The sequence below is a fragment of the Pelodiscus sinensis genome, chromosome 24 (genome assembly GCF_049634645.1).
Source record: "Pelodiscus sinensis isolate JC-2024 chromosome 24, ASM4963464v1, whole genome shotgun sequence".
Classification (NCBI taxonomy): Eukaryota; Metazoa; Chordata; order Testudines; family Trionychidae; genus Pelodiscus; species Pelodiscus sinensis.
The window spans coordinates 2,785,649-2,855,549 of NC_134734.1; the positions used below are offsets into that span (position 1 = coordinate 2,785,649).

Here is a 69,901-nt window from a genome sequence, read left to right on the forward strand (position 1 = left end):
ACCCAGCTCCCAGCACTGCCCCTCAGGGACGGGCCACCTTGCACTGCTCACGATGGGCTGTACAAATCTATACCTGGGTTTCTACTTCACTTGTGGAGAGCACCTGTAAACGTACAGCCAGAGCCACCTGACGAACATACCATCACTTGTTTCTTCCAGGAGGGCACAGCCCCAAAAACCAGGAGTGCTAGTGCGGGTGAATCTTGGACTAGCCTGCTACTCCTGCGGTTACCGCTCCCAAACAATCCATATACCTAAGGTTGCAAGCTTACCCTACCCACGTATGACAGCACCAGCCCTTGCCATCCAAAGCAGAGTTACCAGACGCTTACCACAAGCGTCCTTGTCAAGATAAGCAGCAAAACAAGAGTGTTGACTGCAAAAGCGAGAGTTTAAGTGATTACAAGTGACAGGCCAAAAGTCAGGGTGGCCAATAGCTGAGTGAGCTGTTTTGCTTAACCCCTCATGCCCTCCCTGGACATTGCCTCCGTCATACCCACGTTTGTCCCTTAAAGCTAGGCCAGGCCCCTCTGTGGGAGTCTGCTGCGGTGCCTGAGGGTTAAATAAGGGCTCTGGGTACTTGCAACCATGGTAACAGGGCACGGCCCAGGCACACCCCGCTTCCGTTGATTGAGACACTTGTTTTGATTCCTCCTTCCCTGCTTGCTCGGGAGAAATATAACTTTCCATGAATGGTCTGTGCGTGAGCCAGGCTGCCTTCCTTAGCCCTTTATCCACTCCCATTCACTTTGAGGTCTTCATTCAGGGTGTGTCTACACTAGGCAGCTCTTTCAAAATAACTAAAACCAACTGCATAGCTCCCAAAATAACAAAATCGAAATAGCGAGACCCCGCTATGGGAAGCCTTGAATTGAGTCCGGGGCAGGTTCCATTACTGTGATTGCGCTCCCTCGACTTAGCGCCCCAGAATGACTCTGGGGAGTAGAGTTCGAATGACTCTGGGGAGTCGTTATTTCAAAATGAGCGTTCTTCCCCGAGGAGAGCCGGAGAGCAGATTTTGACGTGGAAAAAAGGGGGCTTATTCCGAAATAACTCCCTGGTGGGGAAAGGGCGCGGCGTCACATCTTTCAGCCTTGTAAGCTGCTGATTTAAGGAGTTTTGCAGTGCGAGAACTGCCTGCATCAACTCAAACGCTGTGAATGGGGCCCGGTTAAAGTCTATTCATCACAGGTTGATGATCGTGCATTCGAGGGGTGTTCACATGACTAAATTAGGGCTTCAAGAGTGATGCAATGGATCCGAGTATTTACATTCTCGCTAAGATATCAAGGTGAACCTGGGTTAGTCCGTTGCTCACCCGCATCCTGGGTTGGCGGGTCCCAAACGGAGCGACTATCTGCAACAAAGCTGCCCTTCTCCCGCAGCTGCCTCCGGGTCCGCCTGTTCTTTCCAACAGAGTCTTCAGGCTTCTCAGTGCTGTGGGGGCCTGCAGCACAGGTGGGGGCAGGAGGCCAGCAGAGCCTGGGGCCCGTGGGTGCGATTTCATTCCCATAGGGCATGTGCCTGGAGAACACATCACAAAGCGTCACTGAGCAAATGTTGAAAGAGATTGAACCAAGATGAGCCAGAAAAACAGAGTGAGCCTGGAACAGAATCACTTCTCAATAACCCTGAGGGTCTGTCTACACTGCAAAGTTAATTCAAAATAACAGCCGTTATTTCGAATGAATTTTACTAGCGTCTATACAGGCAAACTGCCATTTTGAAATTAATTTGAAATAGCAGAGCGTTTAATTCGAATTTGGTAAACCTCATTCTACGAGGAGTAACGCCAAATTCGAAATAGCTATTTCGAATGAAGTGCTGTGTAGACACTTATTTCGAATTAGGGGGCCTCCAGCCCTTCCCAGGGAGCCCTGGTGGCCACTCTGGGCACAACCACGCAAACTTCCTCTCCTCTCCCCAAGCCCTGGAGCCATTAAAGGGGTAGACCCTGGCCACAGTGCCTGTGCCAGCTCCAAGCCTGCCAGCCCAGAGCCAGCAGTGGCCACCGGGGTCCTGACCTAGTGGCCCCAAAATATGAGCCAGCAAGCCCCTAGCAGCCAGCCCTCCACCACTCCCCAGGAACTGTCTGCCAGCTCCCAGGAGCCTGACGGGCTGGAGAAGGCGAGCACCTTCCTGGTCCATGGTGGAGATCATGGACATTATTCAGGTTTGGGGGGGATGCCCCCAACATCCATGATCTCCGCACTAGATGGAGGAATGTGGCCATCTATGGCAGGAGAGCTGCCAGCCTGGCCACCAAAGGCCACATGCGAACCCAGGAGCAGGTTTGCATGAAAATCAAGTTGGTCCGGCGAGACCCCCAACCCTGAGCCCTGAGCTTCCCCCTTCCAGATCCCTCCTCCCAGGTTTCCCCCACCCCTCTCTCACCCTCTCTCTTCTCCTCTCCCACCACCTTTCCCCTGTTTCCCCAGAGGTTCATCCCCATCCCCCCCCCCCCCCCCAGTTTTGTTAAATAAACCCAGTTTCTGGTTTTGAACATATGTGTCTTTTGTTTGACATCAGGAAGGGGGGCTAGGGAGGGATAAGTGGATGGACATGAGGGAGGAATGGGGCACAAGCCCACAGTAGGGAGGACCGGGGGGGCTCTGAGGGCTCCTCAGGGTGGACGCTCTCCCACAGGGCCTCCTGGATCCTGACAGCCCCCCGATGGACACCCTAGATGGCAGCCTGCAGCAAGTGCAGCTGGGCTGATGGCAATGACCCCATGAAACGCACCGGCGTGCCCAGGGGCAGCTCTGGCTCCATGTGGCCGAGTGCTGTGGTGTCCCGAGTGCGGGCACTCAGGGCACTCCAAGCCAGGACTGCTTTGCTGTCCCTCATCGAGGTAGACAAGCAAGAGGGGAACCCTGAGAACTGTCTGTCTGGGGTGGGGGTAGGGTCCTTTTAAGCATGGAGCTCAGTTAGCCTCAGGCAGCAGCCCCACACACTAAGTCCTAACCTGATGCCTTGCCAGCACTGGTTCCGGCCAGCCTTAACTTGGGTTCAGGGTCCCCTCAGTGTGGATGCGCTATTTCGAAATAGGTTTTGTGTGTAGATGCGTTAATTCGAACTATCTTAATTCAAATTAACTATTTTGAATTAAGTTAACTCGAATTAACGCTGTAGTGTAGACGTACCCTTACAGAAAAGAGATGAAAGAGAAATTTGGAGTAGTGCTCAGTTTTGGCACAGCTACATCAAAGCTTAAGGTTAGAAAACTAGAAAAAAAACGTATTTGGAAACCAAACTGACTAGTGCTCTTTTGTGTTAAAACATAGCGAATGATTAGCATTTATAGAGATGGAGGAGTAAAATACACTTGGAATTCCTGGATTATGGACCCAAGCAATGTCAGGTACATCTGCTAGTCTTCTGTCTCTATATTTTAGAAATGTGCATCTGTCCATCCGTCTGAGAGTCCATTTGTTCAAGAACTCCTCCTAAAGGGAAGATACAAGCAAGTTTCCTCCAGTCCTACAGACCAAGACAAACACCTGCAAGATCTTTATTGGGCATTCTTAAAACTGAAATACCCACGCAGGGAAGTGGGAAAACAGATTGACAAGTACCCAAAAGTCACTTACTTCAAGACAGGCCCAACAAGGAAAGTAACAGAACACCACTGGTTATCACCTAGGGCACATCTACACTATAGCGTGTCCATACTACAGGGAAACCTCGAAATTAGTCAGAGGCAGACTCCCATAGGGTGCATCTACGCTGCACTTGTAGCTCGAAATAAGATATGCCATTTGAGCTCGGCAAATTGTATATCTTAGTTTAATCTTATTTCAAAATAGTTTATTTTGAAATTTGGCGCTATCCCCACAGTACTTATTTCGAAATAACCCGCTATTCCGAAATGTCCCTTACTCCTTGTGGAATGAGGTTTGCAGCGATGTCAGAATAGTGAGCCCGTGATATTTTGAAATAACGGGTGCACTCAAAAGATGCAGAATAGCTATTTTGGGAAACCACAGGTATCCCGAACTAGCGCTGCCGTGTAGATGTAGCCTTAACGTGGATGCACTCGTTCAACTTAGAGCCCCAGGAAGCATTGGGGAGTAATGAGTTTGAATGGCCCTGGGGGGAGGTGGTAGTTATTTTGAAATAGCAGCAGTGGAGCATCCACACGACCACTATTTCGAAATAACCCGTATCCCTCGAGGAAAGCAGGAGGACAGATTTTGAAATAACAAGCTTGGTAGTGTGGAGGCTCTGCTTGTTATTTCAAATTAATTCTCTAGTGCAGACCAGGGCTCAGCTTACACCCTCCAGCACATCATTGACAATCAGTCTACAACTTACCCTGGAAGATGACCCCTCCCTCTCACAGGCCGTGGGGGACAGGCCAGTCCTCGCCTACAGACAATCCCGCTCCCCTCAACCAGAGCAACCTCTGAGAGGTTTTGTGCGTACCGGGAGTTGCATGTTGCCATGAATGTTGGCTGACTGTGTACACGGTTGCACTTTTCCCTCCCTGATAGACACAGAGTGTGGAGGATGGAGAATCAAGCCCTACGGATCTGCGATCTTCCCCGGCCTGGCTCTCTACAAGCAGCCTGATGCCAGGTGGTCTCCCTGGGTAGAAAAGGGCACAATCTCTCCGACAGCCCCTGTGCTACTGGGCAGGAGTCCAAGGTGATCTGAGTTTCCACCTGAAAAAAATTCAGAGACGCTATGTAGGGCAGGGGAAGGTCTATGAAGGGTCCCTTGAGCAATCGATCGCAGTCCGTCGGTCCATGGAACTTTCCTCCCAATGCCGAGAAGGTCTCACGGTTCAAGACAACCCCGCTGGGCCTGTGAGGCCTTTGAAACATGGGCTTTTTAGGCAGGAAGAGAGATGTTCTCAGAGCAAAACCTGCCAGGGACGGGCCTCAAACAAACCAGGCAGGGGGCCTGCATAGTCACATGCCGCTGCAGCCCCAGGTCTCGGGGCCAGGCTCTGCAGGGCTGCAACTTCAGCTGGGTTTTTAAGCAGCTGACTCAGCTGTCGTGGCTTTTGCTGCTAAAACTACGTCTGAGCCGTGGCTTCCATCTGTGGTCAGCATTGCCGGAGCCTGCTGCAGGCGTATGTGCAAGCGAGATCCAATAATAACAAAGCGCAGCCTGACCACATAGGCGGCAGCTGGAGGGGGCGGTGGCTTTCTCTGCAACACTTGTTGTGGCGTGAGAACGAACCAAAAGCAAGAAGAGAGAGGAACTCACAAGAACGAGACAACTCGCATGGCCAGCAGCATCAGCGTCCGCAGAGAGGGTGTTGCCAACCCCGGCTTTGTCCACGAGTCACACGACGAGGATCATTCCCCGCAAGGCCTCAAGGGCTTCTATGGATCTGGGCTCATTTCAGCTATGGACGGAAGCCACAGTACTGCCCGTGACTGGATACCAGATGTGGTTAACCCCTGGAACTCCCCACAACTGGATACTAGGTGTGGTTAACCCCTGGCACTGCGCACGACAGGATACTGGGTGTGGTTAACTCCTGGGACTCCCTGCTACTGGATGTCAAGGGGACAGTTAACCCCTGGCACTTCCTGCTACTGGATGTGATTATCCAATTGCACTCCCTACTACTGAATACTGGGGAGTGGTTAACCAATGGCACTCCCCACTACTGGATACCAGAGGCTGGTTAACCCCTGGGACTCCCCGCTACTGGATACTGGAGCAGCAGCTAACCCCTGGCACTCCCTGCTACCAAATACTGGGCAGGGGTTAACCCCTGGCACTCCCTGCAACTGGACACCAGGTGTGGTTAACCCATGGGATCTTCCACCTCTGGATTCAAGCAGATTTGGCCCAAGGGTCTCTGTAAGAGGGTGCCTGGTACCTTAGCGCCACCTCTTCCAGCGCTCGTGTTGGCAGCGGAGCGTCCGGCTGCCTAAGTCCCTTCCTGCTACAGGGTCGACGGGGCTTGTCAGAGCTGGTCCCAGGGCGCCCTTGCCCCTCGCTGGCCCCGTAGCAGAGCATGCACGTGGCCTGGCTTCCTGCCTTGCAGCAACTCTTCAGACCCCCAGCCGCGTCACATGCTCCAGGATGGGCAATGCCGGTCGAACCCAGCCTGGTTCCACATCCAACAGGAACCGGTCTCAGCCCCTCTGGAAAGTCTGCCTGCAGCTCAGTCCCAGGCTCACTGCTCAGTCCGTCCCACGAGGCCCAGCACAGCGCCCGTCTGGTGGGCTCCAGCCCCTCTGGGCTCCCTACGATTGCCCCTGCCCTGGAATTCTCCAAGGCTCCCTCCTTTGGGCAAGGCCTTCGCCTGCTCGGGGCCTGTCCAGCCACTGCCCTCCTGGGGGACAGTAACAGAATTCGGTTCCTTCTTTTTCGGTGCATCCAAAGTCCTCATGGGGGGTGTGGAATCCAGCTCTCCCCACTGCGCCAGACCCCACCCCAGGGGCCCTATAGACCTCAGCCATCTGCCCTGTCCCGTTCAACACACCCAGTCGCTGCTACAATTCCCTGCATCTCACCCTCCCCAGCAGCACTGCTCTGTCCAAGGTCCTGTCGCTTCCAGCCACACCCCTCCAACTGTGTTATGCTCATAAGAAGCACACGGGATCTTTTCAGGGGAAAAGGCACCATGCCATGTTTATTAAGAATACAGCAGAGAGGCAGTTAGCAGCTGCTTTATAAAGACAACCCCCCCCCACACACACACACACACACAGATCCTGCAGATGGTGCATCGTTACCAGTCCATGGAGGCTAAGTCAGTCTTGCGGGCCAGGCCAGGCTGACTGAGCAAAGAGTTGGGTTTCTCTGAGACTCCTCTGAGGCTTGGCTTTCAGGACTGAACCCCAAATCCCATGACAAGAGCTCCCCTTTTTGTACGTCAGTTCCCAATGGAGTCTATGGGTATTGCAGTGTCATGCTACAATCATCCATCCTTAGGAGTGTGAATCTGTGTTCCCCAGAGTTATCCTTTAATGGGGATATTCAGGCTGCCCATTGTTGTCTCAGTCTTAGGGGTGTCTGCCTGTCTCCAGGGTTCGTCAATGCTGCTAATTCAATTCAGCCTTAAGGAACAATGGCTGTTTCCTTGTTATCTTCAAAGTTTCCACTTCTTCTTGTTGGCTCATCCTCACACACCCTCCACTCCCACCACACAACTGTACAGACTTTCAGACAAGAGCAATAGTTGCTAGAATACAGGACTTAGTATGTGATGCAGACAAGAGGTACAATGTAATTTGTAATGCTAACAGGGAGCAAGGCCTTACAGTAACATTATCTAATCCTGAGAGACAGAGAGAGAAATAGAAGCTACAGAACTTAAAAGCAAATCGTTATACATCAAATCATTATGCATCATACAGCTAGTCTTATACCCAATACTAATATATACATTTTTGCTATATGTGCACTGCAGCGCCTTTTATATGGGCCTGCTTGGCCCCCATTGGCTGCTCTTTGCAGCTCTCCCATTGGCTGCTTCCCTCACCGCCACTTGAGGCAGCTTGGAGGACCCTTTTCCTTGAGCTTTTCTGAGGCAAAGCCACAAGGCCTCCAGCAAGAGATCTCAGGGCCTAGTCTACCCAGCCACACACTAATGGGGCTAGGTCCTAAGGCTATAGAGAAGTCCTCCAGGAGGCTAGAGAGGCCATGGAGTAACCAGCCAACCAGGAGCCGGGGAGGACTATAAGAGAAACTGCAGGCTCAGTGGCAGCTCAGACCTGAAGGGAGTCAGTCAAAAGGGCTGGTGGAACCAGACACAGCTCAGAGTGGGGAGCTGCCAGGTCACTGTCTCCAGGAGGGGACGCCCTGGAGGCTCCGCTTTCCTTTTGAGCGGGAAAAGAGATGGAGCCTGGACTGGACTCAGACACTTGGCAGAGGGCACCGGGCCAGGCCCCTGTTAGAGATGCACCCCAGCAGGGGGCTGTGAACATCCCTGCAGCGTGGGACTTGGCCGTAGGGGTGAAGCGACAAGGCTTTTTTAAGACTCCCGCTGACTGAAGCAGGGCCGGAGCCCATCCGCGGCCGAGCATGGGTGCTTGCGGGAGGGGAGTCCGCCCTCCCCCCCCCCCATCACACGCCTACATACACTGGCTCCGGGAAGGGAAGCATTTTAATTCCCTTTGGCCTGAGACGTGGAGTGATACACGGCGCCCCCATGTGGACACGGTCTGCGACTGAGGGACTCCAGCACAGAGACAGTGACGTGGGATCTGTCAGGACTGCTGCAGGGGGCTGGTCAGTCTAGCACAGGAAGGTCCAACGAATTCAGGCTTGATATAAGATAATTAACTTTCACAGCAAGGGGGAATTACCATCGACCGAGACTTGCGGTGTAGTCTCTATCGCCAGCTATTGTGAATCCGGGCAGGGTGGTTTTCTTCTTAGTCTGATGTAGGAATCAGTTTGGGAAAGTTCTCGGGCTTGTACGGGAAGTCACACGAGATGGCTACAGAGTTTCCTTCTGAGTTCATAATCTGACCTGAAGCCACAGAGATACGATCACTTGTGTGAACATGTGAGACTCCCTGTCACTGATCACAAGCCATGTCAGCCCTGGGAACAGCCTGGCACTGGACACGAGCCATGTCAACCCACAGGAACAGGGTTCCTGCCTCCTAACTGCCACCTTGGGGACAGAGGTTGTGCTGTGGCTCCCTGCCTCAGTTTCCCTTTGTGGTGGATAGGAGGATTGCTGGCCAGCACTTGGTGACTAAAGGATTAAACTCAGGTAGCTAGCACGGGGGTTGGCAGGGGAGAACCACCAATGGGGATACAGTGCTGAACTTTGAATTGGATATAGCACTAGCTCTGACAAAAAACAAACCCAAAGAGCTGCCACCATCCAGTGATTTCATCCTAAAAAACAGAAGGGAACACTTGAATTCCTGCCTATTGAGGACCACAAGCTCTTTTGCCCCAAAGAGCTTGGAAAAGGAAAAGAGCGAAACAAGCCGAAATCTCTGGTAGCCGACTATCCACGCTAGGCAGGCAAATGCACACACAGACCCCCTCTTACTTTCCAGGACACAAGAATCAAATCATCCCCTTAAAAAAGAGATTTGTATTAATACAACAGAAGATACATTCAGTAAGGCAGACTTGATTGCTAGGTGTTACACAGCAAGTAAGTAAAACAAATTAAAACAGAAAATCTCTGGGAACAACTCTTAGATGGTGAATGGGGGAGGGGAGGCATGGATTCACACAGACATTCAAACCAAACCACAATAACAAAGACAAATACCCTGGTCACGACTAGATCCACTTCTCCCTCTACTCACAATCTGGGCTGATCCATACTTCAAGGTCCAGTTACTCCCATGTCCCATATTTCTTATGGATCTGGTCATTCCGGTCCCTGCCTCTGCTCCCTCCAGCCCTTACTTACAACACACAAGGGAAGAGAAGATCAGGTAGCTGTAACCAATTCAGATTTCAGCACCGTATCCACATTGGGTCTTCTGGCCCCCTGCCAACACCCTTGCTAGCTACCTGAGTTTAACCCTTTAGTCATTGGGTGCTGGACAGGAGGAGTGCTGGCCATCACATGCCCCTCAAATCATAGGCATGCTGGACAGATGGCCCACACTGGCTGTGATTTCTTCCTGGAGAGCTAGGAAGAAACATAGTCAATAAGTTACATGAACACACTACATTTACTACTGAATACGCAAAGAATTAAACATGTGGCCAGCACTCCTCCTGTCCATCACTCCCTTGTGTGAACACCACAAGGGATACAAAACACTCTCCTTCTCGGGTTCATTTTATTTCCTTCAGTTGCATATTGGTCCTCTGGATCCCCAGCCTAGTTCCCATTGACAGGGAAGAAGCCTCTCCGTTTTAGATGCAGCAGTAGGAAGGGTTTTCTTTAAGAGCTCTTGGTTCCAGATAGTTAAAACCCTTGGCAGACCTAGAACCGTGAAGTTACAGCGCCAGGTAGGAATCTCGAAGGCCACCATGAAACCAGCTTTATTACCAAGTGCTTGGAATGACCAAGGCTCTAAGAAAAGACAGGTGGGAGGGTGGTTGAATGTGCGAAGTTCTAGGGAGTCAGGATTCTAGCACCTGAGAAACAATTGAGATTAAAAACACACACAGAGACCACGCTTCTAGATCTAGCCAGGAATCTAGAACCCGAGGGGCCCTACCCAGCTTTGCCACATGAAGAAAGCTGGAATCCACGAGGACCTATAGACCTGGAATACAGGGGATTTTATGCCATTCAAAAGCAGTTTGACATGGTTCTAGAGTCAGGCTAGTATAAAACTCGTGGGATCATATGGTGTTTAAAACTATTTGGTTCTAAATGCTAACGCTGCCCTAGATCTAATCAGGAATCTAGAACTCCCAGGACCCTAGAAGATAAGTTGCCAAGAGACACCAAACAAACACAAATCTAGAATCTGAACCCTGAAGAACTCTGTTCAGTTAGGAAATCTTGAGATACCTAATGTGTTTGCCCAGCAAAGCGTCCGTGTGTCTGTGCTGCCACCCCCAAGCCCTGCCCTGTTTGTTGAACTCGCTCTGTCTTCTACATGCTCCACCCCACCTGGTCTGGAAAGGATCATTTGGACACTTAGCAGAAAAAACACCTATGGACCAGCCTTTGCTGGCTTCCTGGAAGTTCCTGAGTCCTGGCTTCCAGGTTCCCCGCTTTGCTATCCCAGGTGCTTGACCAGCACCTCACAGATTGAGACAGACCCCAGGGAGAGAACGGGCCTGTGGTTTGCTCAAGTCCTTTCAGAGGATGGAGGAGTGTCCCACAACCTGGAGAGATCCCCAGCTCACAACAGAGGATGGCTCACAAATGATACAACTCTTAGCAGAGAAGGATGGTGACTGGGAATCAGGATTCCTGGGTTGGAACCTGAATGACAAGGGATGGAGTTTGAGTATTATAAATAGGGACTGTCTCATCTCATTGACTTGAAATTCACCCTCCAGGGTCCCTAGGGTTGGCCGCTGTCGGCAGACAGGCTACTGGGCTAGATGGACCTTTGGTCTGACCCAGTACGGCCGTTCTTATGTTTTTATTTTCTAAGCTCAGGGTCGGGGTCTCACTGGACCACCTTGATTTTCATGCAAACCTGCTCCTGGGTGGCCAATCTGGCAGCTATCCTACCCTAAACGGCCACTTTCCTGTGCCTAGTGCAGAGGTCGTGGATGAGGTCCACGATGTCCGCACTAGACCAGGAGGGAGCCCGCCTCTTGTAGCCCCGGGCAGGCTCTTGGGAGCCGCCAGCCTGGTCCCGGGAAGAGACGGAGGGCTGGGTGGCTGGCTCGTGCTGTGCCAGGTGCAGGGTCTGCTGGCTGGGTGCTGGCAGGTTTGCACCTGACATGGGCACCGTAGCCAGACTGTGCCCCTCTAAGGGCTCCGGGGCCGGGAGGGGGACAGACAAATTTCCCTGGTGGTGCCCAGAGTGGCCACCAGGGCAAGCTGAGAAGGGCTAGCCTCCCACTAGTTCAAATTAAGTGGCTACACAGCCCTTAATTTGAACTACTTAATTCGAACTAGGCATTAGTTCTCGTAGAATGAGCTTTACCTAGTTCGAATTAAGTTCGAACTAGCGGTTTGTATGTGTAGCGCCTATTAAAGTTAATTCGAACTAATATCTGTTAGTTCTAATTAACTTTATAGTGTAGACATACCCTCACTGTGCTCTAATCTAACAAGGTTTGGATCTGGCTACTGCTCTTGTGCCATTGAAGGGTGCCACTGATGACTGTCTGAGATTGAAAATACTGATAAATCTGTAGAATCTGGAGATAGCTGTGACTCTAGAATCCAAGAATACTCAGGGTTTATGAACAGTGAAATACCTGGAACCCATCAGGCCTTAGACCCATTGGGAATCTAACAATGAATGGAGCACACCAAGTTTTCAACTCTCCCTAAGTCTGGGCAAATTCAGATCATCCCCTCTTATATGTTCTGGATTTCTGACCCGTGTCTTCCACTAGACTCGTAGGCACTGCTCTCGAGTTCGTCAACAAATGCCGCCTTGACCAGGGTGAGAAGAGACGTCCTGAAGACCTGCTTGAACTTTTCCCCCACAAACAGGTAGAGGACGGGAGTGAAACAGGCATTGAAGAAGGATGTGACAATGTAAATAACGAACATGGCACTTGTCACCAACTCTGAAACATCCTTGCAGAGCTTCAATCCATGGTAGAGGTGATAGGGAAGCCAGCAGAGGAAGAAGGAAGCCACCGCGGCAGCCATGACTTTGAAGGGCTTCCTACCCCACGCCAGCCTCTTCTCTTTCATTTTCAACCCCATCTGGCCGTAACATCCTGCGATGGTGCAGAAGGGCAGCAGGAAGCCCAGCAGGAACCGGACTACAAAGATGGCCACATGGATCTGTCTCTCCCGATCCAGCATCTCAGCTCTGGTCCAGGCTTTGGAGAGAGCATAATTGTTGATACAGATGATTCTGCCCCCCTCCACCACGCGGGTCTCCCGGAAAGCCAGGTAGGGGGTGCTGAGAGCAAAGGAGACCAGCCACATACCCACGACAAGGTTCCTAGCCCGGCTCATGGTGCGATGATGCCGGGACCAGACAGGGTGGCAGGTCAGGGCGTAGCGGTCCAGGCTGATGAGGGTGAGGAGGAAGACGCAGGAGAACATGACCACGGAGATGCAGGTGTTGAAGAGTTTGCACATGGCCGTGCCGAAGACCCAGCGGTAACCCAGGAGGATATAGACAGCAAAGAAGGGGATCAGCAGGGTGAAGAGGAGGTAGCACAACACCAGGTTGAGGAACAAGAGTGTGGTCACCGTCCTCCTTATCTTCTGCCTTAGCACCCACAGGTACAGACTGTTCACCACCACACCCACCAGAGAGGTGGGGAAGAGCAACACGGCCATGGCAAGGTGTGTGGCACTCACGGCTGCGGGGCTCTGGCTGGAATTTGCCTCCATGGCTGGTGGGAGAATTGTGATCTCTTGTTCCATGGTGCCCTGCAGAGAGACGGAAGAGGAGTTAGACTTGGAAGGGACAACACAGGATGAGAGGAGTGTGGAAGAGGAGGAAAGGAGAAATACCACAATGGGCTCATTGTCAGAGGCTGGAGAGGGATGGCAGGAGACAAATCGCTTGATCATTGTCTTTGGTCCACCCTCTCTGGGGCACCTGGTGCTGGCCACTATCGGCAGACAGGATACTGGGCTAGAAGGACCTTTGGTCTGACCCAGTACGGCCGTTCTTATGTTCTATGTTCTTATGTACCACGATGGGCTGGGAATGTACCATTGGAGAGGACCTTTATGGGCACTATCTGGTCCTCTAGAACGTCCAGGCTGAATATGCTCAGCAACTAGGCTATGGCCGGTGGAACTCACTGCTGCAAGATGGAGCGATAAGCAGCAGAGGAGGAAGAGCAGACATGACAGGAGTGAGGAAGGGGACAGTCTAGCTGGTCTAACACACAGCTATGCCGGGAACGCCATGTGGCTGTGAGTTGGAGGGCAGCCTGGCTTGGGGGGGGGGGAATGGACAATGGGGCCTTTCCCCACTAGGAGGTGCTGGCTCCAAGCTGTCTCCAGGGCAGGGTGGAGCTGGCTCAGGAAGGTGGGATCAGTGTTGCTGTCTCCTAGCCTGCAGGAGCTGGCACCAGTGGAACTCTGCTACAAGTTGGAACAAGCTGTTATCTGCCTGTGACAGGAACTGCAGTTACATCCCATCCCATGGGCTCAGACAGGGTCCATCCCCCCTCTTTATAACACAGGAAACCTCTGTCCACCAAGCTGCTTCTCTGGGTTACTGCCTCAGACTGTGCCCCACCCGTGACCTTGTTCGATTGGAATCTTCTTCGATACCGAATCCCTTTCAGACCTGTCAAGCCTTAGGCAGTGGCAGGGCCACTCAGGAAGGCCAGAGCTATAAAAAGCCCATTTCTAAGCCACAGTGGAGCTAGCACACTAGAGCAGCTAACAGGGGAGGGGGTGAGGGAGTTCAGAGCAGGAGTTGTGTTGGAGGCTAGATACACTTGGCATTCTTTAAGACTTCCTTGAACTCAACTAAAACCCCCTCATTAATCAGACACCCTATCAAGGAACTCATTAGCTGTAGGAGTACAAAGATGCAGGCAGGAGCCCAGCAGCAGCATGCGGCCTGTCCTGTTTATTGCACCCAGTGTAGCATGTGATTCCCTGCCCTGTGGGCGGGTGGCGTATGTGTGCATTTTGTGCAAGGTGCTCCTGACCCTCCTGGCTTTGGAGGCCAAGTTGGATGAATTGGAGGAGCTATGGGAGGCAGAGAGGTGCATAGATGAAGCTTTCCGGGACACTGTAGAACTGTCCCACCTCCGGTCAGACAGCCCCTATGCTGTTAAGGAGGGTGAAAGGCTCAGGGAAGGAGAACAGTCAATTGGAGCAGAAGGAAAACATCCCATAGCTGGGACCCTCCTTCCAGAGGATGTTGTGGGATCCTCTCACACTGAGGATACCTCTCCGGAGGAGGGAACTCCAGTCATTAGGAAAAAGCAAGTTTTAGTGATGGGGGATTCCATCAACAGAAACATAGACAGCTGGGTTTGTGATGACTGGGAAAACCATGTGGTGACTTGCCTGCCTGGTGTAAAGGTTGCGGATTTCTCGAGACATCTAGATAGTCTTATGTATAGTGCTGGGGAGGAGCAGGTGGTCGTGGTGCATGTAGGTACCAATGACATAGGGAAGGGTAGGAGAGAGGATCCGGAGGCTAAATTTAGGCTTCTAGGAAAGATTGAAATCCAGGGCTTCTCTGGTAGCGTTCTCTGAAATGCTTCCAGTTCAACACACAGGGCCAGGTAGGCAGAAGTGCAGGGTCTTGTTGCGTGGATGAAATGTGTAGGGAGGGATTTAGATTATTAGGAACTGGGGAAACTTTTGGGATGGGGGAGCATATACAAGAAGGATGGGCTCCACCTACACCAAAAATGGAACCAGACTGCTGGCACTTATTAAAAAGATTGTAGAGCAGTTTAAATGAAGAGCTGGGAGAGAGCCGACGGATGCAGAGAAACACATGGATCAGTGAAACAAAAAACAGGACTATGTAGCACTTTAAAGACTAACAAGACGGTTTATTAGGTGATGAGCTTCCTTGAGCCAGACCCACTTCCTCAGATTAAATTGTGGAAGAAAATAGGCATGACCATATACCAAAGGGATACAATCAAAAAAAGTGAACACATATAAAAAGGACAAATCAAATTTCAGAACAGAGGGGGGTGGGAGGGAGGTAAATGTCTGTGAGCTAATGATATTAGAGGTGATAATTGGGGAAGCTATCTTTGCAATGAGTAAGATAATTAGCGTCTTTGTTAAGACCCCAGCGTAAAGTGTCAAATTTAAGCATGAATGACAGTTCAGAGGTTTCTCTTTCAAGTCTGATATTTAAATCCCAGGATTCATTTGCAACTCTGGTTGCCTGATTTGCCTACCTAGCTTGAATTAACGAGCTAGTGTAGACATACCCTTAGAGATTCTTCATGTCCTAGAAAAAGGATGGAAAATGAAGTGTGGGTAAGACCAGATGAGAAAGAGACAAATGAAAGAGTCCCATCCAATCAGATCAGGAGATGGCAGACTGCTAAATAGTGACAAGTTTATGTACAAACACTAGGGCTTTGTCTAGACTGCATCCCTTTTCCGTAAAATGGATGCAAATTAGACACATCGCAATTGCAAATGAAGCGGGGATTTAAATCCTCTCCGCTTCATTTGCATAAACATGGCTGCCACTTTTTTCCGGCTCAGGGCTTTGCCGGAAAAAAGCGCCAATCTAGACAGGGGATCTTTCAGAAAATAAAGCCTTTTCCGAAAGATCCCTTATTCCTCTTAAAAAAAGGAATAAGGGATCTTTCGGAAAAAGCTTTATTTTCCAAAAGATCCCCGTCTAGACTGGCGCTTTTTTCCAGCAAAGCCCCGAGCGGGAAAAAAGCGGCAGCCATGTTTATGCAAATGAAGCGGGGGGGATTTAAATCCCCGCTTCATTTGCAATTGCGATGTGTCTAATTTGCATCCCTTTTACGGAAAAGGGATGCAGTCTAGACACAGCCTAGAAGTCTAAATAATAAGATGGGTGAACGAAAGTGCCTCATATCTAAGGAGGATATTGATATAATAGACATCATAGAAACTTGGTGGAATAAGGACAATCAATGGGACACAGTCATACCAGGGTAACAAAAAAAAAATCTATTGGAAGGACAGAAGAGATCTTGCTGGTGGGGGAGGAGCACTACAAGGCTATGTCTAGACTGCAGGCTTCTTTCGAAAGAGGCTCTTTCGAAAGATCGTGTCTAGACTACAGGCGGATCTTTCGATAGAGGAAATCCGCTTTTTCGAAAGAGAGCACCCAGCGAGTCTGGATGCTCTCTTTCGAAGACGGCCTCTTTACATTGTAGAACGCCTTCTTTCGAAAGAGGAACTTTCGAAAGAAGGCGTTCTTCCTCGTGAAACGAGGTTTACCGCCATCGAAAGAAAAGCCGCGTTCTTTCGAAATAATTTCGAAAGAACGCGGCTTGAATCTGGACGCAGGGGAAGTTTTTTCGGGAAAAGGCTACTTTTCCCGAAAAAAACCCTGAGTCTGGACACGGCCCAAGTGAAAACAAGTGTAGAATCAAATGAAGTAAAAATCTTAAATGAACCAAAATGTTCCAGAGAATCTCTATGGGTTGCAATTCCATGCTCCAATAATAAGAACATAGCAGCAGGGATCTATTATCGACCACCTGACCAGGACAGGGTAATGACTATGAAATGCTCAGGGAGATGAGAGGCTATCAAAATAAAAACCTCAAATAGTGAGGGGTTTCAGCTATCCCCATATTGACTGAGTGCACATCACCTCAGGACAGGATGTAGAAATAAAGTTTGACATTTTAAATTACTGCTTCTTGAACAGCTGGTTCTGGAACCCACAAACAGATAGGCTATTCTAGATTTAGCACTGGACTGCTTGTAAATAGTGACCATATTGTAATAAAATTTAACATCCCCATGGCAACAAACACCTCAGCAGCTCAGCACTGTGGCATTTAATTTCAGAAAGGGGAATGACACAAAAATGAGGTGGTTAGTTAACCAGAAATTAAAAGGTATAGCACCAAAAATACAATTCCTGCAAGCTGCACAGAAACTTTTCAAAGACACCATAATACAGGCCCAATTTAAATGTATACACCAATTAAAAACACAGTAAGAGAACCAAAAAAGTGTCGCTGACTTAATCATCACGTAAAAGCAGAGTGAGAGATAAAAAGGCATCATTTCAAAAGTGGAAGTTAAATTCGAGTGAGGAACATAGAAAGGAGCATAAACTCTATCAATGAAGTGTAAAGATACTTGGAAGCCCAAAAAGGAATTTGAAGAACAGCCAGCCAAAAACTCAAAAAGTAATAGCAAAACTTTCAGTACATCAGAAGCAGGAAGCTGACAACAAGTGGGGCTATTGGACGACTGAGATGCTAAAGGAGAACTCAAAGACATTAAGACTCTTGCAGAGAAACTAAATGAATTCTTTGCATCCATCCTCATGGCTTAATATGTGAAGGAGATTCTTAAGCCTGAGCCTTTCTTTGTAGTTGACAAATCTGAGGAATTATCTCAGATTGAGGTGTCATTGTAGGACATTTTGGAACAAACTGATAAACTGAACAGAAACAAGTCACCAGGATTAGTTGGCATTCACCCAAGAGTTCTGAAAACTCAAATGTGAAACTGCAGAACTATGAGCTGTGGTTTCACCGATCCTTTAAATCAGTTTCTGTACCTAATGACTGGAACATAGCTAACATCACGCCAATATTTAAGAAGGGGTCTAGATGTGATCCTGGCAGTTACAAACCGGTAAGTCTAATGCAAGTGCTGGGCAAATTAGTAGAAACTATAGTAAAGAATAAAACTGTCAGACACATTCATGAACATAATTTGTTGGGGGTAAAGTCAACTTGGTTTCTGTAAAGGGAAATAAGGCCTTGCTAATCGGCTAGAGTTCTTTGAGGGGGGTCAACAAGCTTGTGTACAAGGCAGATCCAGAGGATCTAGTGTACTTAGATTTCCAGAAAGCCTTTGACAAGGTCCCTCAAAGGCTCTTAAGTAAAGTAAGTTGTCATGGGATAAATGGGAAAGTCCTTTCATGGACTGAGAACTGGTTAAAAGACAGAAAACAAAGGGTAGGAATAAATGGTCAGTTTTCAGAGTGGAGAGTGGTAACTAGTGAGTCTCGCAAGGGTCTGTCCTGGGATCAATCCTATTCAACTTATTTACAATTTATCTAGAGAAAGGGATAAACAAGGAGGTGGTAAAATTTGCACATGATACTAAACTGCTCAAGATAGTTAAGACCAAAACAGACTGTGAAGACCTTCAAAAAGATCTCACCAAACTAGTTGACTGAGCAACAAAACGGCAAATGAAATTTAATGTTGATAAATGTAAAGTGATGCACACTGAAAAAAATAATCCCAACTATACGTACAATACGAAGGGGACTAATTTAGCTACAATCACACAAGAGAGCGATCTTGGAGTCATTGTGGAGAGTTCTCTGACAACATCCACTCCATGGGCAGTGGCAGCCAAAAAAGGAAACAGAATGTTAGGAGTCATTTATAAAAAGATCCAGAATAAGAAAGAGAATCTCTTATTGCCTCCATATAAATCCATGGTACGCCCACATCTTGAATACTGCGTACAGTTTAGGGATGTAAGACAGTAGTCGATTAGCCAACTACCAATCAGCTTATCAAGTAGTCAAGTGCCTACTCATACCTATCTCAGAAGCAGCAAGGGGGGCAGGAGAAGCAGGAGTCAACGCTGGAGGTGGGGGGGGGGGGTCAGCTTAAAAGCTGGTTCCCCACCAGCATTGTTTCTGCTCCCCTCTTACCACCTCTATCAGAAGGGGCAAGGGAGGCTGTTCCGGCAGCAGCCACTGGCCATGAGGAGTCCCAGTGGGAAGTTGGGATGCCAGCACACAGGGGCTGCTCCTGGCTGGACAGGCAGCCCTTCTCGGTCCTGGCTTGTGCCGGGACCAAACCGTGCTGCAGTGCCTGCTCCTCCCCACTCCCTCCCCCCCCCCCCCCCCCCCGTCCCCCAGCTCCTACTGAATTTTAAATTGCAGAGCCGCAGCAAGGCTTGTCCCCAGCAAGAGCCAGGACTGAGCGGGGCTGCCTTCTGCTATGGAGTAATTGATAACAATTTATCGACTACTCGATTACTAAAATGACCTCAATTTAACATCCCTAGTACAGATGTGGTCACCTCATCTCAAAAATGAGCTCTTGGCATAGGAAAGGGTAAGAAAAAGGCAACAAAAATAATCAGGGGTTTGGAACAGCAGCCATACAAGGAGAGATTCAAACGACTGGGGCTTTTCAGTTTAGAAGAGAGGAGACTAAGTGGGGGATAGCACAGAGGTCTGTAAAACCATGACTGATGTGGAGAAAGAAAATTAGGAAAAGTTCCCATAACACAAGGACCAGGGGACACCAAATGAAATCAATAGTTATCAGGTTTTAAAACAAACCAAAGAAAATATTTCTTCACACAGCACAAGGGCAACCTGTGGAACTCCTTGCCATAGGATGTTATGAAGACCAGGACTTTAACAGGGTTAAAAAAAGAACTAGATACATTAATGGAGGTGAGGACCATCAAAACTTATTAGCCAGGATGGTAAGAATACTGACCCGAGCCTCTGTTTGTCAGAAGCTGGGAATAGGCAACAGGGGAGGGCGCATCTGGCATTGGCCATTGTGGGCAGACAGGGCACTGGGCTAGATAGACCTTTGATCGGACCCAGTCTGGCCGTTCTTATGCTCTTCCTACTCTGCAGAGTGGCCTACTGGTTAGAGAAGGGGAGGCCAGAAACCAGGACTCCTGGGTTTGGTCCTTGGCTCTGGGGATGGAGATGAGAACTCCAGGGCTGTGTGAGGGAGGGGAGTTCTGTGTCTTAGGGCTTCCCAGGTGGGGAACATCTCATCTGATTAATGTGAAAAAGAGTAAAATTCACCCATCACAGACCTCCCCTGTCACCTCTATTGTGTGCTTCAGGCTAACCCAAATAGTCCCTAGTGGCAGGCAGACTCACAGGCTAACACAGCTAATACCATGTGGCAGGGAGTTCCACTGATTTGCCTTGACAATGGCCCATTTGTGGCTTCCAGGCACCCTTAGAAAGAAAATTCCCCTTAAGACCTGGCCTCTGCCCGTCATCTCAACTCACCAGGGTGGCACAGGAGCCAGTGAAGACAGAGACTTGGATGACGTGTCTGTCCAGCAAAGCGTCTGTGAGTCTGTCCCAGCACTCCGGAGCCCTTCTCTATGTGGTGAGTTCAGTCCTTGTAGCTTTGTCTTCTACACGCTCCACCCCCCAGCTGCTCTCTGAGATCCACAAGCTGTAAAACCATCAACGGAAATTGTCACTGGACACTCTTAGCAAACAACCCACAGCAGCAGCAGGCACTAGCTTAGAGGCAGAGAGAGAACCCAAGTGCCCTGGCCTCCAGCCCCACTAATACAGCAGATGTGGGGCTAGGAGCCCATCTATTGGGAGGTGCCCCTGTGGGGAAGAAGGGCCTGTGTTTTGCACCTTTTTGTACCACAGGCTGCACTTCAGAGATAACCCTGAGCTTGTCATGCAAGCTCACATCACTGACGATACAATACCTGGCCAAGGAGTGAGTTGTCTAGTGGTTAGAGCAGGGAGACTGGGGGAAGGGTCCAGTGGTGAGAGCAGGGTAATAGCTCTCAGGGCTCTCGTGCTATTGACGTGTGGTGGGGACGTGTTTCTGTGAAAATAACTTCTGTGAAATCCTGCCCTGCATAAAACCTCAGTCCCAGCAAGCCCCCCCCGACTGGGCGTGTGTATTCTTGGAGCTGGGACCTCCAGGTCTCTGCTGGGAAGCCAGCTCTGCGGGAAAAAGAAAACCTTCAAGAGCCGGGGATGGGAGAGCACGGGGGGGGGGGGGGGGGCGGCAGCCAGGACGCCTGGTTCTCCCTGTACCAGGCGGTTCATGCAGGGAGGAGACGAACGCAGGGTTTGCCGGGCCTGGGCTCCGCACGTCTGACTCTCCCTCGTCGCCCATCCCCTCTATGTTCCCCATTGCTCCTTAGGGTCTCCCAGCCTCTCCCCCAGCCCAGCCCCTCCCTATTCCCAGTCAGCTGAGCCTCTCAGCTCCTCCCCTTCCTGGCCAGCCCAGCCCCGCCCCTCACAGTAATTCCGGTCACTGGCCGCATGGCCTGGGTTTCCACTGGTCACACGCAAGCACCTCCCGCTCTGGGCACGTTCTCCTCCATCCTCCTCTTCTGCCTTTCCTGCCTGGGCAGCTCCACCTGTCCCTGCTGCCCGTCTGCTCCTGCCCTCCCCACACTGTGGCCCAGGCCAGGGCATTGGCCCCAGGCGTGTGGCTCATCTCCTTCCCCGGGTCTCGGGCTGCTCCTGGAGGTGGCGGGGCAGGTTCACCTGCAGCAAGTTACACCCTCTCTGGGGAAGAAGCCGGATCCAAGACTCAGGGCTAGAGGACATGGTTCCATTGGGCGAATTTTGGGCACCGTTCCTGCGGCCTCTGCCAGCGCAGAACGTCACAGCTGGACAGGATGGAGAGGAGGAAGAAGGGGCTGGCGGGATGGCCAGGAGGGCCTCATTCCTCATTTGCTGGCTGCCCGACCACCTCTCCCATGGCCTGCTGCTCCACAAGAACACAGCGCCAGCCACAAATGCCTGCCTGTTTCTTGGCACCCCCTGGCCGTGTGTCAACACTCACGCCGCCATTCCTCTGCATCTTCACGGGGAGAGGTTCTGGCCAGAGCTAGGACGCCCCCCCCCACCGCTCTGCTGCAGGTGGCTTTCCTTGATCATCCTGGCAGTGAAGTACCTGAGCCCGGGGGGAAACAAGGCAGAGAAGGTGAGGGGCTGGCACTGGAGCTGGCCGGAAAGTGCCGGGAGGGAGAGAGCACTGGGAACAGGGCAGCCCAACGGTTCCGCAGGTATCTGAGTGTCTGTAAACCCAGCCGTGTCCCTGGGCTCCCAGAGTCCTTGTCGTCTGCAGGCCCTAGGTCTCTGCGTGTTTCCAAAGCCAGTGGGGCGTTTAGGGTTCTGGATGGCAGGCTGGCTCTGGGAACGTGGTTTGTTTTAGGTCGCCCAGTGTGGTCTCACCTCACTGATTCTCACGGGGTCTGCATTGCTGGCTGGCTGGCTAGGACCTTCTTTGTGCGAAGTCTCTCTGGGTACATCTACACTACAGCGCTAATTCGAACTAACTTAATTAGTTAATTCGAACTAAGTTAATTCGAACTAACGCATCTAGAACTAAAAACTAGTTCGAATTAGCGTTTTGCTAATTCGAACTAGCGCGTCCACACTGATTGGACGCAGGGGGGCATTTAAGGGCAGCTGAAACCGGTTCCAGCAGGGCATCAGGTCAGTAGTTGCTTTGTGTGGCTGCTGTCTGAGGCTATCTGAGGCTCGTGCTTAAAGGGACCCCCCCCCCCCCCGGACAGCCGGTTCTCAGCTTTTCCTGCTTCCTTGCCAACCTCGCCGAGGGACAGCAAAGCATTGGTCTCTGTGCCCGTCTGCGTCTGGCGTCTGGACACCAGCACCGACTGGTGGGACCGCATTGTCCTGGAGCGCTGGGACGACCGACAGTGGACCCAGAACTTCAGGATGAGGAGGGACACCTTCCTGGAGCTCTGCGAGTGGCTCGCCCCTGCCCTGCGCAGAAGGGACACTCGCATGAGGCCCGCCATCCCCCTCCAGAAGCGGGTGGCCATCGCCCTCTGGAAGCTCTCCACGCCGGACAGCTACCGATCCGTCGGGAACCAGTTCAGCGTGGGGAGATCCACCATCAGAGCAGTGCTCATGCAGGTAAAGCGCTCGTCGGCCACTGAGCCGGGGGGGAAGGGGGCTGCGAGGAGGGGATGGGCCGCCCCAGGGACAAAGGGGGGGCGGGAGGAGGCGAAAACGCCCCGCACCAGAGGGGTCGGTCTGTCCCGGCCGTACTACACGCCGCCAGGGGGGTTGCTACCGGGAGTGGGGCGCGGGGCACTGCCAGGGCACGAACGCTCCCAGCCACCCGGGCGCCCCACTGATTGGCGCTTTGCTGTGTCTCTCTCCGTAGGTGGTCAAGGCCATCAACCGGGTGCTGCTCCACAGGGTGGTCCGCTTCGCCGACCCGGACGCCGTCATCCGGGGATTCAGCGCCCTGGGCTTCCCAAACTGCGGGGGGGCCATCGACGGGACGCACATCCCCATCCGTGCCCCGGAACACCAGGCGTCCCAGTACGTCAACTGCAAGTGGTACTTCTCCGTGATCCTGCAGGCCGTGTGTGACCACCGAGGCCAGTTCACGGACATTAATGTGGGCTGGTCCGGCAAAGCACACGACGCCCGGGTGTACCGCAACTCCTCCGTGTGCCAGCGGCTGCAGGACGGGACCTTCTTCCCCGACCGCCACATCAGGGTCGGGGACGTGGACATGCCCGTGTTCCTGGTGGGGGATGCCGCCTACCCACTGCAGCCCTGGCTCATGAAGCCCTACACGGGGCACCTCAATCCCTCCCCCCAGGCCTTCAATGCCAGGCTGACCAGGGCCCGCATCGTGATAGAGGGGGCCTTCGGGCGACTGAAAGCCCGATTTAGATGCCTCCTCACCTGTCTGGACCTGGCCGAGCACAGCATCCCTCCCGTGGTGGCGGCATGTTGTGTGCTCCACAATTTGTGTGAGCGAAAGGGGGAGGCTTTCCTGCCAGCCTGGATGGCTGAGGCTGACCGCATGGCTGGACACTACACTCAGCCCCGCACCGCCGCCATCCGGGAAGCCCAGCGGGGGGCCGTCCGGATCCGGGAAGCCCTGCGGGAGAGCTTCCTGGTGGAGGAGGAGGAGGACTGACCTCTCCCTGCATGCCCCACTGGGGCCTTCTTCCACCCTACCCTCCCTTCCCCTTTCCCCTCCCTACCTACTGTCAAATAAAGACACCTGTTTTTCAAACAAAAACGTCTGTTTATTTCCCAGAACTGGGGTGGGGGGAGGGAGGAATGAGGGTTGGAGAGGGGAGGGGGAAACCTGGGACGAGGGAGCTGGAAGGGGAGGGAAGAGAGGAAGGGAAAGGAAAGCTCAGGGGTGGGAGTCCGGCTGCCTCTCCCGTCTCGCCACACTGCGGGTCCGGGGGCGTCGGTGGGAAATGGTTGTGAAGGGGGGGGCAGGAGGGACAGGGGATGTGGAGGAAGCAGGAGCGGAAGCAGGAGCGGGAGCAGGAGGGGGAGCGGGAGGGGGAGCGGGAGCAGGAGGAGCAGGGGGAGCAGCAGGAGGAGGAAGTGGGAAGCGGTCGAGCAGGCTCTGGAGGTGGCCTCACAGGGCATGGCCCTGCTCCTCCAGGGCCTCCAGACTCCTCCGGTGCAGCCTCAGGTCCTCCTGGACCCAGTGGTCCTGGAGACGGAGCTGTCGATCCAGGAACCGGAGGTGCCGCCTCTGGTAGTCCTCCTGGTTCCTGGCTCTCCTGCTTGCCCGGGCGCGGGCGGCTGCTGCAGGCGGGGTGGTGTGCCCTGCAGTCCCAGGTGCTGCGGCTGTGGTGCAACAAGACCAGCGGTCAATTACCCCAGGGGCTCAGGTGTGTGAAACCCAGCTCCCCTCTGCAAGACCAGGGCCCCTGCAGGATCCCCAGCTGCTGCTCCTTGGTGGGCAAGGCCCAGGCGCACTGTCCCGGGGCTCCCTCTCACCCCAGCCCCCCATACACATAAGGGGAACACGAGGGTACTCACAGGTGGATGCCTCCCCGGCCTCAGACGACACAGGCGAGTGGCTCTGTGGCGTGCCTCGGGGGTCCCGGGTCCCGGGCAGGCTGGCGGCAGGCTCCTGGCTCTCAGAGCCCTCTTCCTCCTCCTCCGTCTCCAGGAGCAGTCCCTCTGCCCCGGGGTCAATCACGTCCTGGGGGGCAGGGATGGCATGAGCCCCCAGGATGTGGTCCAGGGCATGGAAGTGGGGGCAGGCCTCCGGGTCGGCTCCTGGCAGGCAGGCCCGGGAGTAGGACTGCCGCAGGTCCTTAATTTTGCAGCGGACCTGCTCCCGGCTGCGCTGGTGGCCCATGGCGGCCAGGCAGGCAGCCATGCGGCCATAGACGGCCGCGTTCCTGTGGCTAGTGCGGAGATCGTGGACATTGGAGGCTTCCCCCCAAACCTCGATGAGGTCAACCATCTCCGCACTTGACCAGGCGGGCGCCCGCCTTTTGCGCCCCCGGGCAGGCTCCTGGGAGCCGCCTGGCTGGTCCTGGGGAGCAGCGGAGGGCTGGGTGTCCTCGGGTGGCTGGCTCATGTTGTGGCAGGTGCAGGGTCTGCTGGCATGGGTGCTTGCAGCCTTGCAACTGGCACAAACTGTGTAGCCAGCCCGTGGCCCTTTAAGGACTCCGGGGCCGGGAGGGGGGCAATACAGTTTCCCTGGTGTTGGCCAGAGTGGCCACCAGGGAAACCTGGGAAGCCTTAGCCTCCCACTAGTTCGAATTAAGGGTCTACACAGCCCTTAATTCGAACTAGCTAGTTCGAACTAGGCTTAATCCTCGTAAAATGAGGTTTACCTAGTTCGAACTAAGCGCTCCGTTAGTTCGAATTAAGTTCGAACTAACGGAGCGCTAGTGTAGCGCCTATGAAAGTTAGTTCGAACTAACGTCCGTTAGTTCGAACTAACTTTGTAGTGTAGACATACCCTCAGAGTGTTCAAGCACAACAGGGTCCCCGAGTTCTAGATTCCTGACCGGGATGTTTTCACACCATCAAATCCAACAGGTTCCACTGTCTTTGCTTGATCTAAAAGTCTTCTGGTGGTTCTAGCTTTCCAACTGTGTTCAGTCCATTGGGGAGCAAATTACAGAAGTGTCTGTGCATTGTAACAGCTCTAGCTAGCACTTCTATACTGCTAGTCCTCCGTAGACCTCAAAAACCTTTATCCGGGAGGTCAGGAGATGTCTCCTGACTTTTACAAATGGGGAAACTGAGGCATTGAGCGTGGCAGTGACTTGGCCAGGGTCACTCAGCCCTTCAGTGGCAGAGCCAGGAATAAAACAAGGCCTCCAGAGAGCTGGTCCTAGTCTCTCTACCCTGACTCCTTACACAGTGAGCTCTTGTGCTGGGACTCTTTGTACTATGTTTGTTCAGCTCCTAGCACAGCAGGGTCCAGGGCCTGGATTGAGGGTCCCTATGAAAAAATAATATTCAATAATCCTTTTCAGGTGTCCTTAAACTATGTCATTTCGGTAAGGTTTGGGGGGCTGCTCTGAATACTTTACAACAACTTAGTGACTGTGCTCACTACAAAAGCAATTTCCCCTCTCCATGTTCACACCTCTTCCCGACTGCTTGGAATAGCCCAGCTGACTGAATTGGCCTCATTAGTTCTGGCCTCCATGTGATAAGGTAACGCCCTCCTTTTCATGTGTCAGTATATTTGTGTGGCCTCCGGACTCCACTCCATGCATCTGACCAAGTGGGTTTTGCCCACAAAGACTGACGCCCTAATAAATGTCAGTCTTTGAGGTGCCGCAGGACTCCCCATTGTTTTTGTGGACACAGACTAACCCCAGCATTGAAAAAGATTCAGGAGCTGGAGTGGCTGAGAGATTTGGGCTTGTTTAGTCGGCAGAAGAGAAAAGTGAGGGGGGATTTGAGAGCAGCCTTCAACTTCCAAAGAGGATGGAGAGAGGCTGGTCTCAGTGGGGGCAGATGGCAGATCAAGGAGCATTGGTCTCAAGTTGCAGGGGGGAGGTCTAGCCAGGGTATTAGGACAAACGATTTCCCTAGGCGGGTGGGGAAGTGCTGGGCTGGGTTCCCTAGGGAAGTAGTGGAATCTCCATCCCTAGGGGTGTTTAAGTCTCAGCTTGACAAAGCCCTGGCTGGGATGATTGAGTTGAGTCTGGTCCTGCTTTGGGCAGGGGGCTGGACTTGATGCCTCCAGAGGTCTTTGCCCGCCCTAGTCTAGGATTCTATAACACCAAGCAAACGGCAGGCCAGTGGCGCTGGAACAACTTTTAGTGAGGGTGCTGAGTTACCCACCCCGCTTACAACTGTTTGTGCCCCTCCGATGGCTGAAGGCTCCCGGACAGGGCCGGCCAGATGCCATTCACAGCACTGGGGCCCAGACTGTCAGATCCAGGAGAGCCGACACCCTAGCCCCTTGGAGCCCGGCCTGGAGCTGCAGTAGGACCCCAGGGTGTGGTGAAAGCAATGGGTCTGGTGGGACCCTGCAGGGGCCACCCAGAGGAGATGGGTGGAAAGCTGGGTACACAGCCCCTGCATCCTTACTTCCAGCACCCGTGTGGCAGGTGGGGTGCAGATCTGACTCCTCACCTCTGGGCACAAAGACTAAGAGCAGTGTCTGTGCTAGCCCCGCCGCCGATCATCACGCAGCGGGGTGGGGACGTTGCTCACTGGAGCTTTTCCGTGCAAGCTACAGCCCCCAAAGGTGTGAACTGCCTGTGAAGCAGAGTTTCCATCCTCAGTAGTGAAACAACATTTGAAATATGTAGATGGTATCATGAGCTTTTGTGGGCACAACCCGCTCCGGTCATCTGAAGAAGAAGTGGGCTGTGCCAATGAAAGTTCATGATCCCATCTACATATTTTGTTACTTTTAAAAAACACCAACCAATAGTCTGGTAGCACTTTAGTTTTTCCTGTTACAGACCAACTCAGTTCCCCCTCTGAAACTTCACACAGCTCGGAACCCCCCGGCAGACTCGCATCAGCGGGGAAAGTGGCCGAAGCTGCTGGGGCCCTGCTGGAATCTGCCAGAGCAATGGGAGGGTGTTTGGTCAGCGGCATCATAAAATGCAGCCCCCGAGTCCGATCTGCTGTTAATATTCACCCCTTGTACCGATGCCCCCGTGCTTTGGAAACCGGCACTCGGCAATGGAGCGGGAGTGGGGTCTGTGATGCAAAGTTGGGGTGATTTGGCCCAGGGCTCCCCATGGTACAGCCCCTGACCCCCCCATGCAGGGACTGAACAGCCTCAGATGGCTCCAATGTCCTTGGTGCACAGGGCAGGAAAACAGCAAAGTCACTGAACTCTGCCAAATGTGAAACCCACCCGGCCCCTGACCTCAGCGACGCAGAGGACCAAAGAGCGGTGCAGCCACCCTGCAAAAGAGAGCCTGCTCCTCCAGCTGTTCACACCTGTGCTCGCAAGCGGTTCACACCTCTGAAGTAACGGCTTCCCCTGCAAACCACAGGTCAATAACATGCTGTCAGGTCCCTGGGCTTCTTAGGGCCACGCCCGACCCAGCATCTGCTACAACACAACTGTGGTTATACCCCAACACCCCACTCACCAGGGCAGTGCAGCCTAATGGCCAGAGTCTCTAGCACACAGGAGCTGCTCCCCCCCAGCTCTGGGATTGAGGGGGGGACCCAGGCCCTCCCTACTCCCCCAGGTCCCAGCCCAGGGCGCTATTAGCAGGGGCACGTTCCACTGCTCCCTCGGTGGGGAATCCTACCGCAACTCGCTGAGAGCCACAGACTTTGACAGCCCACCCTGCACCACTCCCCACCAGTCTCCACTGCCTCCGGCCAGGGTCCTTCCTCCAGATCCTCTGTAGCACAGACGTCCCACTGGCCGGCCTCCCGATCGTCCCTCTGGCAGTTCCCCTCCGGGAGCTCTGCTCAGGCCTCCTTCCTACCAGTCTCACTAGACAGTCGTGTAGGCGTCTCACTGGCCAGTTTCCAGGGCTGGTCCCTCTGGCGGTTCCCTTGCAGGAGCCTCGGCAGCACCTCTTCCCTCCTCGGCACACAGCCCAGGCAGAGCCTCCTCCGGGCTTTTATACCCCGGCTGCAGTCTGAGCATGCCCAGCAGGGCCTTGGGGGCGGGGCTTCTTCAACCAGGTGAGCCTGGTTAGGCCCAGCTTTCCCAGTGTGGGGCTGGTCCATTCCTGTCACACCAGGGCTTTGTATGGGCTCCCTTCTACCTGCTTTACCCCTTCCGGCCACTGTGGGACAGTCGCCCCACCACACTGGGCTAAACCATTTGGCCAATTTGATACTAGTGCATTAAAAGCTTTGGTGTCAGTAAGTCTGCTCTAGCTACTAGACATCACTCCCCTCCCAAAGCTGGGGAATGAACCCAAGAGCCTTGGCTCACAGGCCCCCACTTGGGGCCCACTCCCTTCCAGAGCTGGGAGCAGAGCCCAAGAATTCGGAAGTGAACTGAACAGAATTCACAGAACGGCGCTGGCAGGGGACTGGGCCTGTTTGATCCCTGCCCTAGGACCTTAGGGTATGTCTACACTACCCCGCTAGTTCGAACTAGGAGGGTAATGTAGGCATACCGCACTTGCAAATGAAGCCTGGGATTTGAATTTCCTGGGCTTCATTTGCATAAGCCGGGTGCTGCCATTTTTAAATCCCGGCTGGTTCGAACCCCGTGCCGCGCGGCTACACGCGGCACGAAATAGGTAGTTCGAACTAGGCTTCCTCATTCCACGAGGAGTAATGGTAGTTCGTGCCCCGTGTAGCCGCGCTGCACGGGGTTCGAACGAGCGGGGTTTTAAAAATGGCGGCGCCCCGCTTATGCAAATGAAGCCTGGGAAATTCAAATCCCGGGCTTCATTTGCAAGTGCGGTATGCCTACATTACCCTCCTAGTTCGAACTAGGAGGGTAGTGTAGACATACCCTTACAGAGTTAATACTCCTGAATACTTGGGGATTCTCTGTCAGGCAGCTATTTTAGGGGGGTTCCCCAGAGGAACACCCTTAGAGAGGCCTGGTTGAACAAAGGGGGGCTGACTCCATTGTGACTGTTTCTAAAAGGCTCTAGCTTCCACTGTTTGATGTTTGAAATGGAGCGACTTGGAGCCCAGGAGTTTCTAGAGCTAGCCACATATCTAGAATTCACAGGATCCTATTTTGTCAAATATGTAGCTGCTAGGAACTCTTAGGCTATGTCTACACTCGCAGCTTCTTGTGCGAGTAATATGCAAATGAGGCTAAGCATGGACTATCACCAAGCCTCATTTGCATACCTAATGAATCACCATTTTTTTCAGAAGAGGCTCTTGCACAAGAAGGAGTGTCTACACTGCCCCTTTTTGCGCAAGATAAACCCTCTTGCGCAATGCCGTTACACCTATTACTTTTCAGGAAGAACGGCAAAATGAAAAAAATGGTGGCTCATTAGGTATGCAAATGAGGCTTGGTGATAGTCCATGCTTAGCCTTATTTGCATATTACTAGCACAAGAAGCCGTGAGTGTAGACATAGCCTTAAAGTGCTCAGCCAGGACAGATCTGATTGGGTTTCAAGCCACTGTCACTTAGAACACAAGAGTTTCAAGAACTAGCCAGATATCTAGAAATGAGTTAGTTAGTACTATTGTGTGTGTGTATGACAGATAGTGAGAGAGATGCAGCCGTGTTCGTCTGGTGTAGCTGAAACAAAAGACAGGACTATGCAGCACTTCAAAGACTAACAGGATGGTTTATTAGGTGATGAGCTTTCGTGGGCCAGACTCACTTCCTCAGATCAATTTGTGGAAGAAAATTGGCACGACCATACAGGCAGTCCCCGGGTTACATGGATTCGACTTACATTGGATCCCTACTTACAAACGGAGTGAGACAACCCCGCACTAGCTGCCCCCCCCCCCCCCAGCAGACCGCCGAGACGCGCCGCGGTCCCGCCGCCTGCATCCTCCGCGGCGAGAAAAGCCACTCAGCGTCTTCCTGATCTGCTGCCCCCCCGCCCCCCAGCAGACCAGGGAGATGCGGAGCAGCTTTTCTCAGCAGACACCTCAGCTTGAGAATAAAGGACTGAGGGAAGTGAGGTGTGGGAGAATAAAACTGAGCTCTGGAGAAATGTTTGGCTAGAGTTTCCCCTACAATATGTACCAGTTCCGACTTACATACAAATTCAACTTAAGAACAAACCTACAGTCCCTATCTTGTATGTAACCCGGGGACGGCCTGTATATACCTCGACCCCACTCTGTTCTAAAATTTGATTTGTCAATTTTATATGTGTTCACTTTTTTTGATTGTATCATTTTGGTATATATGGTCGTGCCAATGTTCTTCCACAAATTGATCTGAGGAAGTGGGTCTGGCCCACGAAAGCTCATCATCTAATAAACCATCTTGTTAGTCTTTAAAGTGCTGCATAGTCCTGTCTTTTATGACAGATAGATAGACTGAGTGAGAGAGTGAAGCGATAGATACATTTGTAATCAGATTAAATGTAGCTGTAATAGTGTAACAGTTCAGTGTACTAGTGTGACTGTTTTGTTTGCCAGTCTCCCCTTGTCTGGTTACTACTGTACCTAGAAATAAATCACTTTCGTTGTTAAGATGGTTGCTTTTCTCTCCTGCTCACTCTCTCTGGGTTTTTTTTTTTCATCTCACTAACGTGCTGCCTCTCAGGGGTGCTTTGGCTTCCCCATTCCCTCTGCGGCAACACTCCTTGCACCTAAGCTAAGGATCCCTGCAGTGCCCCAAAGTCCTGTGGGGTTTGCTCGCCAGGAGGGTCTCTAACACAACGGTGGTGGTGGGGTGAAAGTGGGGATTGGGAGGAGCTGAACCTGGGGATGCATGAGAGCGGCAGCGGAAAGTGCCGTTTAACCAGCCCATTGAGTCCAAGGGCGCAGGAAGGTCACAGCCAGGCATTGCTGTGCAACCAGCTTGCTAAGGTCAGGGACTTAACAAAGGTCAGCTTGTGAGTGCTGATTAACCAGCCCTCTCAGACACGCTCTGGTTGTGGGTGTGTGTGTCCGTGTGTTCCTCTGATTCTAGGGTGGGAAGAATCCAGCCTGGGGGAGCCTAGTTCTTGCATGAGAGCTCCATTGGGAGAGAACTGGCAGTGGGGAGAATCCAGCTCCATAGGAGAGCACAAGTAGCACAAGGGTAGAATTATTAACCTCCCCATCCCCCATAAGTGAAACCCCAATAAATGAGCAAGCCCCAGAGTAATGGGCACATCTGGTAACAGTGGGACCTCCAGGGTGCCAAGAAAAGTCCACACTGAGAGTAATGCCAAGCTCCAGACAGGCCGTGGAATGGAGAGCGAAAGAAAGAGCGAAAGAAAGGACGAAAGAAAGAGCGAAAGAAAGAGCGAAAGAAAGAAAGAGCGAAAGAAAGAGTGAAAGAAAGAGCGAAAGAAAGAGCGAAAGAAAGAAAGAGCAAAAGAAAGAGCGAAAGAAAGAGCGAAAGAAAGAAAGAGCGAAAGAAAGAGCGAAAGAAAGAGTGAAAGAAAGGGCGAAAGAAAGAGTGAAAGAAAGAGCAAAAGAAAGAAAGAGCGAAAGAAAGAGGGAAAGAAAGAGCGAAAGAAAGAAAGAGCGAAAGAAAGAGGGAAAGAAAGAGGGAAAGAAAGAGCGAAAGAAAGAGGGAAAGAAAGAGCGAAAGAGCGAAAGAAAGAGGGAAAGAAAGAGCGAAAGAAAGAGCGAAAGAGCGAAAGAGCGAAAGAAAGTCAGGCAGCCAATCAGCAAATTGGTCCAGTAAAGTGAGAAGTAAGTTACAATTCTATTCACAACCCAAAATGTTTTTCTGGTGACCCGAGGGCCAGCCTCGTTACCAGATCAATACTGCACTGCAGGCAACTCTAAACTCGAGGGTTTCTTAGAAATGAAAAGAAAAGAAAGAGCTGTCAAACAGCCAGAGTAATGAGAGGCATACATAGGACTTCTGAGTTCCTAGCAGCACCAGCCAGTTTGCTGTCTTGTGTACCACAGCCTTGGCTCAGATGGTCTGCCAGCCCTTTGCTCTGAGAATCAGTTTGCAGAGACGTTGCACATATGGGAGAAGCAGGACTGAAGGCAAAATGAAGTGGAGGCAGCGGCAGCCTTTCTCCCAAACACAAGCTACATAAAGCTCACAATACGAAGATGACACATACACAGAAATAAGCGGATCAAATTTAGCAAATCACAACAGTAAGGGGACTGCAGCTGTCAGGGTTGCCAGGTGTCCAGTATTCTACCGGATAGTCTGGTATTTGCGCTGTTTGTCCAGTAAAAAAATCAGAAACTATGCAATGTGCAATGTCCAGTATTCTCTGATTTTTCCAGCTGCGCACCAGACAGAAGCCTGGCATTGGTGGGGGGAGCAGCTGGAAGGCGGGGCCACGATCGGTGCTAGGAGCCTGTGATTGCGCAGAAGCCAGGCAGGGGTGGGAGGAGTGGGGTTATTATCCCGCATTCCTTTTTTACAAGGAGGTTTACAGGATCTGTCGAAAAAGGCTTTCTTTCTCGACAGATCCCCTTCTACACTGCCGCTTTTTGCCAACAAAGTGCTGAGTCAGCAAAACATGATGGCCATTTTATGCAAATTAGGCACTGGATATTTAAATCCCTGCCTCATTTGCAGTGTTGACCTGCCTAATCTGCATCCCTCTGCCAACAGAGGGATGCAGTCTAGACATACCCCAACTAAACCAACCCAGCCAGGGCTTTGTCAAGTCGAGATAAAAATCTCTAGGGATGGAGATTCCACCCCCTCCCCAGTTAACCCATCCAAGTGCTTCTCCACCTGCCTAGGGAAATAGTTTGTCCTAATCTCCAACCTAAACCTCCCTCACTGTAAATTGAGACCATTGGTCCTTGTTCTGCCATCCGTCACTACTGTGAACAGCCTTTCTCCATTCCCATTTATTCATGCCATTTATTTAAAAAGAGACTTTTCGCAGACTCGGGCCTTGTCTGTACTTACCCGGAAGGACGAATTAAGAAACACCACTCCATCGTCGTTAATTGCATAGCAGGAGTCAATGTACTTTAATTTGACCATCAGTGCCGTTTCCACCGCAGGAGGTCAATGGACGCAAACACTCCAGTCAGTGTCCCTTACACCTTGTGAATTGAGGAGTCCTGGCGTCCACAGAAGGTTAGAACACAGTGGAAGAACTAAGGCAAACACAATGTTGGAGAAGGCTACTGATCTGCTGCCACTCACATCCAACTGAAAAATTTCAGAGACCTAGAACATATGGAATTGTGGGGAGAGCAGGGACTCAGTAAGATACACCCTAGCCTGTAAGAATGTAAACCAGGTTTTAAAATATCAGGGATCTATGAACAAATAAGGCCAAATTTCCAACTCTCCCTAAGTCTAAGGCAAAGATTCCTTCAGTCTTCAGGACATACCGCATTTTGTGTTCTCAAGCTCACACCCGTGTCCTCCATTAGTGTCGGAGCACTGCTGCTGAGTTTGTCAACAAAACCTGTCTTGACCAGGGTGAGAAGAGACGTCCTAAAGACCAGCCAGAACTTCTCCCCCACAAACAGGTAGAAGATGGGAGAGAAACAGGCATTGAAGCAAGCAGTGATGATGTAAATGACCAAGAGAGTACCCGACACCGACTCTGGCAACTCCTTCCTGTAGACAGTTGCACTCTGGAAGAGCTGATAGGGCAGCCAACCGAGGAAGAAGGAAGCCACCGCGGCCACCATGACTTTGAAGGGCTTCCCAGCCCATGCCAGCCTCTTCTCCTTCATCTTCAACCCCACCCGGGTATAGCATCCCACAATGGTGCATAAGGGCAGCAGGAAGCCCAGAAGGAACTGGATCACAAACATGGTCAGATGGATCTGATGCCCCAGAACCCATGTCTCAGTTCCATTCCAGTTTCTGGAGATATTGTAATTGTTGATGCAGGTGATTCTGTCCCTGTCCACCACGTGGGTCTCCCGGAAAGCCAGGTAGGGAGCGCTGAGACCAAAGGAGACCAGCCACACGCCCACGACAAGCTTCCCAGCCAGAGCCAGAGTGCGGTGGCTTCGGGACCAGATGGGTTTGTGAATGAGGGTGTAGCGGTCCAGGCTGATGAGGGTGAGCAGGAAGACGGAGGAGAACATGCCCACGCAGACGAACGTGTTGAGGAGTTTGCACATGGCCGTGCCGAAGACCCAGTGGAGACCCAGGAGGATGTAGACAGCAAAGAAGGGGATCAGCAGGGTGAAGAGGAGGTTGCAGGATATAAGGTGGAGGAACCAGAGCGTTGTCACCGTCCTCCTCATCTTCAGCCCCAGCACCCACAGGTACAGCCCGTTCCCCACCGCACCCACCAGGAAGGTGATGAAGAGCAACCCAGCCGCAGCCAGGTGAGCAGGGCTCAAAGCTGCTGGGCTCTGGCTGGAGTTTGCCTCTGTGGTTGATGGGAGGGTGGTTTTGCCTTGGTCCATGGTGCCCTGGGGAGAGACAGAAGAGCGGCTAGAAGGAGGACAGAAGAAGAGAAAGGGAATGAAAGAGGAGAAGAGAAATACCAAAAGGGTTAGGAACACACTATAGGAGAGGGCTTCTATGAGCCCTTCTGTTTATTCGGACAGTCCAGGAAAGGTATTCATCACACCTGGGCTACGACTGATGGAACTCACTGCTGCTGGAGAGTGCTGTGAGTGGGCGGGCCACTGGGGGATTACTACAGGGGAAGGGGACACTCAAGGAGAGCAAATGCACAGAATGCTACTTGCCTGCCATCTGGATGCTTAACTGGCTCGAGGGGCCAAGGAATGGAACACAAAGCCTTTCCCCTCCAGGATGGCCAGTTCTAACCTGGCCCCAAGGCAGGGGATCAGGCCTGCTCAGTGCGCTGGGGATCAGTGCTGTCAAATCCACGTATGTGAGAGCTTGTGTCTGTGGAACTCCCTGCCACAAGGCAGAAGAAGCCACCCTTCCCCCACCCCCGTCTCTTGTGCTTCTCTGCCCATCCCAGCAATTGCTGCTTCACCCTTGTAAGAATGTACAGGGTCATTTCCTCCCTCCCCACGACACAGGAAGCCTCCATTCGCCAACCTGCTTTCTCTAGGCCACAGACGGGCTGCCCACCCTGCCCCTGACTGGCCTGGTTAGCACGGAGTCCTCTCAGTGCTGCTGAGCAGCCAGTGGTTAGAGAAGGAGGGAGGGGCCGGAATCCAGGACTCCTAGGATGGGAGAAGGACATGGGCTTTTAGGGGTTAGACTGCAAAAATGAGGAACTACCCAGCAGATTAACATGAAACGGTAGAGAAAAAAAATCACCCATATCCTGGGTCTCACCTACTAACCTCTCTGTTGCAAGCCCTTTGTTAATGCCACAGCTCTCCAGTGGCTGGGAATCCCACAGGCTAATTCCTGTCTTCCGCAGTGGGGAGGAGTTTCACAGGCCCTGGGGGGTGGAATGTCAGGCGCTGGGTTTCACTGCTGCAGGGGGATCAGGTGAGCGGGGTGGGGGGCTAAGGCAGCTCCCTGCCTCTCCTGGCACCACAGACTGTGCTGTGCCCCAGAAGTGACCGCAACAGGCTCAGCTCCTACGTGGTGGGGCGGTGGGAGATGGGGGGAGAGTGCACAGGTCTCCATGACTGCGCCTGCCCTGAGCACTGGCGCCACACTCCCATTGGCTGGGCACAGCCTGGTCAGGAGAGGCCAGAAGGCTGTCTTAGCACCCCTGCTGCAACACTGACCAGGAGCCACTCAAGGTAAGCCCCTTCTGCCCCAGCCCTGACACACACACACACAGGGTACGTCTAAACTACATGGCTCCATCGACAGAGCCATGTAGATTAGATAGATCGGCAGAGGGAAATTTAAATTTAAATGGCTGCCCCGCTCTGCCGATCAGCTGTTTGTCGGCAGATCGGGGCAGTCTGGACGCTCCCCCGCCAACATGAAAGCCCTTTATCGACCTCCCCAGTAAACCTCATCCTACGAGGCATAACGGGGAGGTCAATAAAGGGCTTTCAGGTTGGCGCGGGAGCGTCCAGACTAGCGTGCAGAGCTGACAAACAGCTGATCAGCTGTTTGTCAGCTCAGCGCAGCAGCCATTTAAATTTAAATTAAGCCACAATTATTTAAATCGTGGCTTCATTTCCCTTTGCCGATCAGCCTAATCTACATGCTCCATCGATGGAGCCATGTAGTTTAAATACACCCACACACACTCACCGAAGCCAGAGCTCCCTCCTGCACTCAAAATTCTCATCCTCAGCCCCACCCTGCAGCCCGCACTCCAGTCAAATTATGCTGGGTTGCAGGATCAACAATTTTTTTCAACTGGATCATGGGAAAAAAGTTTGAAAACTGCTGGTCGGACCCTGCCTCACACTATGGTATGGTATTTCGCAGGCTAACTCACTTGAGATCCAGTGGCAGGGAGTTCCACTGGCTTGCCTCTGCAATAGCAAATGTCTGGGCCTTCTAAGTGGACTTAACAAGGAAATTCCCCTTCAAACCCATCAGGGGGCAACTTACCTCAGCAGCAGGTGGTGGGAACTGGGACCCAGCACAGAGACTCAGAGAGCACCTATTTGCCAGCAAAATGCCCGTGCAACTGTGTGTATTGAGTTCACGCCCCTTATCTCTGTCTTCTACACGCTCCGCCCCCACCTGCCCTCTGAGATCACAAAGCTGCGAATCATAAATAGAAATGACCCTTCAGACCCTGTCTTAGAGCCCTCACTTAAGAGAAAGCCATCGCTTTAAAACAAGCCCCGGCACCCCTCCCAGGATAGAACCAGTGGGAAATTCAAACTCTGCTGCGCCAGGAGCTGTACAAAGAAAGACAGTCCCTGCGGGCATCGCACACTGTGTAAGGAGTCAGGGCCACTCGAGACTGGGACTGGGTCTCAGGAGGCATCGGTGCCATTCCTGGCTCTGCCACGTTGACCAAGCCACTTCCACATCCCATTGGTACAAATTGGGAGACTGAGACTGACCTTCCCATCAGATTCTATGAGGTATGAAAACACCCACTGTCTTTCACTCTCATCTCCGGACCCAACATGTACATGGGAGGTTGTTGTTACATCTTTTACGTTTACTTCTTTTTGATGGGTCTGTGCATTTCATCATTTTAATTCTCTGACGCTTCCATTTCATTCTTTGAGCAGTGAGTTCTCAAATGCCGAACCTGTCGTGGCTGGAGTAATTACCCCGTGGCCATTGCTGTTCCGGGAAGTAGCTGGCATGTCCCTACAGCCCTGAGAGAGGCGGAGCAGGGGGCCTCCACAGGCTGTCCTTGCCTGCAGACACTGCTCCTGCAGCTCCCATTGATCAGTAACGGGGAATCGTGGCCAGTAGGAGCTGTGGGCTCAGTGCCTGTAGATGAGGGGCAGGGCATGGGGCCTTAACCCCACAGCTCCACCACCTGGAAGCCGTCTCAGTTAAATGGTGCCCAGCCAGAGCCTGCTTCCTGAACCCCTCTCCCAGCCCTGAACCTCCTGCCCCAGATGTGAGTCCCCCTCCAATCAAACTCCTCAGAGCTGCACCCAGAAACCCCTCCTGGACTCTAAACCCCCACCCTGGGCTAAGCCCAGAGCCCACACACACACTCCCAAAAACACTTGGCCCAGCGGACCTACAAGGGACACGCTGTGCCCAGTGAGAGCGACAGGCGTGGGGCGTGGGGCTGCCCCCCCCCCCAGCAGCCTGTCCCAGACACACTCTCTGGTGGGAGATCTCCAGGCTACAGGCTGGCAGCACACAGGCACCTGGCGGCCTGTGGAGCCAAACAGCCTCCCCCATGAACTAAGGGGCTCAGATGGGCTGTGCCCCCACCCCTGAGTTGCACAGAGCCCTGGAGGGGGTCAGGGCCCTTGTCAGCCCTCTTGTCGCCCGGCGGATTGGGGTCAGGTGACCCCACTTTTCCCGCCTTTTTCCTTTTCCCGCCCTTTCCAGGCCGGGGTCGGTGACAGGCGGCTGACCAGCGCCTCAGACAAACGCAACACGGTGGACGTACACACTGGCGCCCCTCCCCCGACAGCCCCTCCCCCCCACCCCCGAGTAATGCAGCCGGCAGCCGGGAGAGCGACGCCGCATTCCTCCGCTCCCCCCACCGTTGCCCGTGGGGGGGACCCCTGCTGTGGGCGCCAGACCCCCGCTGGTCTCCCAGGTCGGCCAGAGGCGCTGGTCCCCGGCTCCTCCCACCCACGGCGTTTGGAGGGTCCCCTGCCCCCAGCGCCCCCTTCGCACGTCGCCCCGGCAACAGGGTGACACGGCTGCATGAAGAACCAACCCCGCTCTGGGGTGCGGTCGCAGGCGCGTTGTGAGCAAGGCACGAGCAGCGACTGTTCCTCCTGCCCGACCGCGTCCAGCTCTGGGAGCCTCATTTCAGAACAGACGGGATCAAATTGGAGAAAGTTCAGAGAGGAGCAGCACAAACGAGGAAAGGGCGAGAAAACCCGGCCCGGGAGGGCGACTGAACGAACTGGGCTCCGTTAGTCTGGGAAGGAGCAGACGGAGAAGGGACACGAGAGCAGCTTTCAAGTATCTACAAGGGGGTCACAGGGAGGAGGAAGAAAAATTCTTCTCCTTGGCCTCTGAGGACCGGACAAGCAGCAATGGGCTTAAACTGCAGCCAGGGAGGTTTAGTGAAACACGGGAATAAATTGCCTGGGGAGGTTGTGGAATCTCCATCCCTGGAGATATTTAAGCGCAGGCTGGACAGACACCTGCCTGGGATGATCTAGACGGAGCTCGGTCCTGCCGTGGGTGCAGGGACTGGCCCTGATGGCTTCTCGAGATCCCTCCCAGTCCTACGATTTTATGGGTCTTGGCTCTGGTCCTCCCCAGACACAGGGGGTACCACCGCCCCTCAATGCCCCCCCCACCCCCATCTGCAGGGGCTGCCAGAGGCCCAGGGAGGGAGGGATGAGGGGAAGGAGAGAAGCCTCACACCCGGGTCCAGCATCCTGCCTGAGCAACAGTGTGGTGAGGCCAGGAGCAGACGGGCAGCAGCGGGCAGAGCTGGCCAGGCGGGAAAGGCTTAGGAGGAGGATGGGGCAGGTGGTGACGGGCTTGTCTCCTGTCCCACCCACTGCAGGTGCTCCCTTGGCTCCGGGGGTGGCTGGGACTGGGGGGGGGGCATGAGGTGCTGGGCTAAATGGGCATGTAGGGGGCAGAGAGGGGCCGTGGTACTCTAAGGGGGAGTGGGAAGAACACAAAGGGGATTTGGAGGATGCAGAAGAGGGGGAAGGGAGAGGTGTGGAGCCCAAACCCTCTAATCCCGTGGGCTCCATTCCCCTCCCAGAACTGACAGCAGAAACACACACACACACACACACACACACACACACACACACACACCTCTAACCACTAGGCCCCACTCCCCTCAGAATACAACCTGGGTCTCTCGTACGCACCGGTGGGAAGTCTGTAGCAAGTTCTCATTGGGGATCTCCGAGCTCCAAGGAGATGGAGCCTGTCGAACAAACAACTCTGGGGAAGGACTTGATGTGCCTGAGACTATCTAGAACAGGAAGAGGCAGGACTGCACATGTGCTGTGTCACTCTGAGATCCTCCCACCACTTATAGATAACACAAGAGCTCCCACAGCTATTGCTCACCTGCTCTAACCACTAGACCCTATCCTCGTCGAGCTATGACCAGCAGCCCACATATACTGTATTAGGAAGCTGGGGGCCAGAGCACCTGGGTTCTCGCCCCACTTCTGGGAGGGGAGCAGGGGCTGGTTCTAAGCTGGTGCCTGCTGCTGTGGTGGGTTCTTTGCTACGACAGTGTCCAATGATCGTTTATGGTTTGCAGCTTGTGGATCTTAGGATATGTCTACACTACCCCGCTAGTTCGAACTAGCGGGGTAATGTAGGCATACCGCACTTGCAAATGAAGCCCGGGATTTGAATTTCCCAGGCTTCATTTGCAAGTGCGGTATGCCTACATTACCCTCCTAGTTCGAACTAGGAGGGTAGTGTAGACATACCCTTAGAGAGCAGGTGGGAGTGCAGCGTGTAGAAATAGCAAAGCTACGGTGAGTGAACTCACCAAACAGACAGGGTTTGGCAGTGAGGGGACAGACACACGGACAACGTTTTGCTGGGAAACACAAGCCATCCAAGACTCTGTCTGGGCTAGGTCCATATTTCCACCATCCGCCACCCAGGTGAGTCGAGACGATGGGCAGAGAGCCCAACGCAGGATCTGAAGGGGAATTTCCTAGCTCAGGACCCTTAGACACCACAGACATTGGCTATTGCAAAGGCAAACCAGTGAGCCTCTCCACCACCGGGTACCAGTGGAGTTAGCCTGTGGAACTCCTGCCACTGGGTACCACTGGAGTTAGCCTGTGGCACTCCTTGCTAATGGGTAGAAGTGGGGCTAGCCTTTGGAGCCGCCTGATACTGGATACCAGAGAGCTTAGCCTGTAAAACTCCCTGTCCCTACGTGGCAGTGGGGCTAGCCTGTAGGACTCCCTGCCACTGGGTAGAAGTGTGGTTATCCCATGGGAGTGCCTGACACTGATTAAGAGTGAGGTTAGCCTGTGAGGGGCACTCAGTGAAGTTAGTAGGGGAGGTCTGTGATGTGGGTGAATTTTTCTCCCTCATTTGATGTCAAGCCCTGAGCTGTTCCCCAATTAAGGTCTACCCAGTGGCTCTCAACCTTCCCCAACTGCTGATTTGCCTGGCCCAACCACATGCTTCACCTCACTGAGAAAGGACCTGCTTACACAATCCGACACAACGCACACAGTGCACAGCACGGTGCCACTGACGGCTGCCCTTCCTGTTTTCTCAGATACACATCAACTGGCTGAGCACTCTGATACTTACCATCCGGGGTCAGAACACGGAGCAGTATGAAGAAGTCATTGTGGGAAAGCTTAGCAGGGACTGACGTCAGCAGGGCTCTTTATTGTGCCTGTTGTCAAACTAGGCAACTCTTGTGATGAGCTGACTTACCCCCTGGAACAGCTCTGTGTGCCCCCAGGGGTACATGTGCCCCTAGCGAACAGCCACTGTTCTAAGGCAGCACACCTCACTTCCTCCTACAACCAAGCAGTTCTGACCCCTTCCCCTGACCAAGTGCTCTCCTCTTCCACTCTTCCATTTCCCTCCTCTTTCCTCACTTCCAACTCCTCTTCCATCTTTCCCCGGAGCACCAGGGAACAAGATCATTATCTAAAACTAGCCAATTAGCCCATCATAAAATGGGATTTTCAGGTCTCTCCTCCACGTAGGTCTTCTCTCCTGAGCCTCTGGTCTCTTGCTCCATCTCTCTCCCTCCTACTGCCTCCCCCACCCCCTCTCAGCTCTCCTCCACCTCTAATATAAAGGGAGATGCCTATCTCCTAGAATTGGAAGGGACCTTGAAAGGTCATTAAGTCCAGTCCCCTGCCTTCACAGCAGGACCAAGTACCATCCCTCATAGATGTTTGCCTCAAATCTCTAAATGGCCTCCTCAAAGATTGAGCTCACAACCCTAGGTTTAGCAGGCCAATGCTCAAACCACCGAGCTATCCCTCCCTCCCTCTTCACTGTTTTTCTTCTCTTCCCCCTCCTGCCTCTCACTCATGGGACCACGGAGCCCAAACAGCCATTTGGTCTCTGCACTCCCTGTGCTGCATGGGGAGCACGGAGCCCAAACGGTCGCTTGCGCCCCTTGCTCCCACGTGGCGGCCTGGCTGAGTGTCGCAGAAGTCAGCCGAGCACCACGGCAGGAGACAAAGGGTGGTGGGGCGGTGACGTTCACGGCCAGGGGGCAGGGCCTGGAGCCGCTGTCACGCCACATGTCACCACCCTGCCCCCCTTCCCCTCCCGCCGTGGCACTCGGCTGACTTCTGCACCGCTCAGCTGGGCCACTGCGGGAGAGCAAGCAGCCGTTTGGGCCCTGCACTCCCCATGCAGCATGGGTCGCCCAGAGGGAACAGCCAGCATTTCAGCAACAGCACCGCCCAGAGGGAACAGCCAGAATTTCAGACAACAGCGCCGTCCAGAGGGAACAGCCAGAATTTCAGCGTTACAGATTCACAGACACTGGACTACTATATATATGATGATAAACAAGCAGGAAGAATTGGGAGTCGTAGCCCAGTCGAAGAACTATGACGTGATTGGAATAACGGAGACTTGGTGGGACGACTCACATGACTGGAGCACTGTCATGGAAGGGTAGAAACTGTTCAGGAAGGACTGACTAACTTAATTGCCTTCTATGAGGAGGCAACTGGCTCTGTGGACATGGGGAAGGCAGTGTTGGTGATATACCTTGACTTTAGCAAAGCTTTTGATACTGTCTCCCACAGTATTCTTGCCAGCAAGTTAAAGAAGTATGGAGCGGATACAGGGACTGTAAGGAGGCTGGAAAGCTGGCTAGATTGTCAGGCTCAACAAACAGTGATCAAGGGCTCAATGTCTGGTTGGCAGTGGGTATCTAGCGGAATGCCCCAAAGGTAGCTTCTAGGGCCGATTTTGTTCCACATCCTTATTAATGACCTGGCTGAAGGGATAGATTGCACCCTCAGCAAGCTTGCGGATGACACTACGCTATGGGGAGAGGTAGATACGCTGGAGGGCAGGGATAGGGTCCAGAGTGACCTAGACAGATTAGAGAATTAGATCAAAAGAAATCTGATGATGTTCCACAAGAACAAGTGCAGAGTCCTGTCCTTGGGATGGAAGAATCCCAAGCCCTGCTACAAGCTGGGGACCGACTGGCTAAGTAGCAGTTCAGCAGAAAAGCACCTGGGGATTAGAATGGATGAGAAGCTGGATATGAGTCAACAGTGCGCCCTTGTACCCAAGAAGGCTAATGGCATACTGGGATGCATTAGGAGGAGCATTGCCAGCAGATCCAGAGAAGTGATTATTCCCCTTTATTTGGCATTGGGGAGGCCACATCTGGAGTGTTGTGTCCAGTTCTGCCCTCCCACCCCCACCCCCACTCTTAAAGCCCTGGCTGGGATGGTTGAGTTGGGGCTGGTCCTGCTTTGCGCAGGGGGTTGAACTTGGTGACCTCTGCCAACCCTGAGATTCTCTGGTTCTCTGATCTCACACAGTTCACTGCAATTTTGTGATATTGGGATTTACCCACAGTATTATGGATGGTTACTCACACTCCGTTCAGCACAGCCACTGGCCTGGAGGTCTCACCTTCACCAGCCTGAGATGTTCATGGGCAGGTGGTTTCTCTAAGGCTGCTCTTCATTCTGCTGGCTTCTTTTCCTTCCTGCCTGCTCTTTAATTAAGCCAGAACCTCCCCACACTAAATACCCCAGTGCTCAGGCCATGCAGTGGTTGTAAGGGACTGCAGAATAGCCACACCAACCGAATGGAAACTACGTAGCCCAACGCACCTGGGGATGAGTATTAATTAGTATTATTTATTTCAGCAGCTCTCAGAGCCCCAGTCCTGGATGAGGACCCTGCTGTACTAGGTGCTTGTAGGAAGATGAGGGTCTGAAACATCAGGCCACGTCACTGGCCGAGTGTGAGGCCTGACGACTAGACAGTAATGGTCAAGCTTAGCTAATCTAAAGCAGAAGTAAGATGTGAGCAAGGGGCAGGCCCTACTCACAGAAGCTGGCAAGAACGGGGCTGATAGTACAGAAACACTCAGCTCTAAGAGGTCCCAGGCACAGGCTGCAAGCACTTTGCAGAGGGGTCGTAATAGAACATCTTGTTAAGAAACACCTTAGTGTGATGGACCGGGCCGGGTCTGGGCACCATTGAGGGTGTCAGCTCAGGGCAATTGCTCAAAAACAGGGCTCCTTACAGCCCCTGACTGGAGGCCTTTTCTAAATAAGCCACAAGCCAGTCACACTGAGCGCATCAGCTGCCAATCCAGCCAGCAGAAGCCTCACGATCAAAACCCCTCAGACACTCAGCTTTCCCTATGCCAAAATCAGCCCCAGGCCTAACACACAAGTGAGGGGTTATAGAACCCAATCTCACCTACCCCGAATGGGTTCTTCCGATCCCAAGAAACCAGCCACAGTTCCCAGTCAATTTACACTTTGGATCTTACCCACAAGAGCACGCTGGGCCAATCCTGTAGAATCTAAAATCTAAAGATTTATTAATGAAAGAAAGAAAAGCAGGAGAGTGAGGTTGTTAAGGAGAATACATTACATGTATTGAATTACCAAGTTCTCAATGCAGGCTCTCAGCAGAGATGTTACGAACTTGCTATTTAAAAGTCTCTGGTGCACATCCTATGTCACATCCAATTCTTCCCGGTTTGCTGTTCCTCACAAGGCTGCATCTGGAATCAGGAGCAGAATTGAAGGCAAAATGGAGTTTGCCTCATGGAATTTTATATCCATCCCTGGTATCTTCCAAACTGGAGCAGGTCACATGTCCCTGTGACCTATCCCTATGCCCCATGTCAGCAGCCATGATATTGGCTGGTTTGCAGGTTCCAGACCCATGCCTCACGTGTATTGGGCACCTTGAGAGCCATTGTTCCTGGAGCCTTGCTAATTAGCATAGTCATTGACTGGACATTCCTTCCTTATAGCAGACAGTTCAGGTCCATTGCTCTGTCTCAGGCAGAGAACACTCACAGTATCAGCACAGAGTCCACATTCATAACTCCTCTTACAGATATCACACAGGTCCATGAGTAGCACACATAGAATCAGTCGAACATAAGCTTTCATTTACCACCTCATATGGCCCCCATTGTACAAACTTTGGGTCAAACAACCTCCCTTGCGCACAGCAGTGATCTGGCTGCTCCCCTTAAAATCCAGTAACGTGACACCCCCAATGCAAAATCGATGCAAGAAGTGATGCCAGTAACATCACTGAGGGCATCGCAGGCCTCCCCATGTTTTGGCTCAATGTCAGTACAGGTTCTAATCCAATACTAGAAACAAGAGTACAGAACTGGACAAGTGTATGATAACCAGGTTCGCCTACAATACGCTTCCTCATTGCAAGGTCTGTCATAGCAACCACCACGTCCTTGCACTGTTTTATAAATCCAAGGTAAATCTTGGTAAGAACCACAGCCGATCCGCCCCCTTCCGTGGGGATAGGGTTGCCCACAGAGGGTGACAACCTGATACGTCAGGAGTGATGTGTAACTTGTTTGCCTTACGTATAAAAGTGCTCCCCAAAGGGTAGCCGTCAGCTGACCGACAGGGTGACTCTAGCATCCAGAACACTGATTAGGTGTCAGTCCGTTCTCATGGTGTATATATGCACTGTGGTGCAGTGGCAAGTCTGTTCACTGACAACAAGTATTGTACTTCACCTGGCAATGAACCTAGCCAGGTACTTTTGATCCTTATCTGATTTGCAGTCTCTGGGGGCTCTCTCAGAGTCTGTCGTGTTGACTAATTGCTCACCATTAGGGTGTTAGAAAGGGGAGTGCACATACACATGCACACAGCCAGAAGTTTCTCTTTCATTGATGGAGTAGAAGACTCATCAAGAACTCATCAGGACAACCCTGCCTAACTGACAACAGTGCTGTATAAACACAAAGCAAAAACATAATCCTTGTCCCAGCTCACAGTATAAGGAGATGCATTGGACAGACACCTGGGCTAGGATTCAAGAGAGCTGAATTTATTGCCAGTTCTGCCCTTTGCCTACCGAGTGACCTTGGTCAAGTTACATCCCTGCTTTGTGCCTCATTTTCCCCATTTGTAATAATCAGGAGACTGCTATTGACCTTGGCAACGTTCTTTGAGATCTACTGAAGACTCATATTAGAAAAGAACTGGGAATCTTTACACTAATGCACAGGCTCATCCATAAAACTCTACAGTTAATGGATTTGAAACTATTTAGAAATCCAGAACTGCCATGAAATTTTTTCCCAAAAATCTGAAACTTGTTGGCTTTTACATGATTTTAAACCTCTTTAGTATCCAGCCAGGGATCTATGGCCAATTGGCCTTCAATTTCAACCTATAAAGAGACTTTGAATTAATGAGATTCCAGAGCCAGCTGGTGATTCAGAATACAAAAGACGGGTTAGAACACAGTGGGAGATCCTGGACAAGGTTACTGATCTGGTGCCACTGATGACCAACTGAATCTGGAAAAATTTGAGAGACCTAGAACATATGGAATTCTGGAGAGAGCAGGGAATCTAGAACCCAGGGACACTGCAGGCTTTATAAAGAGTGAGATAGCTGGAACCCATACGGTTTCAGAAACATCAGGGATCTAGGAACAAATAGGACATCATTAGGACAACATTAGGACATCTCCTGTTTTGTGTTCTCAAGATCTCCCCCGTGTCTTCCACTAGTGTCAGCAGCACTGCTGCCGAGTTTGTCAACAAAAGCTGTCTTGACCAAGGTGAGAAGAGGCGTCCTGAAGACATGACAGAACTTTTCCCCTGCAAACACGTAGAGGATGGGAGAGAAACAGGCATTGAAGCAGGTTGTGAAGGTGTAAATGCCCAAGAGGTCACCTGACACTGACTCTGGCAGCTCCTTCCTGTAGAGAATCATACCTTGGGAGAAGTGGTAGGGCAGCCAGCCGAGGAAGAAGGAAGCCACCGCGGACACCATGACTTTCAAGGGTTTCCCAGCCCACGCCAGCTTCTTCTCCTTCATCCTAAGCACCACCCGGCTGTAGCATCCCACAATGGTGCAGAAGGGCAGCAGGAAGCCCAGCAAGAACCGGATCAAAAAGACGGCCAGATGGATCCGTCTCCCCAGATCCCACGTCTCGGTTCCATTCCAATTTCTGGAGATATTGTAATTGTTGATGCAGGCGATTCTGCCCCCGTCTCTCATGAGGGTCTCCCGGAAAGCCAGAAAGGGAGTGCTGAGAGCAAAGGAGACCAACCACACTCCCACAGCCAGTTTGCCAGCCAGGGCCACAGTGCGGTGATTCTTCGACCAGATGGGATGGTGAATGAGGGTGTAGCGGTCCAGGCTGATGAGGGTGAGCAGGAAGACGGAGGAGAACATGCCCATGGAGATGCAAGTATTGAGGAGTTTGCACATGGCCGTGCCGAAGACCCAGTGGAAATCCAGGAGGATGTAGACAGCAAAGAAGGGGATCAGCAGGGTGAAGAGGAGGTAGCAGGATATAAGGTGGAGGAACCAGAGGGTGGTCACCGTCCTGCTTATCTTCAGCCCCAGCACCCACAGGTACAGCCCGTTCCCCACTACACCCACCAGGAACGTGATGAAGAGCAACCCAGCCAGGGCCAGGTAAGCAAGGCTCACAGATACTGGGCTCTGGCTGGAGTTTGCCTCCGTATTTGGTGGGAGGGTGGTGTTGCCTTGGTCCATGGTGCCCTGGGGAGAGACAGAATAGGGGCTGGAAGGAGGACAGAGGAAGAGAAAGGGAGTGAAAGAGGAGAAAAGGAGAAATACCAAAGGGGTTAGGAGCACACACTATTGTAGGGGACTTCTATGGACCCCTCTGTTCATTGCAGGAGGAGTAATGTTAGTTTGAATTAGGAGCTTTAGTTTGAACTTCCTAGCCCGTGCCGCGTGTAGCCACGGGCAGGTAGTTCGAACTACAGGGTATTTAAAAATGGCAGCACCCGGGAACATGCAAATGAAGCCCGGGATATTTGCAAGTTCATTTGCAAGTTCGAATGACTACATTAGCTACCCTAGTCCAAACTAGGGTGGCTAGTGTAGACATACCCTCAGAGAGCAGCTGAGCAGGGCCAGCTCTAGGTTTTTTGCTGCCCCACGGAAAAAAAATGTTGGCTGCTCCCCCCCACCCGCCTTGGCCCACTGCTGCAGGACAGGCACTGAGGAGGAAAATGCCCCTTTCACCTTGCAGCTCTTTGACTCCCACCATGCCCTCCGGCCAAACCCAGCTTACGTCCTGTCTCCCCTCCACACACATCCCCATCCACACACATCCCAACCTCCCCCCCACACACTCACCAGACCCAGTTTCCACCTTCTCTCCCCTCCCAGGCAAACCCAATCCTTAGTGACCGGACCCAGTCCCTCCACTTTTCTCCCCCACCTAATCTGCCCTCTCTTCCCTCCCAGCCAAACCCAATCCCCACCTCCCGAGCAGACCCAGACCACTCCCCTCTCCCATCTCCCCCCACTGACTGAACTCTGTCTCCTTTCCCTCTCCTCGCCAAACCCTCATGTCCCCTCCCCACAGTATGCATGGAAACATTGGAGCACCCTGGGGGAGGGGGAAAGTGGCATGAGTCCCCCTACTTCCCTTTCTCTGCAGCTGTAAACATGCCTTCTGAGGCCATTATAAAACAAAGTAGGGAAGTTCATGTTGTTTCCCTTTCTGTTTGCACCACTTTGTTATAATTACAGTGAAATTCATGAATCGTACACAGAGCCCAGACATTTGGATTTTCTGAGAATTGCCTGAGAATTACAGAGAATCTGTTCCCTCAGGCTGCATAGTTATAAAGCCAGTTTATGAGCTGGGCCAGTTACCATCACCTCCCGTCCACATTCCCAAACTCTGCATCAGACTCTTTGGGGCTGCAGTGGAGTCGACCTCTACAGCACACGAGAACTTGCAGAAGTGTCCCTGGGTACGTGCTCTCTGTGCAGTCTTCCAACCACCATCACAAGTTGATGAGCTGCTGAAAATACCGTATTGGCCTTATGCAATGAGATTACTTCTCCCCATTTTAATATCTCTCAATCCTACTTGATTAGAAAATAGGCCGCTCTTTTTAAACTCCTCTTTTCCCCTTTCCACAAAACCTGCCTCTTTATGGGAGATGTTGCTATAAGAAATGCTAACACGGGAAACAGACAAGTAGGCATGTCAATAATTGCACTTCATCTACAGTCTCCTTAACTACAAGATTTGAAGTATCTCATTCCCGTGTTTTTGTCACAAATGTAAAGCCCCTAAACCTTATATTTATCTGTCTAGCCTTCAGTATCATGATGGCTCTCTAGAGAGAGAAAAGGGAGTTACTCACCTCGTGAAGTAACGAGTCTTCTTCGAGATGTGTGTCCCCGTCGGTGCTCCACTCTAGATGAAGGGTTGCCCTGAGCCTCAGATCGAAACCTTGCAAAGCAGTTTCCCCTGTTGGGCCGCGCAGTGGTTGAGTGCCTGCAGTGCACGGCTCAACCCTCTCCCTTTCAGTTCCTCGTCTTCTCCTGAGTAACTAGACTCCGAGCAGAGGGGAGGAAGTGAGGGTCATGGAGCACCCACGGGGACGCACATCTCAAAGAACACTCGTTACTGCAAAAGGTGAGTAACTCCCTTTTCTTCTTTGAGTGGTGTCCCCGTGGGTGCTCCAGTCTAGGGGTGTGTCTAGACTACATGCTTCTGGCGACAGAGGCATGTAGATTAGGCTACCCGGCATAGGGAAATGAAGCAGCAATTTAAATAATCGCCTCTTCATTTAAATTTAAATGGCTGCCGCGCTGTGCCGATCAGCTGTTTGTCAGCTCAGCGCGCTAGTCTGGATGCTCCGCGGTTGACATCAAAGGCATTTGTCGACCACTCCGGTATGCCTCATGGGATGAGGTTATCTGAATGGTAATCTGAATAGCGGGTTCAGTTTGTTGGAACGGAACCCCCACCAGAAGATTGTTTGGAATTGTCCACCATCGTAGGGGAGGAATGGTAACTCTCTTGCTCTGGGGGTGTCGTGACAGGAAGTAAACGGTTGCTACCCGAAGGTGAAAGCATCGACAGTGTAGACAAGCATGGTGGACCACACAGGTCGTGGAAGCCATGTGTCCCATTAGCTGGAGACAAGTAAGTACTGTGATGGTGGGAGTTGTAAGCATCACGCTTATAATTTCTTGTATAGTTATGAAGCGTTGATGAGGTAGATATTCTCAAGCAGTAATTGAGTCCAGGTGTGCGCCAATAAACTCTATATCTTGAACTGGGTGCAATGTTGATTTATGTTTGTTGGTTAGGAGGCCTAGACGATTGAGGAAGGCTGTGGTCGTATGTATGATAGAGGTGGTTTCGTCCCGTGATGATCCCTTTATAAGGCAGTCATCTAGGTAGGAGAATACGATGACATTCCGTCACCTGAGGTACACGGCTACGACTGCTAGTACCTTCGGGAATACCCTCGGAGCTGATGAGACCAAAAGGGAGAACTTTGTACTGGAAGTTTTCTGGGCCGAGCATAAAGCGTAGATAGCATCTGTGGGCTGGGTGGATGGTTATATGAAAGTAAGCATCTTGCAGGTTGGGGGCTGCAAACTAGCGCAGGAATGATTGTTGTAAGTGTGACCATCTTGAAACGTTGTTTCCTGAGAAATTTGTTCAGTTTGCGGAGGTCTAATATAGGCCTCCAACCACCTATTCTTTTCTCAGTTAAGAAATAGGTTGAGTAAAATCCTTTCCCATGGAATTCTTCGGGCACCCTTTCTATGACTCCGATTGCGAGGAGTTGATCGATCTCTTGTTTTAGTAGGGTCTCATGAAAGTGATCCCTGAAGAGGGACAGGGTAGGAGGAAGGGTAGGTGCAATAGCAGTAGGTGGGATGGTATAGCCTACTCGAATTATCTCTAGAACCCAGCGGTCCGATGTTATAGATTCCCATTGTGGAAGGAACGGATGTAAACAGTGGGTAAAGAGATGGCCATGTTGTGTTGGTGCTAGATCGTAAGGGAGCTCTTGCAGACCCTCAATCACATAATCAAATATGCTGCTTGGAAGGTTGAGTAGTTGGCCGACGGCCCTGGCTGGGGCATCGTCTCTGAGCTTGGTGCCTTGGCCTGGCGTTTTTTTAAGGCCTCTGTGGTCGGTTGTATTGCTTGTATCGGTATCGGTTATATGTGTTGTTTGGAGTGTACCGTCTGTGTTTGTAGAGCAGCGTGTACATGCCCAGTGTGCGAAGTGTGGCTTTTGAATTTTTACTGTTGTGAAGCATTTCATCTATGGTAGCTTCAAACAACTTTTACTTGTCAAATGGAAAGTCTTCTACTTTGGGCTGGAGTTCCCGGGGAACGCCGGACGACTGTAGCCAGGAAGTTCTGCGCATCATAATCACCATAGCTGTCACTCTGGCTGCGGTGTCAGCAACATCCATTGCAGTTTGGAGAGCGATGCGAGTTATTCTATGGCCCTCGTAGACTATTGCTTTCAAGATAGACTTTTTGGAGTAAGGGAGGTGTGGTATCAGTTCTCCTAATCATATATACAGTAGCCCAGTGTCTGTGCATCTGTAATGCTGGCAGGTTTGTAGAGGAAGGTGTTAGAAGAGGGGATGAGGAGGGGTAGCACACATGATCAGAGTGGGGCTACTGGAGGAGTGGGCATAGGGGGGAGAGAAGGGCTGGTGGAGGGGGGCAGATCGCAGGAGGGCTGAAGGCAGTGAGAAGGGCAGGAGTCAGGACAGTGGAGGAGGGTGAGGAGTTGGGGGGCAGCAGACACCAGGGGAGATGATGGCAGCAGAGAGACAAGGTAAAGGCTTATAAAATATTTATTAATAACTTGGTCTGCTGCCCACGACCAGTTTGTTTGCGCCCCGTGGTGCAGTTTGGGTTTATGTGGGGATCAACATGTGGCCGGCAAGTGGGAGCCAAAACAAAAAAGTCGTCAGGGTAATGATTTTCTGTTGAGATGCGTTTTAGTAGTTAAATTCTTGGACTGTCATTCCTCATGAAAAGTGCTGTCACATGGGGAGAAATCGGGTAAATATTGCTTTTTATTAATATTAACAGATCTGACTTAAATGGGGCCTCTGTGTTGTGTAGTCTTGCCTTAATCTTTGTAGTCACATGTGCTGTGTCACTGAGATCTTCCCACCACATGTAGATAACACAAGAGCTCCCACAACTGTTGCTCACCAGCTCTAACCACTAGACCCTATCCTCATGGAGCTAGGACCAGAACCAGCAGCCCTGGCTCCCAGCTCGCCCTTGCCCCTACTCTAACCACTAGACCCCCCCCCCCCCACTCCTTTGCCTGAAGTCCCATCATTTGTGACTCAGCTTTTCTTTGTGAGCTCACAGGTTATCTCTGTGGTTACCTTTGGGTGTGTCACGGAAGGATGCAAAATATATCCATTGGGAGGTGCCTCCTCCCAATAGATGGGCTTCTTGCCCCACATTTACTGCATTAGTGGGCCTGGGTTCTCTCCCTACCTCTGGGAGGGGAGCAGAGGCTGGCTCTAAGCCGGTGCCTGCTGCTGTCCAAGAAACAAGCAGGAAGAATTGGGAGTCGTGGCCCAGTTGAAGAACTATGACGTGACTGGAATAACGGAGACTTGGTGGGATGACTCACATGACTGGAGCACTGTCATGGAAGGGTATACACTGTTCAGGAAGGACTGGTTCGGGAGAAAAGGTGGAGGAGTTGCACGGTATCGCTGGATCCCCTGGGACACTGACATGGGGAGAGGAGTCCAGGAGAGCAGGCTGTGTTTTAAAGAAGCCTTATTGAGAGTGAAGGAACAAACCATCTTGATGCACAGTAAGAAAAGCAAATATGGCAGACGATCGGCTTGGCTTAGCAGAGAAATCCTTGGTGAGCTCAAACACAAAAGGGAAGCTCACAAGCAGTGGAAACTTGGGCAGATGACCAGGGAGGAGGATAAATCTATTGCTCAGGCAGGCGGGGGTCTAACCAGGAACTCCAAAGAGAAATTGGGATTGCAGCTAGCAAGGAATGTGAAGGGTAATAACAAAGGTTTCTACAGGCCAGTTAGCACTAAGAGGGGGGTCAGGGAGGGTGTGGAACCCTTACTGAATGAGGGAGGGAATCTAGTGACAGATGATGTGGGAAAAGCTGCAGTACTCAAAGCTTTTGTTGTCTCACAGATAAGGTCAGCTCCCAGACCGCTGGACTAGGCAGCGCAGAAAGGGAAGAAGGTGGGCAGCCCTCGGTGGAGAAAGAACAGGTTAAGAACTACAGTAGACTTCCGATAATCCGGCACCTTTGGGACCCAGGGAGTGCTGGATTATCGGATATGCCAGAGTATCAGGAGGTACTCTGGCGGGGGAGCTGTGACGGGTCTGCTGCGACCCGCACGGTGACCGGCGGGGTTGGAGGTCGGCAGAGAACAGCGCGGCGAGGGGCGAACCCTCCGCCGTTTTGCAGAGAGGTGGGGGAAGCCCCGCACAGCCGCCGGCAATAGGCCAGCTGGAGCTGCAAGCGACAGCAGCGGACTTGGGGAAGCAGCTGAGCAGAGCAGCTGGGGTGCTGCCGGGTTGGTCCCGCAGTACCGCTCAGGTGAGGGGCAGTGCTGAGGGACCAACCCGGGAGCATCCCAGCTGCTCTGTCCCGCCGCTTCCCCAAGTCCGCCGCTGCCACTTGCAGCCCCAGCTGGCCTGTAGCAGGCGGCTGCACGGGGCTTCCCCCACCTCCCTGCAAAATGGCGGAGGGTTCGCCCCTCGCCGCACCATTCCCCGCCGACCTCACCCACCAGCCGGATGCAGTGCGGTCCCGGAAGACCCGTCACAGGGGAATAATCCTCTTCCCCTCTCCTCCCCTTCCCTTTCCTGGCCCGTGAGTGTGCGTGGGGCTCACAGGAGCTCCAAGTGTCCAGCTGGCTGGAGCACTTCCGGGTTCCAGTTGGGCCGGACTATCAGGAGTGCCGGAACACTGAATGCCGGACAATTGGAGTTTTCCTGTATTTAGAAAAGTTAGACATGCACAAATCCATGGCCCTGGATTTCATCCAATGCATCTGAAAGGGCTGTTGGGGGAGTTGGCTGACAGAGCCATTGGCCGTTATCTTTGAAAACTTGTGGTGATCAGTGAGGCCTGGACAATTGGAAAAAGGCAAATGTAGCGCCCATCTTTAAAAAAGGGAAGAAGGACAATCCAGGGAACTACAGATCAGTCAGCCTCATCTCAGTCCCTGAAAAATCATGAAGGGGATCCTCAAGGAATCCATTTTGAAGCACTTGGAAGAGAAGAAAATGATCAGGAACAGTCAACATGGATTCACCAAGGGCAAGTCCTGCCTGACCAACTTAATTGCCTTCTATGAGGAGGTAACTGGCTCTGTGGACATGGGGAAGGCAGTGGAGGTGATATACCTTGACTTCAGTGAAGCTTTTGATACAGTCTCCCATAGTATTCTTACCAGCAAGTTAAAGAAGTATGGAGCGGATACAGGGACTGTAAGGTGGCTGGAAAGCTGGCTAGATTGTCAGGCTCAACAAACAGTGATCAAGGGCTCAATGTCTGGTTGGCAGTGGGTATCTAGCGGAATGCCCCAAAGGTAGCTTCTAGGGCCGGTTTTGTTCAACATCCTTATTAATGAGCTGGCTGAGGGGATGGATTGCACCCTCAGCAAGTCTGCAGATAACACCATGCTACGGGGAGAGGTAGATACGCTGGAGGGCAGGGATAGGGTCCAGAGTGACCTAGACAGATTAGAGGATTAGATCAAAAGAAATCTGACAAGGTTCCACAAGGACAAGTGCAGAGTCCTGTCCTTGGGATGGAAGCATCCGAAGCCCTGCTACAAGCTGGGGACCGATTGGCTAAGTAGCAGTTCAGCAGAAAAGGACCTGGGGATTACAGTGGATGAGAAGCTGGAGATGAGTCAACAAGCAGTCTAATGACATATTGGGGTGCATTAGGAGGAGCATTGCCAGCAGATCCAGAGAAGTGAATATTCCCCTTTATTTGGCACTGGGGAGGCCACATCTGGAGTATTGCGTCCAGTTCCGCCCTCCCACCCCCACTCCCCTCCTCTTATAGCCCTGGCTGGGATGGTTGAGTTGGGGCTGGTCCTGCTTTGGGCAGAGGGTTGAACTTGGTGACCTGCTGAGGCCTCTGCCAATCCTGAGATTCTCTGGTTCTCTGATCTCACATGGTTGACCCTGCTGTACTAGGTGCTTGTAGGAAGATGAGGGTCTGAAACATCAGGCCACGTCACTGGCCGAGTGTGAGGCCTGACGACTAGACAGTAATGGTCAAGCTTAGCTAATCTAAAGCAGAGGTAAAATGTGAGCAAGGGGCAGGCCCTACTCACAGAAGCTGGCAAGAACGGGGCTGATAGCAGAGAAACACTCAGCTCTAAGAGGTCCCAGGCACAGGCTGCAAGCACTTTGCAGAGGGGTCGTAACAGAACATCTTGTTAAGAAACATCTTAGTGTGATGGACCGGGCCGGGTCTGGGCACCACTGAGGGCGTCAGCTCGGGGGAATTGCTCAAAAACAGGGCTCCTTACAGCCCCTGACTGGAGGCCTTTTCCAAATAAGCCACAATCCAGTCACACTGAGCGCATCAGTTGCCAATCCAGCCAGCAGAAGCCTCACGATCAAAACCCCTCAGACACTCAGCTTTCCCTATGCCAAAATCAGCCCCAGGCCTAACACACAGGTGAGGGGTTATAGAACCCAATCTCACCTACCCTGAATGGGTTCTTCCGGTCCCAAGAAACCAGCCACTGTTCCCACTCAATTTACACTCTGGATTTTACCCACAAGATCACACTGAGCCAATACTTTAGAATCTACAATCTAAAGGTTTGTTACTAAACGAAAGAAAAGCATGAGAGTGAGGTTGTTAAGGAGAATACATTACATGCATCGAATCACCAGGTTCTCGATGCAGGCTCTCAGCAGAGGTGTTATAGACTGCTGGCTTAAAAGTCTCTGGTGCACATCCTACATCAGGATGGGCCAACGATTCTTCACGACTCGCTGTTCCTCACAAGGCTGCATCTGGAATCAGGAGCAGAATTGAAGGCCAGATGGAGTCAACCTCATGGCATTTTATATCCGTCCCTGGTATCTTCCAAGCTGGAGCAGGTCACATGGCCCCGTGACCTATCCCTGTGTCCCAAATCAGCAGCCATGATATTGACTGGTTTGCAGGTCCCAGACACCTACCTCAGGTGTGTATTGGGCACCTTGAGAGCCATTGTCCCTGGAGCCTCGCTAATTAGCATCGTCACTGACTTGACTCTCCTTCCCCACAGCTGGCAGTTCAGGCCCACTGCTCTGTCTCAGGCAGAGAACACTCACAGTATCTGCGCACAGTCCACATTCATAACTCCTCATACAGATATCACACAGGTACATGGGTAGCACACATAGAATCAGTCAAACATAAGCTTTCATTTGGCAAACACCCTCCCCGCCATGGGCACAGCAGTGATCTGGCTGCTCCCCTTAAAATCCAGTAACATGACACCCCTCACTGAAAATCGATGCAGGAAGTGATGCCAGTAACGTCACTGAGGGCGTCACAGGCCTCCCCATGTTTTGGCTCAATGTCAGTACAGGTTCTAATCCAATACTAGAAACAAGAGTACAGAACTGGACAAGTGTATGACACCCACGCTTGCCTACAGTAGTGTTGTATATTGGGTTGTAGATATAGATCTTGTTGTTATGGTAACTGAGTAGGTCACTGGGGTCAGCCCAGCTAGTCTGGGCTTGTTCTGGTGAGTTCTGTGCTATGCAATAAAATGGACACTTGCACCTACTCCAGCTCTCTGCCTTTCCACTGATTTCATCCTATGCTCTGAAACTCCCCACAACATAACAAGTAGGCTTCCTCATTGCAAGGTCTGTCATAGCAACCACCATGTCCTTGCCCTGTTTTATAAACCCAAGGTAAAACTTGGTAAGAACCACAGCCGATCGGATCTGCTTTTGTAGCAGCATCCCAAAATCCAGTAACGTGACACATGGTACCAGCCACCTCCCCACAAACAACATACAAACATACCCACCCAGGCGCAGGACTGGGTCTGAACTGACAGCATGGTGGATAGTAATGGGAGCCCCCCTTCTGTGGGGAGGAGGTTGCCCACAGAGGGTGACAACCTGATACGTCTGGAGTGATGTGTAACTTGTTTGCCCTGTGTATAATTGTGCACCCCAAAGCGTTGTTACCATGGATTTTGAAATGTGTAATGGGATGCTGATAATGTGAGGTAAATACACAGTGGGAGCCATGTTAGGTGATAGGCAGAGGTCATTCTTCTCGCCTCAGAGTTTCCCGCCTAGTTTACACTTTGCACTTGCTACTCATCTGTGCACCCCATCCCAACAGAGTGCACACGACCCTCTAAGATTATGCACACCACCCGTTATGCACTGGGCACCTCAGATCTGCACACCACCCTAGGTAACCTTGGTGCACACGTCACCAATAAGTGCACTCAGCCCTCCACAGTTTTTCCCGCCTTTGAGACAATAAAACCCCCTTGTGTCTGAGAGGATCGGGTTCATTCCTTCCGTGGGTTCGTACCTACCGGATCATGTGAAGCTACTCTGTTGTCCTGTCTGTCTACCCAAGTCTATCTTGTTGGTATGAGTGTGTGAGAGGTTGTTTGATCCATTGTTACCATCAGGAGTATAGCAGCAAGTGTTTAGCTAGCTGGCTATTTCAGTGGCCACCTGCATGTGGTGTATTCCCATGGGGTATGTCTACACTACAAAGTGAATTCGAACTAACAAACGTTCATTCGAATTAACTTTGATAGGCGCTATACACGCAAACCTCTAGTTCGAACTTAATTCGAACTAGCGGAGCGCTTAATTCGAATTAGGTAAACCTCATTCTGCGAGGACTAACACCTAGTTCGAATTAACTAGTTCGAATTAAGGGCTGTGTAGCCACTTCATTTGAACTAGTGGGAGGCTAGCCCTCCCCAGCTTTCCCTGGTGGCCACTGTGGGCACCACCAGGGAAACTCATCTGCCCCACTCCCCACCCCAGAGCCCTTAAAGGGGCACGGGTTGACTATGGTATCTAACTTCTCTTTAAACTCTGTTCTAGTTCTAGCCTTCACAGCCTCCTACAGCAAGGAGTTCCACAGATTGACTATTTGCTTTGTGAAGAAGAACTTTCTGTTGTTAGTTTGAAGCCTGCTACCCATTCATTTCATTTGGTGTCCTCTAGTCCTCCTATTATGGGAACTAATGAAGAACTTTTCTTTATGCATCTTCTCCACACCACTCATGCTTTTATAGACCTCTATCATATCCCCCCTCCGTCTCCTCTTTTCTAAGCTGAAAAGTCCCAGTCTCTGTAGCCTCTCTTCATATGGGACCTGTTCCAAACCCCTGATCATTTTAGTTGCCCTCCCCTCTCCCACCCTCTCTCTTCCCCTCTCCCACCTCCTTTTCCCAGTCTCCCCGAGTTTTGTTCAATAAAGAGAGTTTCTAGTTTTGAACACACGTGTCCTTTATTTTGTACATCAGGAAGGGGGGCTAGGAAGGGGTAAGTGGAAGGAGGTGAGGGAGGAATGGGGTACGAGCCCCCGATGGGGAGGACTGGGCTGGCTCTGCAAGCTCCTCGGGGTGGAAGCTCTCCAGAAGCCCCTCAATTGACCCCCCTCCGGATGGTAGCCTGCAGCAAGTGCAGCCAGGCTGATGGCCGAGTGCTGTGATGTTCCAAGTGTGGGCATTCAGGGCACTCCAAGCCAGGACTGCTTTGCTGTCCCTCATCGAGTTAAACAAGCTAGCGGGGAACCCCTGAGAACTGTCTGTCTGGGGGTCCGGTCACTTTAAGCACAGCCTTTGGCGAGCCTGGGGCAGCAGCTCCACGCTTTAAGTCCTAATCTGATGCCCTGCCAGCACTGCTTCCAGCCAGCCTTAACCCCGGTTCAGGGTCCACTCAATGTGGACATGCTAGTTCGAATTAGCAAAATGCTAACTCAAACTAGTTTTTAGGTCTAGATGCACTAGTTCGAATTAGCTTAGTTCGAATTAACTAATTCGAATTAGTTCGAATTAGTGCTGTAGTGTAGACATACCCTATCTGATTTGCAGTCTCTGAGGGCTCTCTCAGAGTTTGTCATGTTGACTAATTGCACACAGTTAGGCTACATCTACACCGGCCCCTTTTTCGGAAGGGGCATGCTAATTTTGAAAGTGGGAATAGGGAAATCCGCGGGGGATTTAAATATCCCCCGCGGATTTAAATAAACATGGCCGCCGCTTTTTTTCTGGCTTGGGGAAAAGCCGGAAAAAAAGCATCTAGACTGGCCCGAGCCTCCGGAATAAAGCCCTATTCCGGAGGATCTCTTATTCCTACTTTGAAGTAGGGCTTTATTCCGGAGGATCAGGCCAGTCTAGATGCTTTTTTTCCGGCTTTTCCCCAAGCCGGAAAAAAAGTGGCGGCCATGTTTATTTAAATCTGCGGGGGATATTTAAATCCCCCACGGATTTCCCTATTCCCACTTTCAAAATTAGCATGCCCCTTCCGAAAAAGGGGCCAGTGTAGACGTAGCCTTAGTGTGTTAGACAGGGGAGTGCACATACACATGCACACAGCCAAAAGTTTCTGCTTCATTGATGGAGTAGAAGACTCATCAGGAACCCATCAGGACAACCCCGCCTAACTGACGACAGTTGTATAAACTCAAAGAAAAAACATAGTCCTTGTCCCAGCTCACAATATAAGGAGATGCATTGGACAGAGACCTGGGCTAGGATTCAGGAGAGCTGGATTTATTGCCAGTTCTGTCCCTCGCCTACCAGGTGACCTTGGCTAAGTCACAGCCCTGCTTTGTGCCTCAGTTTCCCCACTTGTAAAAATCAGGAGACTGCTACTGGCCTTGGCAAAGTTCCTCGAATCTACTGAAGACGCGCACTAGAGGAGAGCTGTGCTATCTATAAAACATGATACTTAATGGATTTGAAACTATTTAGAAATCCATAACTACCATGAAACTTTTTCCAACCATCTGATACCAGTTGGCTTCTACGTGGTTTTAAATCTCTTTAAAATCCAGTGAAGTTCTACATCCAGCTAGGAATCTATAGCCCATGGACTTTCGATTTCAATCAAATGAGATTCCAACTGGTGATTCAGAATACAAACGATAGGTTAGAACACAGTGGGAGATCCTGGACAAGGTTACTGTTCTGGTGCCACTGCTGACCAATTGAATCTGGAAAAATTTGAGAGACCTAGAACATATGGAATTCTGGAGAGAGCAAGGACTCTAGAACCCAGGGACACTGCAGGCTTTATAAAGAGTGAAATAGCTGGAATCCACTAGGTTTCAGAAACATCAGGGATCTAGGAACAAGTCTGGGAAACTTTAGGACGTCTCCTATTTTGTGTTCTCAAGTTTTCCCCCGTGTCCTCCACTAGTGTCAGCAGCACTGCTGCCAAGGTTGTCTACAAAAGCTGTCTTGACCAAGGTGAGAAGAGGCGTCCTGAAGACATGACAGAACTGTTCCCCCACAAACAGGTAGAGGATGGGAGAGAAACAGGCATTGAAGCAGTTTGTGAGGGTGTAAATGACCAAGAGGACACCTGACACTGACTCTGGCAGCTCCTTCCTGTAGAGAGTCACACCCTGGGAGAAGTGGTAGGGCAGCCAGCCGAAGAAGAAGGAAGCCACTGCAGCAACCATGACTTTGACGGGCTTCCCAGCCCACGCCAGCTTCTTCTCCTTCATCTTCAAACCCACCCGGCTGTAGCATCCCACAATGGTGCAGAAGGGCAGCAGGAAGCCCAGCAGGAAGCGGATCACAAAGACGGCCAGATGGATCCGTCTCCCCAGATCCCACGTCTCGGTTCCATTCCAATTTCTGGAGATATTGTAATTGTTGATGCAGGCGATTCTGCCCCCGTCTCTCATGAGGGTCTCCCGGAAAGCCAGGTAGGGAGCGCTGAGAGCAAAGAAGACCAGCCACACGCCCACGACAAGTTTCCTAGCCCGGCTCATGGTGCGATGATGCCGGGACCAAATAGGCTGGCAGGTGAGGATGTAGCGGTCCAGGCTGATGAGGGTGAGCAGGAAGACGCAGGAGAACATGCCCACAGAGATGCAGGTGTTGAGGAGTTTGCACATGGCCGTGCCGAAGACCCAGTGGAAACCCAGGAGGACATAGACGGCAAAGAAGGGGATCGGCAGGGTGAAGAGGAGGTGGCAGGAAAGAAGATGGAGGAACCAGAGTGTGGTCACCGTCCTGCTTATCTTCAGCCCCAGCACCCACAGGTACAGCCCGTTCCCCACTGCACCCACCAGGAAGGTGATGAAGAGCAACACGGCCGTGGCCAGGTGAGCGGGAGACACAGCTGCTGGGCTCTGGCTGGAGTTTGCCTCTGTGGTTGATGGGAGGGTGGTGTTGCCATGGTCCATGGTGCCCTGGGGAGAGACAGAAGAGGGGCTGGAAGGAGGACAGAGGAAGAGAAAGGGAGTGAAAGAGGAGAAAAGGAGAAATACCAAAGGGGTTAGGAACACACTATTGGAGAGGGCTTCTATGGACCCTTCTGTTCATTCGGACAGTCCAGGCAAGGTATTCATCACACCTGGGCTATGACTGATGGAACTCACTGCTGCTGGAGAGCGCTGGGAGGGGGGGACTGGGGGATTACTAGAGGGGAAGGGGACACTCAAGGAGAGCAAATGCACAGAATGCCACTTGCCTGCCATTTGGCTGCTTAGCTGGCTCAAGGGGCCAGGGAATGGACCACAAAGCCTTTCCCTTACAGGGTGTCCAGCTTTAATCTGGCCGCAACACCGAGGCTCAGGCCTGCTCAGTGCACTGCAGATTGGTGCTGTCAAATGCACACACATGAGAGCTTGTGTCTGTGGAACTCCCTGCCACAAGGCAGAAGAAGCCACCCCGCCGCCATCCCCGTCTCTTGTGCTCCTCTGCCTGTCCCAGCATTTGCTGCTGCATCCTAGCTTGTGAGAATGTGCAGGGTCATTTCCTCCCTCTCTGCAACACAGGAAGCCTCCATTTGCCAACCTGCTTCTCTGTTCTCTGTTCTCTCTCCCCCCACCCCTCCGCCAGCCGGGCTGCCCACTCAGACTTTGACTGGCCCGGTTAGCATGGACTCCTCTCGGTGCTGCTGAGCAGCCTGGTGATTAGAAAAGGAGGGAGGAGCCAAGACCGAGGAATCTTAGGTTGGGGGAAGGACATGGGGCCTTAGGAGTTAGACCCCAAAAGTGGGGAACCCTCCAGCGGATTAACATGAAACAGTAGAGAAAAAGAACATGCACATCCCAGATCTCACCTTCTACCTCTCTCTGTTGCATGCCCTGTTAATGCCATAACTCTCCAGTTGCTGGGAGTCCCACAAGTTAATTCCTCTCTTCTCCAGTGAAAGGGCATTTCGCAGGCTAGCTCCAGTGATATCCAGTGGCAGGGAGTCCCACCGGCTTCTCTTTATAATAGGAAATTTCTGGGCCTTCTAAGTAGGCTGAGCAAGAAAATTCCCCATCAGACTGAATGATGGGGCCTCTGCGTTATCTTGACCTACCTCGGCAGTGGGTGGTGGGAACTGGGACCCAGCACAGAGACTCAGAGGACGCCTGTTTCCCAGCAAAGTGCCTGTGCAGCTGCGTGTATTGAGTTCACACCCCTTATCTCTGTATCTTCTACACGCTCCGCCCCCACCTGCTCTCTGAGATCAAAACGCTGCAAATCATAAATAGAAATGATCCATTGGACCCTGTCTTAGAGCCCTCGCTTAAGAACAAGCCATCGCTTTAAAACAAGCCCCGGCTCCCCTCCCAGGATAGAACCAGTGGGAAATTCAAACTCTGCTGCGCCAGGCGCTGTACAAAGAAAGACAGTCCCTGCGGGCAACGCGCACTGTGTAAGGAGTCAGGGCCACTCGAGACTGGGACTGGGTCTCAGAGGGCGTCGCTGCCATTCCTGGCTCTGCCACTGGCGGGCTGAGTCACCTCGGCCAAGCCACTTCCACATCCCATTGGTACAAAGTGGGAGACGGCGACTGACCTTCCCGTGGGATTGTACGAGGGGTGGAAACATCCAAACCCAGTGAGGTCCTAGGCCCAGTTGGGAATCTAGGACTCGGGGACCCTGTTGTGCTTGGACACCCTGAGAGACTTCACACAAAGAAGGTCCTAGCCAGCCAGCCAGCAATGCAGACCCCGTGAGAATCAGTGAGGTGAGACCACACTGGGCGACCTAAAACAAACCACGTTCCCAGAGCCAGCCTGCCATCCAGAACCCTAAACGCCCCACTGGCTTTGGAAACACGCAGAGACCTAGGGCCTGCAGACGACAAGGACTCTGGGAGCCCAGGGACACGGCTGGGTTTACAGACACTCAGATACCTGCGGAACCGTTGGGCTGCCCTGTTCCCAGTGCTCTCTCCCTCCCAGCACTTTCCGGCCAGCTCCAGTGCCGGCCCCTCACCTTCTCTGCCTTGTTTCCCCCCGGGCTCAGGTGCTTCACTACAAGGATGATCAAGGAAAGCCACCTGGAGCAGAGCGGTGGGGGGGCATCCTAGCTCCAGCTGGAGCCTCTCCCTGTGAAGATGCAGAGGATGGGTGGTGCGAGTGACACACGGCCGGGGGGTGCCAAGAAGCAGGCAGGTGCTCATGGCCGGGGCTGCGTTCTTGTAGACCAGCAGGCAGTGGTAGAGATGGTCGGGCAGCCAGCAGACGAGGAATGAGGCCCTGACGGCCACCCCACCAGCCCGTTATTTCTCCTCTCCATCCCATCCAGCCATGGCGTCCCGCGCCGGCAGAGGCCGCAGGAACTGTGCCCGAAATTCACACAATGGAACCATCTCCTACAGGCCTGCGTCTTGGGCCCGGCCTCCTCTCCAGGGAGGGTGTAACTCTTCCTGCAGGTGAACCTGCCCCGCCACCTCCAGGAGCAGCCTGAGACCCGGGGAAGGAGATGAACCACACGCCTGGGGCCAGCGTCCTGCCCTGGGCCACAGTGTGGGGAGGGCAGGAGCAGACGGGCAGCAGGGGCAGGCGGAGCTGGCCAGGCAGGAAAGGCAGAGAAGGAGGATGGAGGAGAACGTGCCCGGAGCAGGAGGGTGTGACCAGCGGTAACACAGGCCATGCAGCCGGTGAGTGGAGCTACAGTGAGGGGCCGGGCTGGGCAGAGCTGGCTGGGAAGGGGGAGAAGCTTGGAGGGGCTGGGCTGGCGGGGCTGGGGGAGGGGCTGGGAGACCCTAAGGAGCAGTGGGGAACATAGAGGGGATGGGCGACGAGGGAGAGTCAGACGTGCGGAGCCCAGGCCCGGCAAACCCTGCGTTCGTCTCCTCCCTGCATGAACCGCCTGGTAGAGAGAAAACCAGGCGTCCTGGCTGCCGCCCCCACCCCTGTGCTCTCCCATCCCCGGCTCTTGAAGGTTTTCTTTTTCCCACAGAGCTGGTTTCCTACAGGGACCTGGAAGTCCCAGCTCCAAGAATACACACGCCCAGTCTGGGGGGGCTTGCTGGGGCTGAGGTTTTATGCAGGGCAGGATTTCACAGAAGTTTTTTTCACAGAAGCACGTCCCCACCACACGTCAATAGCACGAGAGCCCTGAGAGCTGTTACCCTGCTCTCACCACTGGACCCTTCCCCCAGCAGTGCTGGCCCCCAGCCCCCTTGCTCTAACCACTAGACAACTCACTCCTTGGCCAGGTAATGTATCATTAGTGATGTGAGCTTGCATGAAAAGCTCAGGGTTATCTCTGAGGTGAAACCTGTGTCATGAAAAGGTGCAAAACACAGGCCCTTCCTCCCGACAGGGGCACCTCCCAATAGATGGGCTCCTAGCCCCACATCTGCTGTATTAGTGGGGCTGGGGGCCAGGGAACTTGAGTTCTCGCTCTGCCTCTAAGCCGGTGCCTGCTGCTGCTGTGGGTTGTTTGCTAAGAGTGTCCAGTGACAATTTCCGTTGATGGTTTTACAGCTTGTGGATCTCGGAGAGCAGCTGGGGGTGGAGCGTGTAGAAGACAGAGCTACAAGGACTGAACTCACCACACAGAGAAGGGCTCCGGAGTGCTGGGACAGACTCACAGATGCTTTGCTGGACAGACACGTCATCCAAGTCTCTGTCTTCACTGGCACCTGTGCCACCCTGGTGAGTTGAGATGACGGGCAGAGGCCAGGTCTTAAGGGGAATTTTCTTTCTAAGGGTACCTGTAAGCCACAAATGGACCATTGTCAAGGCAAACCAGTGGAACTCCCTGCCACATGGTATTAGCTGTGTTAGCCTGTGAGTCTGCCTGCCACTAGGGACTACTTGGGTTAGCCTGAAGCACACAATAGAGGTGACAGGGGAGGTCTGTGATGGGTGAATTTTACTCTTTTTCACATTAATCAGATGAGATGTTCCCCACCTGGGAAGCCCTAAGACACAGAACTCCCCACCCTCACACAGCTCTGGAGTTCTCATCTCCATCCTCAGAGCCAAGGACCAAACCCAGAAGTCCTGGCTTCTGGCCTCCCCTTCTCTAACCAGTAGGCCACTCTGCAGAGTAGCAAGAGCATAAGAACGGCCAGACTGGGTCCGATCAAAGGTCCATCTAGCCCAGTGTCCTGTTTGCCCACAGTTGCCAATGCCAGCTGCCCCCTCCCCTGACAAACAGAGGCTGGGGACAGTATTCCTATCATCCTGGCTAATAAGTATTAATGGTCCTCTCCTCCATGAATTTATCTAGTTCTTTTTTAACCCTGTTAAAGACCTGATCTTCATAACATCCTATGGCAAGGAGTTCCACAGGTTGCCCTTGTGCTGTGTGAAGAAATATTTTCTTTGGTTTGTTTTAAAACCTGATAACTATTAATTTTCTTTGGTATCCCCTGGTTCTTGTGTTATGGGAACTTCTCCTGATTTCCTTTCTCCGTACTAGTCATGGTTTTATAGACCTCTATGCTATCCCCCCCCCTCCCACCACCGCCACCCTTAGTCTCCTCTCTTCTAAACTGAAAAGCCCCAGTCTTTTGAATCTCTCCTCATATGGCTGCTGTTCCAAACCCCTGATTATTTTTATTGCCCATTTCTGTACTCTTTCCTATGCCAAGAGATCGTTTTTGAGATGAAATGACCACATCTGTACTAGGGGTGTTAAATTGAGGTTATTTTAGTAATCAAATCGTGGATAGAATTGTTATCAATTACTCCATAGGGGAAGGCAGCCCCGCTCAGTCCTGGCTCGTGTTGGGACCAGATCCTGCTGCGGCTCTGCAATTTAATACCCAGCAGGATCTGGGGAGGGGGTGAAGCAGGCTGCCCAGATCTTATTGCCTTTTCAATTGCAGTGCTGCACAAGCCAGGACTGAGAAGGGTTGCCTGCCCAGCCAGGAGCAGCCCCTGTGTGCCGGGGGTTCAAACTTCCCGCTGGGACTCCCCACGGCCAAGGGCTGCTGCCGGAGCGGCCTCCCCTGCCCCTTCTGAAAGAGGCGGCTAGAAGGGAGCAGACACAGTGCTGGGGGGAACCAGCTTTTAAGCCAGAGCCTCTCTCCACGAAGATGCAGAGGACGGGGCGGTGTGAGTGTTGAAAGCCAGCCAGCGGGCACCAAGAAGCAGGCGGGTGTTCCTGTCCATCCGAGCGCAGGCTCTCCATCCTGCCCTTAGCCCTCTCACCAGGTTAGCTGTCAAGTGCAACACAAAAAGGTGGAAGTAACGAGAATTGTATTAACCCAACAGAGAATTTAAAAACCAAAATCCTCTTGTCATCTGATTCTGGGATAAGAGGGAAGGTCCTTTCATGAATTGATAACTGTTTAAAAGGCAGAAAACCTTTAACCGGTAGGAATAAAGAAAGGCAGGAGTAAATGGTCAATTCTCAGAGTGGAGAGAGGCAACTAGTGAGGTCCCCCAAGGGTCTGCCCTGGGACCCATCCTACTCAACGTATTTATAAATGATCTGGAGAAAGGGGTAAACAGTGATGTGGCAAAATTTATAGATGATACTAAACTGCTCAGGATAGTTAAGACCAAAGCAGACAGTGAAGAGCTTCAGAAAGATCTCACAAAACTAAGTGATTGTGCAACAAAATGGCAAATTACATTTAAAGTGGAAAATGTGAAGTAATGCACATTGGAAAAAATAATCCCAATGATACACACAATATGATCGGGACTAATTTAGCTACAACTACTCGAGAAAAAGATCTTGTGGATAGTTCTCTGAAAATTTCCACTCAGTGTGCAGCAGCAGCCAAAAAAGCAAACAATGCTAGGAGTCATTAAAAAAAGGATAGCGAACAAGACAGAGACTATCTTATTGCCTCTCTATAAAACCATGGTACGCCCATATCTTGAATGCTGCCTGCAGATGTAGTCACCTCGTCTCAAAAAAGATATATTGTCACTGGAAAAGGTTCAGAAAAGGGCAACAAAAATGATCAGGGGTTTGGAACAGGTACCATATGCAGAGAGATTTAAAAGACTCTTTCAGCTTAGAAAAGAGGAGACTAAGGGGGGATATGATACAGGTTTATAAAATCATGACTAGTGAGGAAAAAATAAAGAAAGAAAAAATATGTAATTGTTCCCACAATATAAGAACTAGGGGTCACCAAATGAAATGAATAGGCAGCATTAGTCGGTTGGACATTAGAACAAACTGAAGGAAGTTTTTCTTCACTCAGCGCACATCCAACCTGTGGAACTCCTTGCCAGAGGATGTTGAGAAGACCAGGACGTTTCCAGGGTTCAAAAAAGAGCTAGACCGATTCATGGAGGGTTGGTCCATGCATGGCTGTTAGCCAGGATGGGCAGGGATGGTGTTAGTCTGGAAATAGATGACAGCTCTGGGAGACTCATTTCAGAACAGACGGGATCAAATTGGAGAAAGTTCAGAGAGGAGCAGCACAAACGAGGAAAGGGCGAGAAAACCCGGCCTGGGAGGGCGACTGAACGAACTGGGCTCGGTTAGTCTGGGAAGGAGCAGACGGAGAGGGGACACGAGAGCAGCTTTCAAGTATCTAAAAGGGAGTCACAGGGAGGAGGGAGAAAAATTGTTCCCCTTGGCCTCTGAGGACCGGACAAGCAGCAATGGGCTTAAACTGCAGCAAGGGAGGTTTCGGTTGGACATTAGGAAAAATTTCCTGTCAGGGTGGTTAAACACTGGAATAAATTGCCTGGGGAGGGTGCGGAATCTCCATCCCTGGAGATAGTTAAGCGCAGGCTGGACAGACACCTGCCAGGGATGGTCTAGACGGCGCTTGGTCCTGCCGTGGGTGCAGGGACTGGCCCTGTGGCCTCTCCAGGTCCCTCCCAGTCCTACGATTCCATGGTCTTGACTCCGGCCCTCCCCCAGAGGGTGTATCTCTTGCTGCAGGTGATCCTGGCCCCTCCACCCCCATCTCAGAGCCTGCCAGAGACCCGGAGAGGGAGGAATGAGGAGAAGAAGACGAGCCACATGCCCGGGTCCAACATCCCGGCCTGGGCCTCAGTGCGGTGAGGCCAGGAGCAGACGGGCAGCAGTGGGTGGAGCTGGCCAGGCAGGAAAAGTTGAGGAGGAGGACGGGGCAGGTGGTGACGGGCTCGCCACTTGTCTCCCTTCCCACCCACTGCAGGTGCTCCCTTGGCTGCCGGGGGGGGGGACTATGGGGGGACTGGGGAGGGTGAGGAGCAGCTGGGTTGGCTGGGAAGGGAGAGGGGCAGGGAGGGGTCGCGGTATCGTAAGGGGGAGCAGGAAGAACACAAAGGGGATTGGAGGGCACAGAAGAGGGGAGAGGGGGAGGGAGATGTGTGGAGCCAGAGCCGCAGCAGTTAGAGATGCAGCATTTCATTATCTCCCCTACACAACCCATCCCACCACAGCCCCACACTGGATAGAACCAGGACCCCTGGCTCCCAGCCCCCACTGTAATCCTGTGAGCCCCTTCCCCCTCCCAGAACTGGAAGCAGAACCCTCTCCCCCCCCCTCCTCCCCCCACACACACCTGTTCCAACCACTAGACCTCACTCCTCTCAGAATTCAAGCTCGGTCTCTCGTACACAGTGGGGCGGGGTCTGTGGTCTCATTGAGGGTGTCCGGGTCCCAGCTGGGCACATGGAGCCTGTAGCACAAACACTCTGGGGCGGGCTGGCCGTGCCTGAGGCTTTATCTAGAACAGGAAGGGGCAGGGTTGCACGTGTGTCGTCTCTACAGCCTATCCTGGAAAAGGCTCCCTCACTCTCACAGCCCTTGGGACAGAGGCCCGTCCTCACCTCCAGACAGCCGCCAGCAGCCACACATCACACCTCAGGCACACTCCCCCAGGAACCTACCCCTGCACCACACCCCGCTGCCAACTCTCTCCACACGTCTACATCAGCGACACCATCACAGGCCCTAATCACAGCAGAGGCTCCTACAACTGCCCGTCCACTAATGTGATCTGTGCCAGCCAGGCCCCTCTGCCAGGCTACGGGCCAGATCAGACAGTCCTGAGACAAAGGATAAACACACATCAGACATCAGGAATGGGAACACACGGAAACGGGGGGCAACATTTTAACCGGCCTGGGCACTCAGAGGCATTTCAGGAAGGAAGGACAGAGAGAGTCTGCGGAACTGGCCTTCATATGCAAAGCTGACACACAGAGGAAAGACATGAACTGGATGCGCCGTTATAGTGAATACCTGAAAAAATGAGGAAGAACGGCTCTTGCGCAAGAGGGGGGGTTTGCGCAAAAAGGAGCTGTCTACACAACTCGTTTTTGCACAAAAGCCTTTTGTGCAAAAATGCCCCCT

General features: G+C 52.2%; 4 protein-coding genes and 1 pseudogene across 5 annotated transcripts in view; 1 reads left to right on the forward strand and 4 right to left on the reverse strand.

The window, feature by feature from the left end:
* Positions 1–6,590: 6,590 nt before the first annotated feature.
* Positions 6,591–33,744, reverse strand: LOC102459745 (putative G-protein coupled receptor 33). Its single transcript, XM_075907376.1, has 3 exons — positions 33,627–33,744; positions 20,181–20,352; positions 6,591–12,928 (listed from the first exon to the last, which is right to left on the reverse strand). Exon 3 carries the CDS (start codon positions 12,920–12,922, stop codon positions 11,891–11,893), a length of 1,032 nt encoding a protein of 343 aa, XP_075763491.1. The 5' UTR covers positions 12,923–12,928; positions 20,181–20,352; positions 33,627–33,744; the 3' UTR covers positions 6,591–11,890.
* LOC102460822 (putative G-protein coupled receptor 33) lies at positions 32,367–40,491 on the reverse strand (annotated as a pseudogene).
* Positions 40,492–42,449: 1,958 nt separating this feature from the next.
* Positions 42,450–49,720, reverse strand: LOC102460585 (putative G-protein coupled receptor 33). Of its 2 annotated transcripts, XM_075907375.1 has the most exons (3): positions 49,525–49,720; positions 49,025–49,173; positions 42,450–47,915 (listed from the first exon to the last, which is right to left on the reverse strand). In XM_075907375.1, the coding sequence occupies exon 3, from the start codon at positions 47,885–47,887 to the stop codon at positions 46,838–46,840; it is 1,050 nt and encodes a 349-aa protein (XP_075763490.1). In that variant the 5' UTR covers positions 47,888–47,915; positions 49,025–49,173; positions 49,525–49,720; the 3' UTR covers positions 42,450–46,837. The 2 variants fall into 2 exon arrangements, with proteins under 2 accessions (XP_075763490.1, XP_075763489.1); XM_075907374.1 differs by lacking the exon at positions 49,025–49,173 and having other exon boundaries at positions 49,525–49,719.
* A 9,954-nt stretch (positions 49,721–59,674) lies between these two features.
* Positions 59,675–62,696, reverse strand: LOC102460342 (putative G-protein coupled receptor 33). The gene is made up of 2 exons (XM_006121723.2): positions 62,472–62,696; positions 59,675–61,618 (listed from the first exon to the last, which is right to left on the reverse strand). Exons 1-2 carry the CDS (start codon positions 62,567–62,569, stop codon positions 60,553–60,555), a joined length of 1,164 nt encoding a protein of 387 aa, XP_006121785.2. The 5' UTR covers positions 62,570–62,696; the 3' UTR covers positions 59,675–60,552.
* Positions 62,697–65,124: 2,428 nt separating this feature from the next.
* Positions 65,125–69,901, forward strand: part of LOC102447147 (putative G-protein coupled receptor 33) — an 8,420-nt gene continuing 3,643 nt past the window's right edge. The window contains exon 1 of the mRNA XM_075907758.1: positions 65,125–65,292. The gene's annotated coding sequence lies outside the window, so the exon portion shown is untranslated. The remainder of the gene's footprint in view (positions 65,293–69,901) is intronic.

Coding starts and splice junctions, on each gene's coding strand:
- LOC102459745 (XM_075907376.1), bottom strand. CDS start 12,922: ATGGAACAAGAGATCACAATTCTCCCACCAGCCATGGAGGCAAATTCC.
- LOC102460585 (XM_075907375.1), bottom strand. CDS start 47,887: ATGGACCAAGGCAACACCACCCTCCCACCAAATACGGAGGCAAACTCC.
- LOC102460342 (XM_006121723.2), bottom strand. CDS start 62,569: ATGCCCTTTCACTGGAGAAGAGAGGAATTAACTTGTGGGACTCCCAGC. Junction 61,619..62,471: donor GCAACAGAGAGAGGTAGAAG/GTGAGATCTGGG, acceptor TCCTCCTTCCAG/CCCCTCTTCTGTCTCTCCCC.